This window comes from Haemaphysalis longicornis, unplaced genomic scaffold (assembly GCF_048455015.1).
Source record: "Haemaphysalis longicornis isolate Haplotype H1 unplaced genomic scaffold, Haemaphysalis longicornis Haplotype H1 scaffold_270, whole genome shotgun sequence".
NCBI lineage: Eukaryota > Metazoa > Arthropoda > Arachnida > Ixodida > Ixodidae > Haemaphysalis > Haemaphysalis longicornis.
In genome coordinates, this window is record NW_027526326.1 from 55,298 (window position 1) to 127,386 (window position 72,089).

The 72,089-nt window shown below is 47.4% G+C and overlaps 1 protein-coding gene across 1 annotated transcript; it reads right to left on the minus strand.

The window, feature by feature from the left end:
* Positions 1-17,634: 17,634 nt before the first annotated feature.
* Positions 17,635-51,146, minus strand: LOC144172939 (uncharacterized). Its single transcript, XM_077701532.1, has 3 exons — positions 50,905-51,146; positions 41,624-42,206; positions 17,635-19,392 (listed from the first exon to the last, which is right to left on the minus strand). The coding sequence occupies exons 1-3, from the start codon at positions 50,965-50,967 to the stop codon at positions 18,722-18,724; spliced, it is 1,317 nt and encodes a 438-aa protein (XP_077557658.1). The 5' UTR covers positions 50,968-51,146; the 3' UTR covers positions 17,635-18,721.
* Positions 51,147-72,089: the final 20,943 nt, after the last annotated feature.

Here is a 72,089-nt window from a genome sequence, read left to right on the forward strand (position 1 = left end):
AAGTGAGGAATGCTGGAAATGGTGTGAGGACATTCCCATCGAACATGTTGCTGATTAGTGTTGGAGTGTTGCAGTGTTGGCAGACTGGTGGTTCTTGTGCTCTTCCTTTAGAGAAAAGATATCGTCTAGCTGGGGTGCATGTCGTGTTAGTTTGTGCTTATCTCAGTAATACTGATTGCTGCCTGTCTAGGTTAGGGTGAGGTGGAGGTAAGTCTCTTCTGTTTAGTTTAAGGTCTCTTAATGTATTGTTCATGATGCCACGGCAATTGGACCTCTCCAGGGAGATGTTCGGTGCCCGGATTCTTAACTCACGGGCGAGCGTGTCTGCCCGAACGTTGCCAAACATCTCCGCGTGGCCAGGTGTCCAAATAATATCGTAGTGATGATGACAGTGACTATTAAATAAATCTGCTGTATCTTTATTCATGTCATTCAGTATAATTTGCCTGCATGCTTCTTGGGAATCTGTGAAAATGATCACCGGGAGTTCTGTATCATGCGGACTATGCGGTGTGAAGGTATCGTGGTATCTAATGGCTCTGGCGATGGCGTGGAGTTCAATGCCTGCTGTGTTGATGTTGGCGCCACTTTTGAGAATGCAGGCTACTGCCGGATGAAGGTCTCTGTTCAGCACTACGATGCTGTGCTTGCCTCTGCTGGAACTAATATCTACATAGTATATTTCTTGGCTTGTTGGAGATCTTTTCACAAGTTTCTGTAAAAAATTAACTCTGCCGTCTTCTGTCCTCATTCCTTTCGGGATCCATATTTCTGGGTAAAGGGGCGACTTTGAGTAGGTCTCGAGTTTTGCTGTCGAGAAATGGGCCCTTGACTTCCTGTGGCTCGTTTCGAGGTGTGGGATCAAAATTGATGCTGCTGAGGATGTTCCTGCATTGCTCTGTTGACCGAAGTCTTTGAATTTGGTTTGCTAAATGAACTGAAACGATCTCATCAATCGTATTGTGAGTACCGGTCCTGAGTAGGGCCTCGTTGCTAGTAGACATTGGTACTCCTAAGGCAACCTTGGTAGCCTTTCTGATGAGGGCCTCTAGCTTAAGTTTTTCTGTTTGTGATGGGTTTAAGTACGGGAGGTGATATTTAAACCTGGAAATTATCAGGGCATCCCTCAGTCTCAGGGCTTCCTTCTCTTTCAATCCAATAGTATGGTTGGTGATTATGTTCATCATGTGAATGATCTGATTGCCTTGCTTCAAAAGTTGTTGAGTAGTTGTATAAGACCTTGCCGTCTTTTTGGATGCGAAGCCCCCAAGACCTTAATTTCCGCTCTTTGTGGGATGGAAATTTCCCCTAAGGTCAGATTAACTTTTCCTTGGGGGTTTCGTTTGGTATGCCTCGTTAAGAGAAGTACCTCTGATTTTGCAGGGGAGCAATGGAGGCCTTTTCTTTTAGCCTCCTCTTCGATTGTATTTAGTGCTACTTGCAGCGTGCTTTCAATGTGCCCCAAAGAATCCTTAGTTATCCATACTGTAATGTCATCCGCGTATAAGGTGTACTTATGTCTGGAATTTCATTGTTTTCTGGCGACTCCACACATGGCTAGGTTAAAAAGCATGGGTGACAGTACCGATCCCTGTGGGGTACCTCTGCTTGGGTGCTTTTCATTTTCTGATGTGTGCGATCCAAGGACAATGCGTATAGAGTGCGGTCTTTCAAAAAATTTCTCACGTAGTTGTAGATACGGTCACCGCAACCAGTTTTTTCTAGCTCTTCAAGGATGCCGTCATGTGTGACATTATCGAATGCTTTGGCTAAATCGACTGCTAAAATGGCCTTATTTTGAGCTGCGCTTGGATTGTTGATCACGTCTTCTTTAATCTGAAGGAGGGCGTCTTGGGTTGAAATATGTTCCCTGAAGCCAATCATCTGGAACGGTAAGCACTTCTCATTTAAATATCGTACTAACCGTTTCAAGATTATGCGTTCTAAATAACTTGCCTTGACATGATGTTAGAGAGATGGGTCTCAGATTTCCAATCTCTATAGGTTTTCCAGGTTTAGGGATGAAGGTAACTATAGCATCCTTCCACTCCTGCGGCAATGTTCCAAGAAGCAACGGAATCAAAGTACAGTAGAATCGCGATAAACGGTAATTGCTTAAGCGGAATGGTCGCTTAAACGGAACAGTAGCCTGTAAAATGTCTGGTTTTGTATCAGATAACGTAAAAAAAACTCTCGGTAATCAGAACTTATATTTCCGCGTCACCGCGTAAACGGAACCAGAAATGGATTGATTTGATTGATTGTGGGGTTTAACGCGCCGACGCAACGCAGGCGATGAGGCGCGCCGTAGGCTCCGCATTAATTTTGACCACCTGGGGATCTTTAACGTGAGCCGAAATCTCGTACACACGGGCGTTTTTGCTTTTCGCCTCCATCAGAAAAGCGGCCGCCGCGGCCGGGAATCGAACCCGCGACCTCGTGCTCAGCAGCGCAAAACCAGAAATGGAACTTCTCGTGAAACCCCTTGGCGTGAGAATCAGCTTTTTACAGTTTCGGCTGTTTCGTTCTTGTTTTTTTCTTCCTCCATCTTTTTTGTTTTGTTTGCTTTTTAGTCAGCCTCGTAAGCGTCGTCTCGTTAGCGGTCAGCCGTGTTAGCGCAACGAATGAAACATCACAGTTCTTGTTCCAGCCGTTCGGTCTCGATTCAATTGGACGCCGAGGTTACAGGGCTCAGCTCCTGCCGCCTTGTTCGTGCCATCGTGGTGCTATTCACGCTTCATTACCGCGTAGCCGTCATCTAAATTCGGTGCCTCGTAAGCACTCGCGAAGTTCAGGCCTCTGGCCCCCGTGAAGATGCAGTTGCAAGGATTCAAAAAAAAAAATAATAATAATTGATGCATTTTGTAGTGCACTGCGAGTCATTGTTGCCAAATCAACTTTGTGAATGCTACACCCGAACCTCTTATAGTTTCCTTGCTTTCTGAAAAACTATATTCACCTTCTAGTGCTTAGAGTTCCATGAAATGGCATTAAGAGTGTGTACGCACATAAATTTTGCACTTTCACACATCTATCTCAGTAAACGAAACTCCTGTTAAACGGAACTAATTATTTCGGTCCCTTGAAGTTCTATTTATCGAGACTCTACTGTACACAAATTGAGATCGGTTCGTAAGAATGCAAAAAATCCAGTCAACTAATTGTGGGTTATTGAGGATCTTATTTAACTTGTACAAAAGTTTTGAATGAATGTCAGTGTCGAATGCTTTGGAAAAATCGATAAAAATGGCATCAATCTGATCTCCTGCGTCAAGGTTCATGTACATGCATCATGCGAACAGGCAAGTTACGTCACCGTACTGAACCCGCGTCGAAACCCGCGTTCAAAATTAGACAATGTTATTACACTCAAGGAAGTGCATGATATGTTAAAGATTGTGTTCAAACATTTTACATGAAGGCGAGGTTAATGAGATCGGCCTAGCTGTAATTGGAAAAACAGTGCTTATCGCCGGATTTGCGCAGAGAAAGAACTTTAGCTATTTCCCACGACGAGGGAACGGTGCCAGTCCAGACAGATGTATTAATAAGACAATTTTAAGGTAGCGAGCACACCACTGTGAATACCTAGTAGGAATGCACTGGTAATGCAGTCAGGACCACTGCATTTTTTGCATCAAGATTCAATAAAAGGTTCAAAATGCCCTCAGAGGTAGTTTTAATATACCCAATGGAGAGATTAGAGAGGCGATCGCCGAAGGGAAGGATTACGTTATTGTCCACTGAACGTGGGACATGGGCCAGAATCGAACGCGGCGCTGCTTGGAGCCGAAATAAGAAGACGCGTCCTGTTCCGAATCGAATTTGCCAGTGTTGATCAGTATCCTCCTCTACTGACACTTGGAAGATGATATCCTCTCTTGGGCTACTAAGTCCGAAACGTATAGTGTCTGTCCCTGTTTGTTTGTCTATCTGTCTGTCTGTCTGTCTGTCTGTCTGTCTGTATGCTTGTTTGTCTGTTTGTCTGTTTGTTTGTTTGTTTGTTTGTGTATGTCGGTTCCTCGAGTCAAATGTCCGGCCAAAAGCTAGAGCTTTGTAGCGAAAATGAGCAGATACGCGGCCATTTTTTTAGTGCGGTATCTCCGGCTTTGTAACCGAGCGAACGAATGGAACATCGAAGACAAAAGGAAAATGGAGGACGAAGGTGTGCCGAAAATGTGAGGGGGAGAGCGGTATGCCGAGGCGGCGTGAGGCGCTGCCCGGCGGCGACGCGCTGCGAGATAACCGAAAGAACGAAGACGCCACCGAATATGAGCCCTCGGGAAAGCGGAGGATGAAAGTATGGCGAAAGTGTGAGGGGGAGGGTGGTTTGCCGAGGCCGCGCCGCGCCACATAAGCCCAGAACGCGCTGCCTGATGAACGTACAGTGGTGAGCTCGCTTAGGGTGAACACGGGAGTGCGTGGCCGCCGATACTATCAAAGCAGCCTAGCATGGGCTGCTCGAAGCATCACGCATGCGCTGTGGGTGTCGAGCCACAATTTGCTTTCAGCGCGCGCATCGCGTTATCGAAGCGCCTGCTTGTGTTCTGCTATGTTGCGCGTCGTCTGCTAATGGTGTCTCGCTTTGAATCTCGAATCCTCGATCCTTGTGTGAACATGCCTAATAAACATTACAAAGGTGATTTTCTACCGTAAATTGAATCGAGGCTGTAGTGCCCGAGCTCACTTTCAGCTATCAACTTATTTCTGATAAATATTGTGCTTATGCGTTCCTTCAGTTTCCTTGGCAATCACTTACATACAATAAAGTGCTGTTAAAATGAGTGTCATCTTTTTATTAAGTCTGCTTGAAGCAGGCTGGCGAGTTGCGATGTGACGAACCGATTGCATTGCATCAAGCCAGTGAAGGAATGACCCCTCTCTTATATTTTTCTTGCGGATTCCAGTTTCCAGTTATTTATACAGCAGCCGATTGCTCCATAGCTACAAGCAAGATTGAGTTAGCAGACGATGTTCAGACGCTCCGATGACTCGAAGCGCTCGCCGAAAGCATAGCCTCGCTCGACACACACAGCGCAAGCGTGCTGCTTCGCGCATCCCACGGTAGGCTGCTCTGATACTACCGGCGGCCACGCGTTCCCGTGTTCACCCTAAGCGAGCTCACCACTCTACATCGGTCTTTCCATCCGAACCACGTGACATTTGTGCGGGAGGTTCAAACACGATTTACAACAACATGCTCGGCGGCGACATGCTGCGAGATAACGGCAGAGTAGCGCGCGCCGCCGTGCGTTCGGTGATTACGCGATCATTCCCTGAGACGCAGCAACTATGCGCCGTGACCGAAAAGACTGCAGTTCGCGCTGCGCACAAATTTCGCATTAGTTAGTAATCGTGTCATTTTTTTCGTTGCAGACGACCACGCTGTGATCCAAACCACCGTCGCCTTCGTCATCAAACCGCACACTGTGGACGACGCCAACGTCACGCCCGCCGCGGACGCTGGACCAGGATATTGGCGCGGTGGGCCTACTCGCCGCTGCTCGTTTGAGTTGTTCACTGCAAATCGGCAACGCAGACAAATACATGCCCCACCGGCACCTGTCCCCTGCTAGCCACGGGCTTCGCTGGTAGGCTGGAAAACTGCGTCGATCCGCGCGTCGACCTGGACGCGCCCGGATCACGCAAGCTGCCCATCGCCAGACACTTTCCCGCCTGCAAGACTGTTCGCGCAGCAGCCAGGTGAGCTTAACGTTTTGGCGTTCATCGTGTCGATTGATTGTAGGGTTTAACGCGCCGACGCAACGCAGGCGATGAGGCGCGCCGTAGTGGAGGGCTCCGGATTAATTTTGACCACCTGGGGATCTTTAACGTGCGCCGAAATCTCGTACACACGGGCGTTTTTGCTTTTCGCCTCCATCAGAAAAGCGGCCGCCGCGGCCGGGAATCGAACCCGCGACCTCGTGCTCAGCAGCGCAACGCCTTAGCCACTGAGCCACCGCGGCGGGTCGGCGTTCATCGTGTCAGAGGTTTATCCAGAATTTCGATTTAGAAGTGGGGGTGTTCATGAGGCTTGCTTTTTTACCACGTAGTTTTATTTAAATGTTTCTCAACGGCCTTTTTATCAACAAATGGTGACGGAAGAGCTGCTAATAAGCAGAAAGTACGCTAAATAACTTTTAAGCAAGGGTAATATAGAGATAGGTAGATGTGCTTTATTGGAACATGGTCGGCCTGCGCTAGTACGGAAGAGGTTAAATTTTACGTGTCAGACCCTTCCGCTTGCAGTTCAGAGAGAAATTCCTAAAAATGCCCTGTTTTGCCTTCCACCTTCTCCCTTCTTCTTAATTCAACTGCTGTCGCTAGAATTTTATGCACTAAAGACAAACTAAAGACAGCGCTCATCAATTTGTACCTGTTTATTACAATGCCATATGGTTAGTACAAAACCGAGGGAACATGTGGTCTTGTAATAAAATGCGGTACAGCCAATAAATGGAGCCCCGCTGAAATTTTGAGCAGGGGTGACCTTACGAGGGGGGGGGGGGGGTTATAAATCCTTGCATCGTGTGCTGACAGGCGCTCTTAGATGCACGAAATGCTTGTACAGTGAACAAAAAATGTTCATGATGCTCTACGTGCCTTGATATGACGAATGCTGAAGCGCAAATGAAAGAAACTAGCCTGTATCGAAACTACTAACATACAAAATCCACCAGCGTGATGAAAGGTCGGGTACGCCGACATTATTTGAAATCCTTACTAACAGTTCTCCATAAAGAAAATATGAGAATGCAGAACTTACCGTTCAGTTTTGTTTACTCTGATTACCTATGTCACCCCAGTGCAACAAAGTAACGTAACAGGGCTAACCTGCAAAAATGTTAACAGTGCAGCATCACATCTATATTAAAATGCATTTAACAACTTTATTGCCGGCACTTTCCAAATTATCACGGGTGTGCCACCTTCATGGACATTTCAAACATTGAGCAAGAACACATCGCAGCAAAACATACTACCTAGGCGACCAGTCAGACAGAACCGCATTGATGATATGCGGTTGATTACACGAGCACCGTGCTTATTCTATTTCTCAACCATCTTTTCTTCCGCTGCCACCTTGTCCTTCGTTCGTTGTCTTCGGCCCTCCACACTCTGAGGGGCCATATCTTTACATTTCCTGTGTATGTAGGGCCATGTCTTCATGTGGGGTCATGTCTTCACCCACTGTGTGTGGGGGCCATGCCTTCCTGTGGGGCTATGTCTTCACCCTTCCTGTGTGTGGGGGGCGATGTCTTCCTGTGGGGCAATGTCTTCACCTTTCCTTTGTGTAGGGGCCATGTCTTCCTGTGGGGCCATCTCTTCACCCACCCTTTCGGCCCGCAGCAGCCGGAAGTTCCAATATGCGGTCATCCGTCATGTAGCAAAATATTTCCAAAACATTATTTGCGGTTTTAGATGCGAGGCATCTCTTTAACTCGCCTTGTCCCGCGTCGTTGTCGCGGCTTAGTCCGCATCCTCGGGGCGGCAGCTGTGCGCTACGCCGCTCTCACCGCAGCGCCATCTGTGCGTCAGCGGGGTCTGCTCGCTCCCGTCGCCGTGCCAGCTGTGCGTTAGCGCGCAGCTCGCGCTCGCGCTTGCGCTCGGTTAACACATGCGCATGCGCTGCTATGCTCTGCTCTCTTTCATTCCGCTGCATATAAACGCGGGAAGTGCGCCGCACCGCCATAGAGAAAGAAATGCTCCGCTCAGTCGTTCCGCCGCCGGCGCTCCGATGACATCATCCGATGATTTCAATAACGCAACGGCAACCCCCGATGCGTCGCATCTACCCCATGGTTCCCCTCGCGGGAAGATGGTGTATCTGGCTTTGTTCTGGTTATTACGTTTCACACATCGTTTTTGCACCGAAACAGAATCTCCCGAAGTAATAGCTGTAATCGTGTTGTGATGCCTGTCGAAGAAACATTTCATGGTATCCCTGTACCTCATTTTAACCCAAGCTGTCTATATCGTGTTCTGAAGTTGATGCTCTGTGGTCAGACCAAGTATATCATCGGCGGGAAAATATACGATGGCGTTCCGAAGGTTGCACAATGAAGGCGCGCTTGTATGCGACCACTTGAGAAGCATGACCGGTGCCTTCGTACAACCCTTGCAGACATTCAGGAACCTAAAGCCACAAGTGGATGTGCTGTTTCAATTCGTCTCCATCAACTCGCGCGAAGCTTAGCAGCCAATGGCGGGTGCTTTCTTTGCACGCAAACGTAACTTCCTCTGTGGGCCCACTTTCTTCGAAATGGCCAAGTTCCTGGACCCCGGTTCTGTATTTTGAGAAACACTTTCGAATTCGAAGTATAGAATGGAACCAGAAGAGCACTGCGTGATGCCTTTCTCCCATTTCGCAGACGCTGGGACCCTGGTGCCGAGTCCGAGGACGAGCACCAGATTCACTGTGGATTCTGCGTCGTCGTCCAGCTGTGGTTGCTCGGGCAGCAGACAGACTCTTCCCCCGAAAGCCGCCCACGAAGGAGACCAAAGATCCCGAGAGACACCTGGGAACCCTGATCACCCGCCAGAAGATGGACGAGCTGCAGAGGAAGAAGCGCGTGTTCTTGCTACTCAGAGATGGGAAGCCTACTGAGGGCGACGGGGAGGCCACTCCACCAGGTCTGCAACCCCTGCAGCCACACGGCTTCTGGGGCCTTCGTCCGGTCCACAATGTCTGTCTGAACATGGCCAGTCCTGGACACGAGCTGCTGTGGAAGCTGTGCTGGTGAAGATGGCACTGCCCGTGAACCCTGGGTGGATCCAGTTCGCTGGCTACCTGTGGCTGCCTTGCCAGGGCACGGGAAGCCGTGGGTGCCGGGAACTACCAGCCGTGGCCTCACGATTACATTCTCACTTAAACGGCTTTCTCCTCCCTATCATTGCCATATTTGTGAACTTGTGTACGTGTTATTTATATTTAACTGATGCTAAACAAATATAATGTCGATTTGTTTTGAGATAAGTCCTTTCTATTTCTTTGCATCAACTGCTGCATGAAATAAGATGGGCTGCAGTGTCTAAATAAAAATTTGCCCGCATTTCCCCGAGGGGAAGAATGTGAAAGTGTGAATGCACGAGTTGAATTTGCGCGGTTCGGTAATGTTCGCGAAAGAGAGAGACACACACACACACACAACTACACAGAAAGAAAGATGCATTTATTCACAGACACCTATTTGTGTTGTCGTTGTACTTGATTGCTAGAGCGGATCTCAGCTTTGAAATTTCGCGTCAGTACTCCTTTAAGCGGGTGCATTAGCCCTTCTCACGCCCGATTCCTGGCCAATCCCCCACGTGGGCATGTGCCATGCACAGACACCTATTTGTGTTGTCGTTGTACTTGATTGCTAGAGCGGATCTCAGCTTTGAAATTTTGTGTCAGTACTCCTTTAAGCGGGTGCATTAGCCCTTCTCACGCCCGATTCCTGGCCAATCCCCCACGTGGGTATGTGCCATGTCAGCGGCCAGGCAGCGCGCGCCCATCTCCCCCCGTTGCCAAGGAAGACGAGGAGCGCGCGCACCCGCAGCTGTTGCTATGTGGACGGACGGCGGTCGCCGGAATTCAGGGTCGCTTATAAAGTGCATTCGCACTTAAAAGAAATCAAGGCCACCCCGCCATGCGAATGGGGATGACGCGGAGCTGTAAAGTCATTTTCACTTATAGTAACGAAGGTGCGGAAAACAGTGGTTGTTGTATACGGCCAATAAAATGGCCGCCACTGTGAAAAGCAAATAAAGAAAAGGATGAGCCATTCCACTCTCGGAAGACGGATGACCAGCGAAGCTGAGGTGACGCTGAATATTCAGCAAACGTGCAAAATTTCTGCGGATGTTGTGCTACGGATAGTCGTGCCTCAACGTCATTCAGTCTCACTAGATGGTTTGTAATCGAAGGGGAGACATGAGGAGCTTTGTTTCGAAATGAGTCAAATCCATATGAACAGAATTTCAGAAACAAACGAAAATCTGCTAACGGACCTAAATGCAACGCTGTCAGTTTCCCCTAGATGACATAAAAACGTATCATATAATAGCTTTGACAGCGTCGCATTTATGGCCGGTCCCAAAATGTTCACTTGTTTCTTAAATCTATTCAGGTGCATCTGACTCGAAAAAAAGCTCAGGACTCAGACATCCGTTAGAGGTGGAGAATCGGGCTTAACGTCTTTACGAGCGTCGGCACATTGGAAATTTTATACGTCCCCAGGGACTGCGAACTACACACGGCTACTCCTATTACAAGGCAAAAGTGAATTTTAAAAAGAAGAAAGGTGTTATCCTTGTGTTTTGCCGCGTGCTTCGGCGACAGAGTCAAAGTTTCTGCCCAGGCGGGCACCTCCTTCGGCAGCAGCCTGCGGACAAACAAACAAGTGTACATACATGAACGCCTCTGAAAGTGGACTTCATGAAAGTGCACAACTCAGCCATAGTCCAAAGCCAATGGCTGCGTGATGAACCCAAAGGAAAGGCTGAGCAACCCGCGAATCCCATGACAGAACGTTCATCAGAAATTCTATTACAATGCGAATGTGTTTTGTGCGTCTAGGCGTGGGGTATAACTGATGTGGTTGTCCTGCATTGCATGTGCACGGAGTAACTACATTGCCATCGGTACGGCGTAGAAAGCTGTAATACTGTGTCCCAATGGCGCAACAGGATGGACGCCGGCTTCATAACGCAGGGCACCCAGGTTCGATTCCAACCACGGAAAAAGTTTTTTAGCGTACGCTACATCGGCCGAGGTTGAGCAGTTTCGCGTGGGCCGTGAAGGGCCGTTCTGGCCAGCGTTGCCAGATTGAAAAGAGGCTTCGACACCAGCTTCCTGCCAAAATTTCACCAGATTTCACCAGCAATAAAAAAATGTCAGATATGACGTATTTCCGGCTACTTCACTTATTTTCAATCATCGGCAGCAAATCATGTCTTCTTGCTGTTTTTCTTTTTCATTTTCACTGCCCTCTTACAGCCTAAATTAAACCATTTTCTCGATAAAATAATAAATGCATAAGAAAGGAGTCCTAACACACGTACTACAATACAGTTCTTAACAAGCTTCGACACTTTAAAGACACCTATACCATAAATTATACACACATTTTTTGTTCAGAAGTAAGCAAAACAAACGCATAAGAATGAAGTCCAAACACACAATGACAAAGTTCGGTTCATGAAAGGTTTCGAAGTCAAGATTTCAGGAAAAAATTGCTAAGCATGAAGTCCAGTTACATAACAGGTAATTCATAGTCACTCTGACATAAAATATCCGTTGACACCAAGCACATTCACCACTGATAATTCATAAGAACACGGAAAAACATAAACGGATAAAACAATTGCCCCAGTTTACTATAAAAAAAATACTAGAATGATTCTTGTGTTGCGCTCCTTAGGCGTGTCGTGGCAGGGTTCCACGATGGGGCTTGAGGGATTTACGGCAGAGCTTGCAAAGCGGTAGCCTTCAGTTTGCCGACCCCACGCTAGTCAGCCACAAAGGTACGGTATTTGCTTTCTAGATGTACAGAATCACCACATGTGAGAGCGTCCATCCACGCGTAAAGCACCGACCTGAACGCATAGGTAGGAACAGATGGGAGCAATATAACCAACACCGTATGCGAGCAAAAACTGCGCGGAGAGCTAGCAGCTAGAAGCGGCATGAAAGCTTGACTACTACCACATGTGATAGAGCGCCAGCTTCTCATTGACCGCCACGCGCAAATACAATGCCTGAAACGTGGAAACAGCGGAGAGGAACAAAACAATAACAAACCTCACGTCGCACAAAACCACACAAAACTTCTCCTCCCAGGTCACGTGGTTCTGTTTCTCTGGCGCGCGCTCCTTATGCAAAAAAAAAAATGCCGCCATGCATCACGCTTCCTTACAGGTCACGTTATGTAGTTTTTTCTCTCCCACTCCTTTAACTCATGTATGCGCGCATAGCATGTGAGAGAAAGAGAGAGAGTCTCCCTCCCTGAAATGCGCGCTGGAAATTGTCCCCCCGATGGTCGCTTCCTAGTGCGACCGAGTGTGGATGTGGGCAAGAATGTAGCGGCAGCTACGGGATGCAAATCAAACCGCTAACAAAACGGCGTAAATTTGAATAGTTTAGGTGGCCAACCATGTCACAAAATGTTTCACCAGTTTTCACCAGATATCATCTGGTGTAGCCATTCCGGGACATCAACACCAGGCGCCCCCAAATTTCACCAGATTTCCAAAATCTGGTGCCGAACTTCACCATCTGACAACGCTGGTTCTGGCCGTTCTGCGCAAGGGCGAGGAGCATGCGAGGTTCTGATTGGAACGAATTGACTTGGATTGGCTTGGATTGGATTGGATTGCGTTGGATTGAAATCCAATCCAATTGGAGTACGGGTGTGTAGAGAATTGAGTCTGCACATTCGCCGGTCTTCGCATTCCAGAGGAGTGACGTCATAGCCGCGGCATACACACTGGCGCCAGCGCGTGCCTAGCTGTGCATCTCCGTTGCGCAGTAGCCAAGTCTGACGCGCCGGAGGCGCTTGATAGCCGTTTGGCGTGGCTCCTGGAGAGCCGTGCTGCGGGAGGCGCCATGCGCGAGGAGCAGTGACTGGACTGGACTGGATTGGATCGGAAATCGTTTTAGCAACAGTAAGCATGATAATCAGCTAATCCTAGACAACCAGGAAACCTAAGAATAACCAGCTGAACCTTAGCTCACGCTGCGTATACCCTGGCATAGTCGAGCTAAGCCACTGCTATTTTTTTTTCCTTGATGCGCTTGCTTGGCTTTTCAACCATCACGCGCCCGTTGTGCCTTTGTAGAAACCCATTGTGCAAAAGTGGCTTTCCTGCAATGTGCTCTGGCACAACTACACGATCGGCATAGAAAGTTTCAGAAGGGAAAAGGTTTGGGCGAGTTGGTTCATAGTCACACAGAAAACAAGCTCAGAAAAACAGAGGACGAGAGTGTATTAACGCTTGTCCTGTCCACGCCCCGTCCTCTGTGTTTCTGCGCTTGCTTTCTGTGTGATGGAAAGCTTCGCCTTAATATTTGCAGCACTGACTTCCGGCCTATTTCCCTCCGGTATTAATGCCTGCAGGTGCCGGTACCATATGCCTCCTGGAAGCCCTTAAAGAGGCAGACAACCGGTTTTTGCGAGTGCATGTACTCTAGCTCATCACAAGGTATTTGTATGTGAACTGGCAGAAATAATCTTTATTTGGCTCTAAACTTTCCGAAATCTGAAAGGTTGCACCATGTAGCCCATCGGTTTCCGTGCGCGATTAAAAAACCGCATAAATAGGAAAGACGTACTGCATGTTGTTATTGCTTAGAAGCATGTTGCTGCATGGCTGCACGGCTTACTGCCACGGTTGCCAGCTTTCGTAAGGGTGGTAGAGCTACAAATTCTGCCTTAAAACGTTATAGAGCCTTATCAGCAAAACAGTTCCGCTTCAAGATGCTTCAAGTGATGCCCTTTCATTCTGGATACAATAGAGAGCATATACCCCACAAGAATTGTCTGTACCTCCAAAAAAAAAAAAACAAAAGTGCCGATTTTTGCACTGACTTGGGGCAAGTGTTCGTCAGAAAGTAAGAAGTCGCATTAAAATGTAGCTTAATTAGGACTGCTCCCGATATACTACGTGTACGTTGAAATGGTTTGGTTGCAGCGGAAGTTTTATACCGTAACTACAAAACTACGGTACATTCGATAAATTACGTAATGTGTCAAAGGATTGAAGAATGAGAAATCAGAATAACAAAACCAACCCCAAAGCCACTACTGCTGTTTCGTCTCACTTGTAGTAGGACTGCTCCAACTTGGCCAAAGTTCGGCAGCTTGCCAACCTGCCCAGAAAGTCGTCTGGAATGGCTGCAACACGTTGGCAGTCCATCAAAGGCAATTTTGATTGCCAAGAGGGATCTGGCCTGCCCTAGTTCTGCTCCAACCGTGACGTTGACTGTTTGTGTCCTAACAGTGCTGGTGCCCCAGATTCACGCAGAAACGTACCGTATTTTCACGCGTATAACCCGCACCAATCCGAAAATTTCAGTGGCAATGTTGGGGCGCGGATAATACGCGGGGTTTTCTGTCTTTAATGCAGCTTCACGGCAATGCACGTTGTGCCGTGAAGCTCCCACGCAGTAACACTAAGCCTTCCATGGGAGTGATTTCACAAAACATACAAGGGAAGAAAAATCAAGTATAAAAACAAGAAAAAAAAAACTGCACAACATAGATGGAACCGAAGATTACCTTGTGTACAACAGTGAGGACTGCGGCTCAAGTGATAGCTCTAGCGAGAGCAGTGGCACTGAGTAAATTGCGACTTTCGCCTTTCAGTCAGTGTACTCCACTTGCTAAATATACGCTTTTTCTGTCCACATAGTATGTGATGTGTTGCTCGAGCAACACATCACATGCTATGGTGATGTGTTGCTCACATCACCATATATGCTTTGGTGCAGCCTTTCCTGTATCAAATGTGTGGGCAATACGTGAGGATTTTTTTCTTTTCCAGCGGGCTGAAAGTGGGGTGCGGATTATGTGCGCGAAAATACGGTAAATGGTGCGAATTTAGTCTGTTTGCAAGGCTGGAGCAGTGAACGCATTAACCAAGTGGTTACCCCCATAGTGGGACCGGTGTCCGTAGTTCCCACAGCCAACCAAAGCTCTTGCTCGACGACGTTACCACCACTGGTGCGACCATTCCAAAGTGCACTAAACTATTCGAAAAACAATTTATGTTGCGTCACCTTCCACTCGTAAAGTAGTGAACACAATGGCCCACAACAGTTGGTCCTCCCACCAGGCCGATCTTTCGGGGCATCCCCTGGATTGCATGAACACTGCCCGGGTACACTGAAAGGTTCTTCAGTTTCTATTTAAATTTTTTTTTAATTATTTTGTAATCTCGCTCCTTGCACTCGTGGTGCCTACACAAGGAGGCTGAAAGGCAATCAATGTTGCACACCAAAGGACCGGATTTCTTCAGATGCTCAAAGAATGTTTGTCACTGGATCCCAATTTTTCTCAATTTTGTTCTCTTCCATAACTAAAACTAAGGTAGCACTTTTTTAAAGTGGAACAAAAGAGGACTACTAGCATTTCACTTGAGGACACCTGCTGAAAAATGTGCTCAGCAAGAACACTTAGTCCCAAATACTCAAAAGTTGCCTTGGCCACTCGCTAAATATTACAGCTTCAAAAGAGGCCATTAAGAAAAAAGTTTGGTTGATTCAAAAAGATCGGCTCATTTGAATAATAATGGTACAGTCTAACAGTGACATAGCGAACTAAATATGAAGTTTGTTTGGTCATACTTAAAAACTGAAATCTTGAGAGCCGCGCAACATTGGCTACAGCGAAGAAATATTTGGTTCCCACGAGGCTCAAAACTCTGCTGCTAGAATAATAAAAGCAAAATTAAAAAAAAACGAGACAAAGCAATTGTTTTTTTGGTAGCTGAAGGCCCTTTAGTGTGTGGACATAATGAAAAGCTTCGTTCCACTCAGACTGTGAAAAGCCACCACGCGAAGGCCACATCCTCCTTCAAGTAAATAAGAACCCTGGGAGACCCCCTGATCTACAGCGGTGGATATGGGGCCCTAAGTACTGGTCTCTGTTGACGTTTCTGCGTGAAACCAATTTAATGTTGTATATATGACTGTTATGCCGTAAGGCAAACTCTCGCAAAAAAAAAAAAAAAAAAGTAAATAAGAACGCAGGCCTATTTTGCCAAACGAACTTTGTTCTGTTGTAATGTCACGTTCTTGCGTTCCAGTCTGTTTAGTTTTAAATGCCACAAGGAGACAGATAACGACTGCCTCGTTTATAGTGGGTTCAAAGCCTAGAACAATGAGTTTATCTAGGATTGTTGCGCGAAGCAGACTGCGGATTTATTAGAGCCGATTTTTACCTTTACAGTTACAATGAATATCGGATATAGTTAACTAATTTACTGCCCTGATACATCGTTAACAAGTTTAGACTGTACCACTTTTAATGCAAACTTTTCTCAAATAAGCTATACAGTGAGGGAAATGAATAGGCGTGCGACTCACCAGCTTCCTTCCTGCACTAGAGTTTCGGCATGATTGTGCATTTGGCCGAGGCCAACAAAATCACATGAACATGAATACCGATTGTAAGTTTGCAAAACAGGCTACTTGAGCTTTGAATTTAGAGCATTTCCTTTTTACGGCAGTAAGAATGGCTTTGCGAACCTTGCACAACATCCCATGCAGATTCTGTAAACAGCAGCCACTGGCATAAGCAACACTGTAATGGCAACGAAGTGTTTCAGCTTTCCTCCTGGCAGTCTTTCAGTTACTGGGCTGCAGCATTTGGAGGCTCTCTGGAGTCAGCATACTAACAGTTTTATGTAGCTTCCTTCATGCATCACTGCTGATATCACAAAACACTGCCACGGGAGGATTGAAAATTTGGCTTAAACTGTTTTTCTTCATGGTCCCTCAACAAAATATTCAGTTCATATAAACATGAGACAATAATAGCTGTTAGCAATGAACACAAATAATTAGAATAGCTTTAGATCTATGCTGCAGCAGGTTCGTCAAGTCTGCACATTTATGGCTATTGCCATTGCAAATATTGCCCATAAAATTGAGCTCAAAGCAATCGTGAAGTCTGTTGCCTATACCAATACTTGTAAGCAGGGACAGCAACGGCATTGCAAAAAGACAATATATCTGCATGTTTGATACCTCCTTTCGGCCAGCTACTTCAATGTTGTCCACGCAACCATCATTTGCAGATGCGCAATTTTCTGCAACCAAAAGGGCTGTAAAAGCTTCACTGAACCAATGGTAATAGTGATTGATTATGGGGGGTCAATGCGCCTAAACTGCACAGGTTATGAGGCGTGCCATAGTGGAGGGCTCCGGATTAATTTTGACCACCTGGGAATCTTTAACGTGCGCCGAAATCTCGTACGCACGGGCGTTTTTGCTTTTCGCCTCCATCAGAAAAGCGGCCGCTGAGGCCAGAAATCGAACCCGCGTCCTTGGGCTCAGCAGCACGTCTTAACCACTGAGCAACCACGGCAGGTACCAATGATTATAGCCAAGTGAAGCTTTCATGCACTGCATATTGGAAAACCCACTAAACGTTTACCACTTATGACAACCAAGCGAGAATTAAAATGAAACAAGTTTAGCGTTGAAGTAAAAGCGGAGACACCGACCAAAGGAATCTGTTGAAAACTTTAAAACAAACAAGACGTTTCCATCAAACCCTCGACTTCGTCATTGTGAACAAGGCTTCCGTACCAAAGCCGAAACGTCTTGTTTAAAGTTTTTTACAGTTTCCTTTGGTTGGTGTCTCCGTTTTTGCTTCAACATGTCTCCCGACCAGACGGGTTTCCGTCAAATCCTCAACTTATGTTTAGCGTTGTAACCCACCCAAGTTTAGTATAGTTGTTTCGCTTTCGACTCTGCACCAAGGGAAGCCGATAATCACCGAGGCAAACAAAATCTCTTCAGCAGAAACTTCAGACTGTTGCAGGGCAGTTACAATTGACGAGTTGACCAGAGCACTTTGAAGAGGCAACCGACCAAGGCTGCCAGCTCCGGCGCCCAGCGGCAGCAAGAAGAGCCGTTCCACAAGCTACAAACATGACCATGTGCGGACATGGCAGTTTATTATTACCTAGGAAACTCTTGGACTGGCTGAGCCACAAGCTCCTCCCACACGTTTCGTCGTCTCCGTCGTCTTGACAAGGAATAACTACAAAAAACACGCAAACTCAGTCCTGATGTGTTTGCACAGACTCCCTTTGCACCTTGCAACCGCCGGCAAGGTCAAGAGCCGGAACATTGAGGCACTTGATCCCCTGGCGTTGATGATGCTGACGAGCGGCTCTTGACCGGCCGTTCAACCAACTTGGCTTGGCTTTTGGTCGGCCCCGGGAACTCCCGGGCCTAACATGCAAACGACCCCGGCAATCCCCACCAAGCTGCCGCCCCTTCGCCCTCGAACACACTCCGTCAGACCCCACTCTCCCCCTTCCCCGAGACCAGAGAGGCCACAGGGCCACGAAACCCCATGGCACTGCTGCTAATGGCACTTAACATCCACTTACAACCCGTGCACGAGTGTCCTTTCCGTTCCTACACCAAAACACAATGCCTGCGGCGGGGAATCGAAAAGTGCAGGCAGGAGAATTTTACAAAAGCACGATGATGGGCAACCCGCTGGCGGCATTCACCACACGGCAGGCCGAAAAGAAAAAAAAAAAAAAAAATGCACGTACCAACGGTACCTCCCGCTGCAAGTTTTACACACCCAATATATTAACGCAATTGTGACATTGGATAACTTTTTTTTACATTTAACAGCAACGTAGTCTATTCCAGACGGCAGGGGGCACGCGCCCCCAAATAATAATAATAATAATAATAGTAACCACAAATAAGGAAAACGTTGAAGACAAAGAAAAAAAAAAAAAGCAACGTTACGCATCATCCCCTGCCCCTTCCAAAAATCCACGGCGGCAGAGCACTTGTCCACACAGAGACACAAGTTCATGACTAAAAAATAGAGGGGATGGTGGGGGTGCACACGCGCGCGCTCACCACACACACACCCGCCACGTAGATCACAGGCCGAGAAAAGCGCCTCCTCCGCAAAAAACGAGGAACCTCCCTTTTCTTCCATCCGAAACGAAAAAAAAAAAAGGAGAAAAACCACGCGGGTCACCAGTCTATATTTACATAAGGCAATATGTGAAGCACATCCCCCGCGTAGGAGCGCGCTGTGGTCACTTCGTGCCAGCCCCGCCAGTTTCCGTCGTGGTCCGACACTCCGTTGACGTGCTCCCAGTGCTCGGTCGCAAAGCGTTCCTCAACCTCCGGGGTCACTTCCAAGGGCACAACGGGCGCTTCCTCCTCTTCCAGGTTGATGTCGGGCCCGATCTCGGGGAGGGCGCTCAAGATGGCCGCCACCTCACCGCCCGGCGGCGACCGGTCGGCAGACGGGCCCGGTGCGGCGCGGGGACCGTTGGGGACCGATGACTGGAGGAACCGGTCCATCAGCTCCGACTTGGTCCGGCTCGTCTCGTCGTCGGTGCCGAGGAGGCTGTAGTTGCCTGCCCTCTTCTGGCGCGTGGACGCCGAGGGGGAGGCGGCCGCTGCGGCGGCGGCTGCGGCTGCGGCTGCCACCGTGCCGCCATCCAGGCTCAGTCCACTCTTGGCCTTGAGCTCGGCTATGAGCTGCTGCGTAGTCTTGACCTTGGGGAGGCGGGGGGAGGTCGTGGCGATGGCCGCGCGGTTCCGGACGCTCTCGAAGGCCGAGTTGCCGCTCGGGATCGGGTCCCACGGGTGCACGCCGTTAGGAGGAGACCAGGCCGCTTTCTTGGCACCATCCACTGCGAGGTAAACAAGAAAATAAAAAAATCGTTAGAAATATGCGGGCACACCAGGTTACACAGGGATTGGGAGGTGCCTTTAGAGTGATTGCTCACCATCATCAGCCTATCTACGCCCACTGCAGGGCAAAGGCCTCTCTTTTAGATTTCCAATTATTTTGATCCTGTGCAAACTGCGACCAATTTATCCCTGCAAACTTCTTGATCTCATCTGCCCACCTAACTTTCTGCCGCCCCGTGCCACGCTTGCCTTCTTTAGAGATCCACTCTGTTACCCTTAATGACCAACGGTCATCTTGTCTTCGTATTACATGCCCTGCCCATTTCTTATTTAGCGATTGCTTGAGGGGACAACTCCACTCTTAGGACACACAACTGCACTTTTGAGTGGATTAGGATGCAACTTCCACTAGTGTAGTTTGGTGCACCAATTCTACAAGTGCAATTTAACGAAAATATTTTTACTTAATTTGGAAGCCGTACATCTACAGAAAAGCTCAGTAATGTATACATGGTGCCAATAGCAAATGAATACCCTAGCGCAAGTTTAGCCGAAGGAACAGCACATTAAACTTGACAAAAATCCTCCTGGGACTTTATTTTAAAAATTTCCTGAGACTTTCTTTTATATAAAAAGTGAATTACGGTACTAACAGGAACGGAACTGAAGCTATGCCCCCTCCAAGTTTGCAAATGTGCTGAAACGACAATTTTGAGGAAGAAGAAAAACATTTTAAAACGTGTATATGGTGAAAATGGAAGAAAACTGCCTTGCATAGGAGCTCCAAATAACGATCGCAAAGACATCTCACACTGAACCACTGGCCACAGTGAAGCCTTCAATTCGCTGGAACTACCACAAGCACCCAACCCCTCAAGGGCTCATTAAATGAAAATTGAAAATTTTTGCACGGATTTTGTATGCTTAGTAACGTCTTCAAAGCGGAAAAATGTTTGCGAAAAGGTTTTGTGGCACAAAATAATGTTGTATTGGTCATTCCTCACTCTATCATGTAATACCCCATACCTGGGGAATTTGAGGGGTATTCTGAAATAGATTGAGGGTCACTGTCCTGTGACGGTCGGACGTCGCCACTGGCTGCCGCGGACAACACGTGCTCACACAAAAACGTGCTCCCACGTGGTGAGACAACGTGCGTGGACAAACATGTGCTGCCACGAGGAAAGACCACGCGCGCGCGGGATGGGCCATGGACGGGATGGGCGCAGGGGATGGGCCAAAAAATACGGGATGGGCCATCTTTCGGGTCAGGTGAGAAAAAACTAAATCTGCGGAGATATCAAGAAAAAATACCAGATGGGCGGACTATCGGATAAAGTGTGGAAAGGGCAAATAAGTGACCGCATCAACACAAATACATGATTCATGTTGATTTTGTTTCCTCATCGGCGCTAAAGCCATCGATTTTAGGGGGTGGGAAATCTTGGGGTCTTTTAGTAAATTGAGTAAACTTGGTAAATTCACCCCTAAACGAGGGTGGGCGATGTTTCAGGGGTGGGCATTCGCATGGAGCTTTCTGGAAAACAAACTTGCACTGTGGTGAACCGCTTTAAGACTATCATTAGTCAGTCATGGGAAAAAAAAAAAATGGAGGAAGGAAAATGGGAGAGAGAAATGCTAGCCTTACTGGCTCATTTCTCAGCAACAAGGCATCACTGGGTGTCAAACAAGAGCTGAGAGAGCTATGGAATGTGCCCCATTTCAGTTAAAACAAAAAGCTAAGCCTTCAGCGTTTTTTTAGGGGGAATTTGTCCAATGTGTAGTTGCGACTGCAAAATGTGCAATCTCTGACCTCCATCTTGCAATCTCTGACCTCCATCTCTGTTGCAATTGTAGAGCATCAGTACGCTTACAGAACTCTGAAGACACTAAATACCTTTTTAAGGTGCCTCAAGGACTACTGCACTTGCATTGGCTGGATTTGAAATATTGTTACGAGGAAGGCGCAAGGAATACTGGTGTATTAGCAGGTATTTAGAGAAAATCAGTCCGAGTGGAAAGAGTCACCAGTCCGTCAAGGTGGCCGCAATACGAGCGAGAGAAAAATCCTCGTCTTCCTCTTCGTTCCCTGTCAGTGCTAGTCGCATAGCCGGCATGGCGCGGGCACATAGCCCCATGGTCTCTCAGGCGGCAACTATGAGGTTTCACCACATCATCCTCGGAACAATATGGTTTGAAGCCACCTCTGCTCTCCGAAATTCTTGCCAACCTATTCCGCCATCACTGTCAGCCTGTCTATGTGCAGGTGCACTGTACACAGAATGTGTTTGAAATCTGTGAGGAAACTCCCTGGAAGCCGACAAGAGCCACCACAGTTGATGCGACGACAGTGCTGAAAAGGAAACGGCAAGGTATGTATGTGCACGCAGCGGTAGTCATTACATTTTGTTTGCAACGTTACCCAGTGTTCCATCTACGGCCAGCCGAACGACAGACCAGAAAAAACAGGTTAGGTCTAGGCACCACCGCTCACATAATTTGGCAGTTTACATGTGAAACCCAAAAAGATGGTCCAACCAAACCCACTAACTGTGGTTGATCTTTCTCTTCGCCACAACCAATGCATCCAAAGAACCCATCTCCATTATCCTCCCCATTATCATCCAATGAATGGGCTACAGTGGATAAGCAATATAAAATTTGGAACAGGATTTCACATTTTGCTTCAGACAACTAAAATCTTGTAGGAGATTACGGGGCCAGAATTTGAAACCTTGAGCCCATCTCTACTCCGAATTCTATGTTGAATAAAAAAATTGTTTAGCGGAGATGGTTGTGAAGTTGTGCATCACACAACAGTGAGCTCTGTATTACTACACCTGCCGCCACTGCAAAAATCCCTCACAGATCACGTGACATATCCTCAGTAGCTGGATTTTTTACCACCAAACAATTGTTGATCTTGCACAATCTTAACATGGCCACTAGCAAACGGCCTTTCTCTTCCAAAATATCACTAGTTGAATTTCGACCCAAATAAGTTGGAACTTCCAGCCACATGATTGGCCAACTAGTGGCTAGTTTGACTTGACCCAACCGATTTCACAGGCCTGTCCAGTGACACGTATGAGAAAGCCCCTAGGTTGTGATGTCACCACTGTCCCCTCACTTTTGTTAATTATCCAACTGAATAAAAACTTGATCACTTCCAACCCAAGTGTGCTACCATGAATAAGGCTGATAATCTGCGAGTACAGCTGCAGCCACAACTACAGCATGTAACTGCAGTGGTTGAGGAGTTGTTTGATGTCAACACATTAAACGACCCTTGAATGGGACCAAAAAAAAAAGAGAAAAGAAAAAGAAAGCACGCGTCTGGCATTTGTAAGCAGTGAAACGGCTCGTAAAATAGCTTACGGTGCATAGAGAACCAAATCTAAGTTAATCAGCTGAAAAGGAAAATAAATGTGGGCCTGGATGAGAATCAAATCCAGGCCCCCGGAATGCAAGTCAAGCATGAACCAATGCAGCTGAACGACTACAGTTCACTTAAGTGGACTTAGTGCATGCGCTACGGACTTCGACTTGGAAAATGCCGACAACCTAGGTACACGCAGCTCCTTGTAGATTGAGCAACTTTTCTTGGCTTGTTAACAGGCTGACAAGCTCATGTGGACTGGCCACTGACTGACTGCTGCCACCAGAAGAAAGCGACCTTTTCATCAGTTCCTATTGCAACGTCGGCATACCTACCGACAGTTCTCACTCACCTACCACTCGAGGGGATTTGCCAATGACAATGAAGCTACCACCAGAAGCTCACGGCCAATTCACAAATTCCAACTCAACCTAGGCACCAACAGAACCAACCCAAATTTTCACATACCATTAGCTATGAAGCACAGCACGTACCCCCCACACACACAAGGCACAAACGGCCATGATCGGCTGGGCAACTGAACAACCACGGGAGGATGAATGCACTTGTACCCTAAGCAATACCATTCAAGTGATTTCGGTCTACGCTAATGCACTACTCTGGATACTCTGAAAAGAAACCCCCGCCAATTGAATCTCAAAATAGCAGAGCATGCCGCAGAGAAAATCTCGAAAATGTCACTCACAGCGCACAACTTGAAGGACGAGTGCCCAGCGGTGTTCAATTCAACATCAATGCTTCTGTATTCACCCTCACACAAAGCAAAAACCATTTCCATTTCGACCAAGACACCCCCAAGAACCTTGACAGGCAATATAGTAATCAATGAAACCAGTGTCATGACTTTAGTAGACAAGGTGACTGCTCCTCTAAACATGCAGCTGGTAATCGTGCCACATTACCAGTCAGGAAAATAATCCTTAGAATTGTTACCACAGGGAGAATTATTCGCTACTGCAGCTAATGTGCAAGGCTTTGCAAGCAGTTTGTGGTATTCAACAGCGATGTGACAAGCTGTGTGTGTGTGTGTGTGTGTGAGATAGATAGATAGAGATAGAGAGAGAGAGAGAGAGAGAGAGAGAGAGAGAGAGAGAGAGAGAGAGAGAGAGAGAGAGAGAGAGAGAGAGACCACAATTATCATAGATTAGGGAAACGTGAGGTGTTGTATGGTTTATGGGGGGACACTGCTCTTAAAAAAACTTTTTTAATTTTTAAGTAAACTTAGTGAAATTTGTGTCTTGCTGCTTTTCCCCCACTGATTTCAAATATGGCATTACTGTTTTAGTTGGTAAGTTAGTTCCTGAGATAGAGGTAATTAACTATTTTTGGAGGAACAATAGACAACAGTGTTGGTCATAAAACTGTAAGCTTTACATTTTCCAACATATGGACCCTGGTGAGTGCATTAAGAGAATTGGTTTTTTTAATGCATCGCTTGGAAGTAATTTTACAGCTCATTAAACTTTGGTGGCACCAGTGGCAAGGAACCATTTTGAGTGCCCACCGTCATGAAAGCCTGTTCTTATTGGCTTTAACTTTCGCCGCTAGAATTGGAAGTCAATCTGAAGAAGTCTTTCTGGCGCCCTCTTGGTAAGGAGGCGCTCAAGCAAAGTTGGCCATCAAGCCCTGCCCCCCTCTGCAGTTTTTAGCGAGACTTCGCCATGCAATATTGCCTATTGGGGGAACGTAGGTGTAGTAAATACACGTGCAAGGTGCCATAGCTGATTCATTAAGGTGTTACTTTTGCCACTGGCTACTGCACGTACATATGTGCAAAAAGTAAGTAGGCATCGCAGGCTCTTGTGCTCCCCAACATTCACCCTTTGTCTGTTGCTGTAATGTGAGGTGTCGTATTTCCTAATGCTAGCCAGCTGAAGCTTGTGTTTTTTTTAATTAAAAGCACACGGACATAAAATTTCCCAGTGCAGTTACTGCCTCATTATTTGTTTTTCTAATATGCTTAACCCTTTCGTTACCGCGGGAAATTGACCAATTTTGAAGGGTCTAACAAAACATTTTTTTGTGCTATACATATTGGTTAGGCACACATTGCAGTGACATACAATGCAGATTATTCCACGTGCTTTCCAACGACACCAGTTTTATTAATGTTTTCCTAAATAATGATTCCGAAAAAAATTATCGAATTCGAAATTTTTGTCCGCGCGTCGAAAAGAAAAAAGTAAGTTGTGTATAATAAACCACGTGTAGTAGAAAAAATTTAGAATATACATTTTGTAGGTAGACGTTTCAAAAACCCGTCCTAGAAAAAAAAATTGAGTTGCGCAGTACAATTTGTCAGATATAAAAGAAAATGTTAGCCCACGTGGTGCCCATGCCATGTGGTGAAGCCCAACCTCTATTTCAAGTTTTGCTATTTTGGATAGTTCTCTAGAAGAAATCTGGTGGTTTGACATTATTAAAGGCCCAAATTAGCCTCCACGTGATGTAAAAACACCTTGTCAATGATTATGACAGGCACAATATTGAAGGCAAGCAAGCGATGTGAAAAAATCCGCTTGGAGTTGAGAACCAAACTCTTTGGTGGATGCTTGTTGACGTTCTGATGATCGCTCATCAGTCAGAACTTTCATTTGCGTTTTATTATCATGTTCTGACTCACTATGGTGGCCCTGCTTGCAGGAATAAGTTACGATGCGCTAGAATCATGCCAGCAAGCTTTCACCAAGCCGCCGTCAGGCTGTGAAGCGAGTTCAGCACTACGAGCCTACTACATTGCAGCGCCACCTAACAATTTCTAAAAGAAACAAATACAAGGCTGTTGGAGACTTTGTCAGAATAAACAGTACTACTAAGAAGCGACACTAGACTTCCGGAAATACCCTCGTATGAAACCGAAACTGGCTGGTGAACAGCTGGCGGTGTTCAAGGCCAATTGGAAGCGTTCTCCTCGTCTGAACTGATACCCAACGACTTGGTGTTATCGTTTGACTTTCAGCGGAAGCTCTTATCGCAGAAGCAAGGCGTAGATAAAGTGGAAGTGCGAGCGGCATGCTTGTTTTGAGGAGCAGTAGCGGGCAACGGAGGCGCCATGGCAAATGAGCTTGTAGTTGGGTAACTGCGTAGTAGCGCCAAATATGAATTTCGCAATGTGAAAACGAAACCGAAACTGCTGGAAACTGGTTGAAAATGTCAGGACCCTTGCTAGACATGCGGGGGGACCATCAGAAATAAGCTTTGGGAGAATAAAGCTGCCCTTTGTCCAAACCACAGATCATTAGTGAATAGCTGGGGCCATTTTCAAGTAATTATCACCTCTCAACGCTGTCGGATTACAAAGCTGACCCCATTATTTGGTATTTGACTTGCCAGGAGCCTTCTGACAAAAAAAAATATTATGGTAATGCAGCCTAACCACGACCTGCATCCTTTTTTCTCAAGTGCAGCAGCCACGCCCCCTTCGTCAAAAACACGCGCACCTCAGCTCGCAAAAAACGCCACCAAAAATCTCAATGTCGCCGGAGCGGGAAAATTTAAACTGATTCTAAAAGGGCAATGCCTAGACTAATCACTGGCTGCATTAGGTGTACGAGAAACGACTACAACATGTCAAAATAGGCAATATAAATCATCGATCACCGGTGATCGATTTGAATAGGCATGGTAACGAAAGAGTTAAACAAGCTCCACCAATCTGGTTTCACCACTCCCGAGACAACAGCAGGCAGCCGCATGCACCTAATATATGCTGCTGCAGTGAGCATTGCTTCTGGCTGCCAGCAATGACACTATTTTTCTCGGTTCTGGCAAAAGTTGCGTTGATTGTCGCAACTTCCTTCCAGCAGGCTTCAACACACTACTAATGGTACGCTGCCAAAGCAGTTGCAACACTTGCAAAACACTTGCAACATTTATGCGTGTGCCAATACTAAATATAGCCTTAACAGGCCTGTAAATGTTGCAAGACACAGGCTTACATTTAAAAGGACGTCTAAAAGTCACGGTTGAATCGTAGGCCGTATTCGACACTTTCCTGAAAGGTTACTTGCAAACAGCTTGCAGAAATGCTGCGCAACACTAATTTGATAAAATGACAAGGTAGCAACATTACAGCTGCAACTTAAGCCCACCACACAGCACGCGCTGATTTCCCTCACGGCATACGCCCTAAAAGCCGAAACAAATGCGTATTTTACACGATGTAGTTATGCAAGAGTTCTGTAGTCCTTTTATGGGGGCAGGTGTGCTCTTCCATGTGGTCAATCCAAAGCATGTACAATTGCAACGCTTCACACAAAATTCTTGCCATTAAACGAAATACACAACTGAAGGTCAACAACCAGAATGTTTGTATTGCGTTTTCATGGTAGCTATAAGCGACGTTAAACATTCCTTCACCGATCGAGATCATGCAAATCAAACATTCCAGACATTCTCCCGCCCTTAAGTTGCACGCATCGAACAGTGGTTACCAATTTACAAGGCACACCACATTTAGAACTTTGGTGTGTGCAGAATCTTTGGCAAGCTTGAACTCGATCGACACCTTTGCACTGTCAAAACAAGGGATGCAACTTCACCTGGGGAGAGGGGGCAAGGCTACCCATAGGTTCCACATCCACGTCTAATGCCTGAAGTTTTATTGCCTCAAAAGATAGAGAGAAAATGCGAAGTATGCTGTGACTGGAGAGGACCTTTGAGTTCCTTACTGACAATGTCCTTGAAACAGAGTGCCAAACCGCGCACACCCTCACACCCTTGCCAAGTGGCAAAATAAGAACCTTCATCGAGCCATTCATTGTGTTACCCCAATCTCGGCAAATCACTGGCTGAGTTGAGAAGTACGCCATCATTGTCAGCCTATAACTTAAGTTCCAGGGTTGCCAAACCCTCTTCTGGCAAGGGTACGTCATCTTTGTCCCACAAAATGTTCCTATTGTGGCCGCACCTACCTAGTCCAACTACACCGGAATGGCATATTATTTCTACTGGACCAGGCAGCAGCCCTTGAGACCTTAAAAGGGGCCATGCAGACAAAATTACAAGTTTGTTTTAGTTGAGATTTATGAATTTATAGGGCCCCTAGCACTTGTCTAGCAACAAATGATGCCGTATTCTCTGAGAAACTAATCAATTTAGGTTAAAACTATAATTCTCCCGCCAAATCGTGTGTTTTCGGGACGTCAACAATGAAGTCATAAGTCCACGTATTCTAACGAATTTACACTGTGTCATTCAGCTCTGCAGCCTTGCTTGCCGGCAGTCTTCCCAGATGGCGCTACCATACTCGGGCACGAACCGTTGTCCGATGTTGCTTTGTTTTTGACCGTATTTGCACCTAGCTTGTTTTTGTTACTGTATAAAGTAATCATTTCATGAAACACGGGGTAGCCTCGACAAACAGGGACACGTAAGACGTCACTTACGCCAATCGGCTAGTGTCGTGTAAGACTGTGCAGCTAAAACAAGCATAGTGCGCCAAGTACCAAAAGCAGTGCGCATCTGTACTTATACCGCGTATGACATCATAGGTTTTGTTGTGGGAAAAGAGCTGTTGGGTCGCATAGCCATTACCTTTTTTCCTAATTACATAGCTTATTTGAGCGAAATTTACGGTAAAAGTGGTGTCAGTATGATTTTAACGAAGCAACCTTTCAAATGAGCCAAACTTATGTTTTGTCTGCATGGCCCCTTGCCATGCATAATCTGCATGGGCCCTGCCTAGGTGCCATGCATGGTCTGTATGGCCCCTAAGGATATGTAAAACGCCATTACTTGATAATGTGGAAGGGTGCCATGCTGAACTCGTAGCTCTCCCCAGAGAAACCCCATGAAAACCGCATTTAATTTGACCCGTAGCACAAATGAGAATTTCAAGATAACTTGAGTTTCTCGAACGACATGCTCCAGCTTCAAGATGGGCGTAGCTGCGACATGTCTACACCAAAGTTGAGAGGTTGGAAAGTAGACACACATTTCCAAATTGAGTCCAACAAAGCAAGCCTGCAGTTTTTTTTTTTCTGGTTGCTTAAACTGGCCCAGCCTGTTGCCCGCGCTTGCCTGCGAAAGCCGAGGCTACCCAGAATTTCTTTGAAGTAATAATAAGACGACACAGACAAGGCTGCGCTCTTCTACGACACGTTGGTAAATTGCACTTATTAGCAGCAGGTAACCCTTCTTTTGGAAGCAAATAAACCAATGTTGACAGCCCAAAAAATGCTCCAATTTTCTGTTTCCAACATCTTAGACAAAACCAAAAACCCGAGAGCAATCATTTGTTTCCGCAAGCAAACACAACCTCCACTTATTCCAGCTCACAGACAAAGGTGTCCTTCAAACCATTCAAGAGCTGCCAGATCAGCTCGATTAATTCGACTGAAATAATAGTTTTAGCAGTCGATCTGTTCCGTCGTGTATGTAGTTAGCGTGTTGACCGGGACCCATCTGGGCACTTGGGCATTCGTCGCGGTAGGGGAATTAGTTCCGCAGGCCTGCCTTCACCATGTCTGCGCCTCCTCCCCCTTCCGTGCGCACAGGCGCAGACGAGTCTCGGCCAACCCGGTAACAACATAACCAACGGAACAGACGGACTGCTAAAACTCTCTAATAACGCGAGGGGCGACTTTACCATGAATAAAAACCATGAATGTAATGAGAGATGAACAGCGGCGGAAATACGCTCATTCGGGGTCATCCTTTGAAACGAGTTAGCTAGCTTCCATCACAGGTTTGCATCACCTTCCTTGTTGCAACCCTTGGCAACTGGGGATTGAGCAGTTCTCAAAAGCACTTATGTGTGAGGCCATATCGCACGGCGGATTCCCACTTGGCCAAGTGTGACGCGCACAGTACGCTAAAAGCTGAACACTTCTTGCTTGAACTCTGAAATCACATGTTTTGTAGCTCTACTGGCTTCTGCTCAACAACCCACAATGCCTTGTTTGGACAGAAGTAATTAAATCTGGCATTTCTATCTCTTGTTGCAACATCAGAGCCGGTCGCAAAGAGCCCCGAGCGAGCTGGGGATCTATTCTCGACTTCAAACTCAACTGTTGCCCTCTACTGAAAGTCTGTGCTTATTGGCTTTCCCTTTTGTCACAAAAATTGGAAGCCTGTTAGAAAAGTTTTTTTTACACCGCGTTGGTAGGCCGCACCTAGGCAAAGTCGGCTATCAGGCCCTCTGCTCCTCATAAAGCCCCCTAACAAAACTTTCTCATGAGGTACTCCTGCGTAGAGAAGGTGTAGAAAAATTCCCCACCCTTTCCTAAAGAAAGTTGAGAAAAGCATTAAAGCTTTTCGACATCAAAACTGCTTAAAATTAAATGTGTGTCCAATCGATCGTCAAACCTTCAAAGGCCCAAATCTCGAACGAAGAACGAACCCACACGATTTCTCGCGCACCAAGTAAACACACCTACGAATTATCTAAACGTATACTGATACGTGGTTTATGAGCTAAAGGTATACTATTGTGCTCCTCCTCCATGATCAATGCATGTAGTGTCTTATTTGGAACAGTTCCTTTTCCACTATTTTTAAGCAACCGTTTTGGAACAATGCAAGCTCAGTTTCCGGCACGCACCATGTGTACAGAGATCTCATCAGAGCTCCTCGGTCAACCAACCTGTCTATGGGGAAATGCAATAGCTTTTTGTCGGTCCCACTCAGAAAGCTTTCACTTTATGACCAAATACATGTGCAACCGGCCATCAGTGAAGTTGTTGGCCATCAGGCCGGGGCAGCACAGATGATTGCTCTGATAATCTCCCTTTTGCCACTGGCTGTTGTGTGTATATATTTGCTAGTAGGTAAGCAGGTATGGGAGGCTTTTGCCTTCACCTGCATGCTCCTTTTGACTGCAGTTGTACCACAAGGCAAACCATTTCAACAAAATGGTTTGCCTTGTGGTACAAATGCATATGTCGTGTATATGTATTTCATGTAACTTTTCCATTCCTGCTATGTCTCTCGTTGAGACAGCAGTATTTGTAAATAAATAAATAAATAAATAAACCCAAACAATGAGTACTGCTGGTGGTGGGGCACCCTAGTTCACAATGTTTTCTAGCCGAAGTTTGTGTTTTTGTGTGCAAGCACGAGCCCCCTTCCCCCCCCCCCCTTCCTCCCCCCCCCCCCCCCCCCCCAAATAACCTTCAAATTCGTGTGCGCATTACAACGGGGATCAAAAGCAAAATCAGCTGCAATGCAGCCAGCAGCGTCGCCATAGACAGACTCCTTCTCAACTGAACACTCTGTCCAATTAAAAAAAAATTCTGTCAACCTTGCGTATGCAAATTTTGGCGTACCTTGGTCAGGTATTGCATGTGTGGTGCGGCTGCTATGAGCACTGTATTTCAGTCACTATGGCTCTTAAAAGGTACCACTATGAAGTGTCCATTAACTAAAGCAAAGAGTTCACTGAGTAGATAGCTAAATGCAGAAGTCATCGTAAGAAACACACACTAGGTCTACCACGTGCTTTTCTCTTCTGCAGCTTTTGCCTTGTTTTAGTAAATGTTCGCTAGTACAATGAATTACCGGTACTCACCTACGGGGCAGAAAATTGGAGGCTCACTAAAAGGATTAAACTTAAATTGAAGATGACTCAGCGCGCAATGGAACGGACGGAAGATGATAGGTGTAACATTAAGGGACAAGGAGCGGAGTGGGTCAGGGAACAAACGCGTGTTAAGGACATATTAGCAGAAATTAGGAAGAAGAAATGGTCGTGGGCAGGGCATGTAATTGCGAAGGAAAGATAACCGTTCGTCATTAAGGGTCAGAGTGGATCCCTAGAGAAGGCAAGCGTGGCAGGGGGTGGCAGAAAGTTAGGTGGGCAGATGAGATCAAGCAGTTTGCGGGGATAAATTGGTCGTGGTTAGCACAGGACCGCGATAATTGGAGATCCATGGGAGAGGCCTTTGCCCTGCAGTGGGCGTAGATAGGCTGGTGATGATAATGACAATGAATTCCCTAGTGTCCATCAAGCGATGGTTTATTTTACCGCAGGTTTAAAGGGATGAGAACCGAGTGGCATCCCACGCAAAAGGTGTCCGTTCCGAAGACGTGTGCGAGCCAAAGAAGAGCCATAGTTTGATACAAGTCTTCAAAGAAATGATTTACCGGCCCCAAGCACAGACGTTTTTGAGAACTTGGAAGACTCGCTGGCAGAATTCGCAACCGAGCAAGGAATGAACCAATGGTCCGTCATTTCTGAAATTATGAAAGCCAAGGTGCCTTAAATTGTAAACGCTTTCACAGCTCGCCGTTCTAGTTTTAAGGCGAACAAGAGCTGGATAAGCAAGCTTATGAGCCGCAAGAAATTTTTGTGGCCGCCGCGATTGCGTGCGTCAAATAAAATGTCCTCCGTCAGGTAAATTTACCTGTGCATTACAATCTGGGCGTGTCAGAATCGTGCAAACACAGCACTTTACATTTACATGTCCCTGTCTCAGTGTTTGCATCAGAAAAACTCTGACAAGCTCTACCGATCTCGTTTCACCATTTGTAATTTGAGATGTCAAAAACCGTGTAGGAAAGTGAATGGGGCAGCGGTACCTGGTTTTATGCGTTTTGGCATTTCCGTCGTTAATATGCAACTGCTGCAGCAGCGAGCGGTATTGTCATTTGTATTCACGACCCTCTAATCTACCAATCTAAGCCAACTTGCTTTTGATTTTAAACTTTAGTGTCCCTTTAATTTTTCTCCGAGAGGTCGCTACCCCACCACCCCAGGCTGAAATTTTGGCTGAAAGAAATCCCTTTCCCATTCATTCACATCACGGTGCTCTCAGGGCATGTGTTATGAATAGATCTTATAAATGCTCAATTGCACAACAGTACCAAAATTTCCCACCCCCTACAGGTGTGAAATATTTAATTCACTAAGAGATCCCAAAGATCACCTGCCCCCTAAAATCACGCTAGCTTGGACGACAACAAAAATCCCTCCGCAAAAACTTGTCATGGCCGCGGACACCGCCGATGTCTTGATTTTGAACAAGAGAGACACAACCTGTTCGGCTTTCTTACTTGATATCTCCACAGCTTTGGTTGGCGGTGTGGCTACCTTTTTGTCGTTTCTTGCACCTGACCCAAAAGTTCGTCCATCCCGTATTTTAGGGGCGAAGCCCCTTGGGGCCTGGGGCTGTTAGCGTCTCCTGTCGTCGTCGTAATCATCGTCTCATGTAGTCATGGTACTAAAACACAAGAAATGCGTTTATGCCTTGCGCTAGAACGTAACGCATACTAGAAAAGAAACACCGGAACACTCGTTACGCCTCGCGCTAGAGAGCTTTGTGTTTCAAAGACAAGAGACTTTTACAGCAGCGCTGTAAAAGTCTCTTCTCTACCTCTACCCCCCAACAATTTCGGTAGCATTTCGGCTGGCGTACCCGCAAATTTTCCCGCCATTTTTTCGCGGGGCTACCTTGGTTGCCAGACCAGGACTGCCCACTGTTGATTAGCTCGCATCATACATTCGCGGGTACTACAAACGTATTGGGGCCCGTAAAGGCCACGGATCTGTCAGCCCGCCCTGGTTACAAACACTTGCGCGCTCGCGCCGCGAACTCAGGCTCGAGCCCGGGTTCGTTTTTTTTTCGCTTCGTTTACACGGGAGGTACTACAAACGTATGGTGTGGCAACCTGGCGAGTCCTGGTGTGGCAACCATGGTAGCCCCGCGAAAAAATGGCGGGAAAATTTGCGGGTTCGCCCGGCCCCGAGCCGCGGCGCGAGCGCGCAGGGGTTTGCAACCAGAGCGGGCTGACAGATCCCCGGCCTTTACGGGCCCCAATACGTTAATAGTACCCGAGAATGTATGATGCGAGCTAATCAACAGTGGGCAGTCCTGGTCTGGCAACCAAGGTAGCCCCGCGAAAAAATGGCGGGAACCCGGGCTCGAGCCTGAGTTCGCGGCGCGAGCGCGCAAGTGTTTGTAACCAGGGCGGGCTGACAGATCCGTGGCCTTTACGGGCCCCAATACGTTTGTAGTACCCGCGTATGTATGATGCGAGCTAATCAACAGTGGGCAGTCCTGGTCTGGCAACCAAGGTAGCCCCGCGAAAAAATGGCGGGAAAATTTGCGGGTACGCCAGCCGAAATGCTACCACAATTTCATCTCCTTTGGCACGAACGCCAAGGTGCCAAGAATACACTTATACACTGCATGTTTCGCCCCTCCCCAGGTTTCACGTTAGTAAAGATGGCCCAGGATTTATTTTTTTTCTCACTAAATATCTCTGCAGTTTGGGTGGGTGTTCTTTCGGAACCTAACCGTTTCTTCACTTCTTCTCACACAAGAAGTTTCAACTTGGGGTTGGCATACAAGATGGGCATGCTACTCGGTACAAAATGTGAAATGTTGCCGAGAGCCAGAGGCAGTGGAATTCGATTCACACTAAAACTCTAAATGGTGCTGCGCCCACAAAGTTAGGTAAAGTAGATGAAGGTAGCATGAACACCCAAAACTGAACAGGAATCCCCGTAAAAGATCAGTCAGCCTTGAAAAGACCATGCAAGGAAACCTACAGGGATCTGTTCATAAATGCGCATCTAGAGACGAATTTTTCTCAATACGAAACATCATTGGCCCAGTCATCCTGTAACCTACCTCTGAATGGGGCCCTACCTCGAACCACGTCTAAAGGTTGGAGGATGGAGGTAATGCCTCTAGTAATGATCACAAGCCGGGTTTTATTGTTAACTTCATCATCTGGGGTGTAAGGTGCTCGCAGCATAACTCGAACCAAGATTGACACAAAGTGGATAAGTGCACCCGGTTGTTCGCACCACACCATCCCAGTTGAAGACAATGAGTGCATCCATCCATTCCTTTTCGCGATGGCAGTTTATCATGGTCTCGAAAATGTCTTTCGATACTGTTTGGTATCGGAAAACAGCTTCCTTCAAAATCTGCCTGTAGCTTTTGTCAAGGTGAGGTTTCTGCTGTGGTGATCAGCCATTTCTTTGCATAAAAATTGTGTCTGGCCACACAATGCCTTGAGGATACGTCTCGTGCAATTTTAATTTCCGGGCAAGGTCTCCCACTTAGCACTGTTTCGGTACTACACTTCCAGCCAGTAAGCACTTTTGAAGCTCAATCATGATCTTTGCAGCCTTCTTTTACGGCATAAGACACTGTCCACAATGAGGTTCAAAACGCTTAGGGCCTGTGACTCCCACATAAAAAGAACCCCCCATAAAAACTTCTATCCACACGTCATCGATTCCTTGACGGTGGCAGTGGAGTTTCCCAGCCACAACAATTGCTTGTCTTTTGTAACCTGTTGCAATGAATCCACAGATGCGCAAAGTTTCGGAGGCGTAAAAAATTACATGCGTACGGAAAGACTAGAGAAACCCACAGAAAAATGACAACTCATGCAGCATGGCTCTGAAGTTATAGGCTTACAAAATAGGCGTAGAAGACTTTAAAATAGGCTTAGCTGAAAATAGGCGTAAAAGACCCGCAAGGCACGTCAACACGATTCTCACCACAACTAGAAAAGGCTCCCCTACAATGCCTGCCACCATCTCAAGCTTCTTCAAATAGAAATGCACGCTGCTTTCGACTTCAAACTGGACAGGAATGACCAGAACACCTGGCATTTGTACATATGAAATGACGTCATCACTCTAAACGTCAAACCACCACCAGGGCTGCAGCGAGAATTTTTTTTTTGGAAGGGGTTATAGGTTTTGGGAAGGGGGTAGTTTTTCCGAAAGTAACAGTAAGTATTGCTTATGCGCTGCCTGGAAAAGATTTCGGGAGGGGTTCGAACCCCCAAACCCCCCCCCCCCCCCCCCCCCCCGGTGGCTACGGCCCTGAGGTCCACCACCGACACGGGAAGCACTTTATCAGACAAGTGACTGAAATAGGACATAAGGTGGCGGTTGTTTTTCACCATCAGGGTGCTCGCATAAACTTGCGTCAGGAAGAATGACAGCATCACTGCTTAGAGATAGGAAGCACGCATTTAGATTTAGGGAGTGAGCATGGGAGGGCTATAACCTAGCTTAAATCAAGGGAAAGTAGCAAAGTTTAACTAGACACGTTACGCTGAGAACTCTTCGCCCTGGTTGGCCTTGCGCCACAAAAAAACCAGCCATCATCATTAATGCAGAGAACTGACAACTGGTGGAACACCAGGGTTACAGAGTGGCTGCACCGAGAGGTGGGACCAGACGCAGGGGAAGGTCGTTTGAGAGTTACAGCAGATCGGGGAACCAGTCCCGGTACTATACCGGATAAGCAATCAGCGTCACTATGCATGCGCGGAGGCGTCAAAAGTGGTTGTGCACATGCACAGGTGTACCGGGTACCGTACCGGGACCGGTTCTCCGCTCTGCTATAACCATTAATTCGATGCAGGGATGAACTAAGAAAATTTGGAGGCAAAGGATGAAGTGATGGGCAGTTAATGAGAGAGGCCTTCGTCCTGCAGCGGACATTAATAGGCTTATGAGGAGATGATGATGAAGATGGGGCTGTGGCCGTGTTATAGGGAGCTGCGCATGTTGTGCAGTGTTGTATGCAGCAGCTTTTCCCAGACAAACTTCCCTTGCAAGTAGAATTCTTTTGTCAGACAAACGAAGTGGATGAACCTCAGAGCGGCCAGCCTGCTACCCGGTTTGGCAGCATTTCTGAAAACTTACCACGGATCCTCGCACCTCTTTGCTGACACACCACCACAATTACTTATACTGTAACAGGTAAAAGGCGAAGAAACCGTGTTTACCGGGCCAGGAAGACTTACAGACTGTCCCTCAGCTGGCAATGAGGATTAGCAACAAAAGCTGCAGTGTTAGCACCTCAACCTTCTCTTCATCTCACGCCCAACATTCCACGAGAGGCATATCCCCAAGCATGGAGAAGGATGACACCCAAAATTTGCCCGACAAGCTCATCTTGCACTCTGACAGCCCCAGGCCTCACAACTACATCTAATGCATTTGCGTCGACTAACTGGCTTTCCACCGCAGTTGTTGGTGCCAACTTCGGGCCTCGAAGCCTACGTGGAAGCTAGGCATAATGACGGAAACTGGCGTGGAGTTCGATGCCCCGAGTGGCTGAACTGTCCTACCCCTCGATCCTTGGCACCAAATCCTGCAAGAAAGTTGCAGCACCCAGAAACAACGGGCATCGCTGAGCCAGCTATCAATTCCAGGTTAGCCAACAAGAGTGCCGCGTGGCGTTCCCGCGCCTAGCCTGGCCGACGGCGACTATAAGATCGTGTATCGCCCCCATACCGGACTGCAAGTGACCACCTGCACTGATTGTCAGATCACTCAAGGCAGCAGCATCCCAACTTCCACGTTTCATGCTCTAGTGGCCATTTAAGGGGGGACGTGGCTTTCAAAATCAACTTTTTTATTTCTGAGTGGATTTTGATGAAAATTGGCACAGCAACTGGAAATGCTTCTGTGATAACACCATAAAAATTTCAAGATAATATTTTGATAACTTTTTATTTATTAAATTTTCTTTCTGTTCCGCTTGTACCGAGCTTGAGCGACTTATAAAACACGATAGAAAACTTGTTCGAAGTGCTTTGCATTCCCAAATGAATGGGTGAGGTCGTGACAGTTTTAGAATTTTTTTTTACAAAACAATATTTTTTAGTTTTCATTTTTTTTAGAGGTTAATGTGCAACAGGCATGTCGACTGTGAACGACTATTTGAATAAAAAAGTTACAAAAAACAAATCTGGAAAACCAAAAGTGTCACGACCTGAACTGTTCATCAAGGAATGTAATGCAAGAAACGGAATCAAAATAGACCCAGTGGTCACGAAGAAATCCCTGGTACAAGCGACATAGGTGGCAAAAAAAACTGTTTTGAGAAAACGGCTTCCAAAGTTGCAACATAGGTTTCACTTATCAAAAGTCGCCACGGTTGCAGCCTTTCATGTCCTTTTGAACATGGGGCTTCTGGAAGGCCTTGCCTTGAAATTGGAGTGCCCTTTACAGCCTTTCTCTTTCCAGAAAACATCATTTTCAGCTCCTCCGTGAGGAGTAATACCACCTTTGCAAACCAAACGGAGGGGAAGATGGGTTTCAATGGGCTTTCAATGCAAAGTAGGTTAGCTGGTTGGCTGTATCGCACTGGACAACCTCCTTTTGCAGTGTTGTCACCATGGCAACAAGTTAAGCATTTTTTTTACTTAAATTTGAACATTTTTGGCTTTTTTTATGTTTTATCTTGCCTGGCACAGCAACTTAGTACTCATACGTGCAGGTGTTCATTTCCAAAAGTTTGCATACCACAAGGATGAAAATGAGCTACTTTGAAGCTTGGTAGAGTATTCTGCATAACTCCCAACTTCAATGCAAGAGCATATTTTTTTACTACTTTTGACATTCAAGGCATCCAATATTTCTCGCAGCACAGCCAGTATGCCCTAAGCACTGGTATCAATAATTTCCCTAAAAAAATCACTGTTAAATGCTGCCACAGTAACGTACATTTTTAACGCAGAGAGCATATTTTTATTCCTATATTACTAACTCAAACCTGTTTGCATGAAAATTACAAGTGCACGGGAAACGTAGCGCAAGAAAGGCGATATGGCTCGCGCGCATCGCAGCGCACGCTTACCGTGACATATCGAACTTTGATTATACCTGATATGGCTGGGTCAGGTCGCTTTTAAGATTAAATCTAACGTCGCAGGCATTAATTACAACTACTGGCGTTCAATCGTAACCGGTTGCCCAGTCATGTGATGCTCCAATGCGCGTCGGCTATGCTATGCGCGCCGCAGCGTTTGACGCGTCGACCGTTTCTTTCTTAAGGCTAGCGAGTCCACAGTCAAAACACAGCAATAACTACGCGTGTAAACATCGCAAATCCGACTAAAAGTTCACTTCACGAACCGCTATCGCAAGCGCGCACACCGCGTCACCCTCCAAGGTCTGGCGACGGTAGAGTCACGCGCACCACGAAGCGTTCGATGACCTCCGCCTTTCGAGCCACACAACTTCCTGTGATCTGGCTCGTTATCTCTGGCATTCCCATCGCGATAACGTGCGTGTTAAATACCACAGATTGAACAGAAACTCGGCGGAGCGAAGCGGCGAAAATGAACTGAATCCGCTCGCTACGCAGCTCGGGCGGCCGCCATCTTGCGTCCCACCCGCGACATCCAATCAGGAGGGTCGTTGTTCTGCGCCCCGACCGGAGGACCAATAGCGCTTCAGCATCTATTTCTAGCTTCGTTTGTGCGTCGTTTCTTTTCTGCCGTTTGTGCGTTTGTGAATGAACGAAGATACAAGAGACGAGCGGAACCGGAAAGACGATCGCTCGGCCGATCTAACCATATCAAAATGGCCGCGCCCGGTGGCACCGTTGCGAAGATAGAGCGCTCCTAAAATTGCCGTTTTTTCGCCCTTTTGCGCTGATAGTTTGTCACCGCGCCTGACAAAAGTATTTTTTTATGCCACTTTGCGACGCTTTTCAGCGTAAAAACTTTGCAGACGCACAGAATAGGAAACATAGAAGCCGAATATGTGGGTTTCAAAAAAACGATGTTTTGGTCATTTTTCCGAAGTTGAAAGCCGCGTCCCCCCTTAAGTACAACGTACCTAGAATCTTATTGTAGAAAGCACACCGAACGAAACTAGCAACGACTCTCCGCCCAATTTTAGCCATTCAACTCAGAGCTGTCAGCTTTTAGCTCATGCTCTAGATCAAGCCCAGTACAGTTCATGGGGCTATCCAGGCATGACCAACGACATACTACCCACCATCCTAACAACCAACGGCCCGAGAAAGGAGTGTGCTAACCGCACAACTGTGGCTGTTTGTGTGCCTTCCTCACGTCTGTTCCTTAGACCTTATTTGTTCACCTTTAAAAAGGAAAAACCTATTGTCCCATCACTCTTTGCTCTCCTCACATAAACCCAACTGCACACCCGACACACCCATTATCCACCACAGTTGCCTAGGTAGGGTGCATTAGCCAAGGAGTGCTGAAGCACTTTTGCAGCATGATGTTGCACAACCCCCCACTGGAGCATGCTCAGTGGAGCATGCCCACAAAAGCACCGTGGGCAGACCCACCAACCTAGCAACACGAAAATTCGGGAAACTGTAGAATGGGTTGGTGGTTTTTTTTTTTTTTTTTTTTTTTTAAGATGTGTATTTTAGTTCTTGCATCATGCAAAACTCTACTCCTGGTTCTTGAGGTGGAGAGCGCCAAATTTCTTTACTTGTGAAGGGACCTGGCATTCGTGGACTTCGAAAGCTTGTCAGGATGCGTCTGCTCAAAAGAACCACCGATAGTCCTCTTGTAAAGCGACGAACAACATTTGGTTCTTGTCTTCTTAATTGTGATAAAGTCCTTCAATGATTTCAAGGACACCAATGGTGCTAAAGATCCTTCCAGATTCAGCATTGCTGCGTGGAATGGTAAGTAGCTGCAGCATCACCTTTGGATTCTACCAAAGTTCACTTCCCCATCAACAATAGTTGCGTCTTGGCTTCTAGTTTTGGCAATCTCATTCGACTTCGTTCCGCACATCTTACTATGGCATCTAGAATAGGCTTAACGGTGCTCCACGGTACAGAGTACAATGAACTATAAGTATGGTGGCGAATGGTCTTTATGCAACTCCGCAACTGTCATAGCAGAAATGACTAACATACTCGCGTGATTAAAAAAGCGACCTCTCCGCTAGGGCGGCCATTTCTCGGGAGATTTGAAATACCGTTCGTACAATCGGGAGATGGGGTCAAAGTTCGGGAGTCTCCCGGATAATTCGGGAGACTTGGCAAGTATGAGTGGGTGAAATTGAAGCTAGTGACACGTTATGACCATGCCCCATTTTAATCTGTCTCTCCTTAGATTCAGCCACCTGGCAAAACCTTAGAATTCTTGAACGAGGCGTTTATCTAGGCCTAACATTTCCAAACCACTAAATCCTGTACCATACTTCATATATGTCAACATTGTTGAGCATAAAGAAAACATTACACATATTTCATGCAAAACATCAGTGCAGAGCAGTGTTTCTTTTATTTAAATATAGATGTGTGCTTTTGTTATAGCAAAATAAATACATGTCAAAAGCAAAGTTTTGACCCAAAAATACAAGTTCTCGCACCCCAGCCTAGACTGTGTGGCGGCATTCCAAGTCCAACAGCAACTAAAGGAGTGGAACACGGGAAAATTGAATTGCATGAACCTCCACTGTGTTTATCTTGGGAAAAGCGAGTTGGGAGGTGAAGAGAAGAGGGGCATTTATGTCGCAGGGGGCTATCGTCTTTCGACAATATTTGCAAAGCGAGCAAATATGCGGCCATTTTTTTTATCACACACCCCATCCTCCTCCTTGCCACTTCTGATGGCTTTTCAGGAACCTTTGCCCAGTGTTGAATCACGCAGCTGACCCTAGAACCTGTGCACACCCACACAAAACAGCCACCACATGGCCATTTTGACTTCTCAGTGCACTGCTATCCGGAACAGCTAAAACCACAGCACAAGGTCTACGAACAGATGTGTGGGATGTGTTTACTTAAAAAGCTCTGAATAATAAAAACACTTAATTGACAATGTCGTAATGATTGATTGATTGATTTATTGTACGGTTTAACGCGCCGGCGCAACGCAGGTGATAAGGCGTGCTGTAGTGGAGGGCTCTGGATTAATTTTGACCACCTGGGGATCTTTAACGTGCGCCTATATCTCGTACACACGGGCGCTTTTGCTTTTCAATGCTGTAATGACCTACCTTAACATTGCACTGCTACCATATGGCTGTCCCCCTGCACAGTTACCCCTGTGACATGCCCTGCCAAAGACAAAAACCAACCCGTTTGGCATTTGAACCTGCCCAAACAAAAAGAGCGAGAAGGCGCCCTCACCTGGCCCATCAGAGGACGCGGCCGATTTCCTGAGTCGCTTGTTGGCCACGTTGTTCTTGGCGACGGGCTCCATGGGCGGAGGGCTCCGGGGGTGCGGGTGGGCCAGCGGGGAGCCCGGCGAGCAAGGCGCCGACTGGCAGCAGGCCGGGCTGACGGGCTTGAAGCCGCCATTGCGCCGCGGACCAAGGCCCGGCCCTGCGCTGGCCGTGGTCACGGCCGCGGCGGCCGCCGCCAGCAGCGGCGAGGGCGGCACGGGGCTGTTGGAGACGCTCGAGCAGCTGGGGCTGCGGCGGGGGGGCGCCGCGGCCAGGAGCAGTCCGGGCCCCGGGCCGGGGCCAATGCCCGGCCCGGGGCCCGGCCCTACGACGGGGGGCCCGCCCCCGTTGGGCGTCTGGTCGCAGGGCAGCAGGCGGCGCCAGCTCTTCACGAGCTCCTTGGCCCGCCGGGCCAGGGGCTCATTGCTCGTGCGCTTGCGCAGCTCGTTGATGTATTTGCCCAGCCGGGTGCGTTCCAGCGTGTCCTTGGTGATGGGCGTGCGCTCCAACAGGGTGATGACCTCGATGACCGCCGCCATGTCGACCACCTGCGCAGGACACGGGGGTGAACACGCTGGCCGAACAAAGCGGATCACGCAACAGCGGCAGGCTCTGGATTAAACACAGCTCTGCTGTTGTTCGTGCCCACTGCACAACAAAAGCCTATACCAAGCTCTTCCAGCCAATCCCGTCTTGCTATGTTCTAGTTCCTTGCCCACCTCCAGATTTTTCTGATATACACCTGCATCTTCCTCTAGACCTGGTTTCATCTCTCAGCACCCACCCTGTCACCCTGATGGTTTATCAATCCAAATGACCACCTGCAGAATTTGACCACCGCAGCAGTTGGCGCAAGTTTGCACCCCGGCTGCGATGACTTAGGTTGTGCAAACGGTGCTATTGCTACCTTGGCGAGGAAGGAGTTGAAAGTTCAATGAAATGCCTCTACCAATGAAAAACCTGAATGAGCAACAGCCAAAAGATGCCCTAACTGGATTCTGGCTGCTGGCTTTCTAACCATTAACAAGCAGTGTTCTCATTTCCACATTGCACACTTCCAGCGCCTGGTTAAAGGCCAACTACACTTAAATTTCACCCTGGCTAAATGCCTTTGAAATGTGTAATAGGTACCATGAGAACTACTACGACGTGACCGGTAGCTCTGTGCAATGCGTGGTTATTCAGTTTCAGGCACTCAAAATACCGCCCTTGCAGACGACAAAGCACCTGCCGGCGTGTCGCGCAAACAGCCATTTAGCGGAAGTGACATGCCAGCCGTCCAGGCCAATCGGCTTCGTTAACCGTACACTTCTCTCCTTTTCGAGTGTCGTCGCGACATCATGCCTACGCGGTGTGCTGCTGTCGGAGCGCACGCATAGTGTCGTGCTTGCGGGACAAGCGCTCGCTTTTCCGCGCGCCTCCCACACCCCCGCACGCGCGCGCTCACACTCTCCTCCTGGGTGGCCGAGCCGGCTGCGTCGGCTGGTCCGCACAGATCGCGCCGTCAGGCCAGGCCGCCTGGCCGCTCGCGCCGACGGCTGATATGTTACTTCCGCCTGCCCGTAATGGCCGCGTTTTGCCCAGTTTCGTTTTCAAAATCGTCGATTTTTGCTGGTCGCTTGCTGCGTAATTACGCACATGTTAGGCATCATACTTCGTACATCGCGGTCTTTTTAGTCATATTATGCAGGAACAGTGATTTCGCGCGGTCAAAATTTTGAATGCAGTTGGCCTTTAAACAGGGCCCCAAAGATAGGCTCAAGTCTGGAGTATGACATACTCGCTGCAGTACCCAATTAACCCATTTACAAGCCAAGCTCACACCTTGTTAGTGTGGAGAGAAACAAAAAATGTAATACCAATAATCTTAACTAAGCTATTTTGATCGTGCAAAGGTAATGAAATTATGCACAAGCAGTCTTTGGTGCAGGCAGTGCCCCTAAACTCTCCTTAACTGGCCCGTAGCTACGAAATTTTATATCTGCAGAGAAAACTTGTCTTATTAAGGGTTGTCCTAAGGCAGAAAAAGAAGTTCCACCTACACAGAAAAAAGAATGATAAACTGGGTCAGCACTCACTCATCTTACTTTTGTCAAAAGGCAATTAACTGCCTGTGTTGGTGTCTACATTACTTGGTTTTTGTGCACACCCCATGCCAAATTTGTTTTCCTGACTGCTTGTCAGTTCAATGCTCCTTCCAGCAGACGTTCTAACAATGCCATATTGCTTAATCTAAGATGCTCAGAGGAAAAGATAAGACTACAATGTACGCTGAATGACAATCGTTTCTAGGGATGGCACCCTGGAGATTACAATGAACGAACAACGTTATTGCACAAGGATGGCACCATAGCCTACGGGGGCGGAAGGGGTTGTGAAAGGAAAAAGGGATGGTCCACATATTCATTTTTTTAGGTCCTTCCCGCCATGGCACCCCGAGCTATGCAATGCAAATGTGCATGTTTAAAGGGAAATGAGGACAAAATACGACTTTTTGTTCAATTTGAAAGAACAAGTCTTCGGTAACTCGTTCATTTCCATTCCAGCCTTAAAAAAGGCTCAAATAATTTAAAACTTGAATTTTTTAATGAAAGTATTTTTTTAAATTTCACACCACAAAAAGGTGTAATGGGCAGCGGTGACAAAATATCGGTCAGTACTGAAAACGCAGTTATCGGTGTGTGTTAAAGGCCAACTGCACTCAAAATTTCGACCTCTTGAAAACACAATTTCCAAATCGTCTGCTGAAAAAGAAAGCAAGATGCAAAATACAGCTGAAATACGCGCGTGGACGCCGCAAGCGGTCAGCAAAAATTGGCGATTTCGAAACTGAAATCAAGGGGTTTTGAAATCGAGGAGAGGGCGGCCATTGAAGTGACACTGCAGCCATGCAGCGAGCGGCCGGACGGTCAGCAGCTCGGGAGCAAGCCTGCGCGCACAGGGCAGCAAATGGGTGAAGCGTGCGCAGCAGAGCTCGACCGGTTCTCCAGCTGCGTGGCTGGTCAGAGGAAGAAGCCCCGGCTGACTGCAGCGTCACAGGGGCGTCATGGCTGTTTATGCGATCTGCCGGCAGGTGCAGCATGGTCTGCGGCACAGGCTTTTTAAACGCTTCTGACCTATTAACGAGCCGTTTCACGGGGCTACTACTTGCACCCCAGCTGATTTGTTGGTACTTACTACACATACAAAATAAATTTGGTCGAGGTGAAATTTGAGTGCAGTTGGCCTTCAACAGCACATTAGCATTCGAGTGGTACGATCGAACTGCACCAGAGGCCCCAATAAAATCACCCAGTCATGTTTTGTGGTGCTAGCTTAGGTCAGCAGCCATCTATTGCACAGACAAGATTCTGTGATGCCATAAAGAAACCACCGGAAAATGGCTGCTGAATCGCCACAGTCTCATCTGTCTTCTTGAACAGCGCCGCCTGTATTAACATTGCCTGACGCGTCGCGCGCTTTTCAATGGGAAGGGTAGGGACACTTAGTTCAGGCACGGATCCGCTATGTGGCGCGTGCCGGCGGACATCTCGCCTTACGTCACTGCTCGCAAGTAACGAACGCTGCACCCACTTCTACGACGTGTGTCTGTCAGCTTGCCTGTTCGGCTTCAAGGGCCGTTTCGCTTACATCTTAGCCGCGACGGGGCGCTAGTTCTGTGGCGCACTGGGGATCTCGTTCAACGTGTCGCTCGCTTCATACTTGCTGCATTTTTCCAAAGATAAAGACGGAGGCGGACTGAAATCGTGTAAGAACATACTGAGTGTCGGGTAGACATATAGCTAACAGAAAAACGATATTTTCGGATGGGGCAGCCATTAGTTTACTGATATTTTTCTTTCTATAGTATTTAGAGAAGAAAAAATGGCGTGCATGTTTTTTGTTCAGGCGCTCACTTCTACGATTACTTTCCAATAATATCACATGCTTGTAAACTTCTGAAAATTGTAGGAAACAAAAGGATAAGCAGCTGGGATCCCGCCACGCTGTCCGGGCGCTTCTACAGTACAGTCCTCAATTTTAGAAGTGCGTACCAATGCGGAGTGCAAACAGGGGGGTCAAAACAATACCTAAATGCGGAGGGGATAGAGGTGGGATGCCCCACTCAGAAAATTTCAGGGCCTGGGATCCGAATAGATAAGCGCGCAAATCCGGCATCAGCCTGCATCAGCGCAAGGGATTTTGCTTCGTGACAAAGGAAGTTTTAGCAGTGACAGACCAAGACAGACAGGCATGGTGAAAAACAAGAAGGCGTAGGAGCACCGCCTCGGGAACGCTAAACAAACTTTCCACTATTTTGCATAGTTTCCGAGAAGCGGCGCTGGCTGGCGGACACGAAAGCACGCTGGAAGGCTACGGAGCGGGGAAGGGTAGGAGAGAGGAACAGGAGAGTGGCTGTTTGGCCATTTTTCGCTCACGCGTTAGGCAATGTTTATACAGGCGGTGTTGTCTTGAATATCTCTATCATCCATTTGAAAGTTGTGATAAAATTGGTAGTATTATTTATTTTAAAAAAAAGCAGTATTTCTAACGAACCTGTCTTATTTTGTCTTCATAACCCCTTAAATGACGACGGTTCCATGCTTTTGCCAGAGCCACCAGCTGCACACTGAAATTAGGTTACAAAGTACGCACCTCACAGTGCCCCCACTAATGCAACCGCGCCCCGAAGCAAGAAGTCTCGTGGCAACGAAACGAGGCGCTAAACAAAATAGCCGCACCAGAAATTTACGTCATTAATTTCCAGAATACAGCACACCACCTGCAGAAAACACAAGTGGACACAAAAGTGGGCACACTAACTTCCAAAAGCAGTTCGACTACAAACAGACAAGCAGAACAATCCCCAAAAATTACACACAGTGAGGCAAGAAAAGTACAGCTGTAAAGGAAGTGGACCACGTGAACAGTGATCAAGATGAATGGGCCCCCAAATGGTAATTACGCTTTTTTCAAACTAGCTGGTGACTCCACAGCTGCCATCAACCAATCAGGTGAGAGGAAGCACCTGTATCAGCTAATCGGGAGCAGGTATGCCTATTATAAACCTCGTCACATGTTAATCTGTCATAAGATCAGGACATGCTCTGGGCTGTGTTGCGCATGCGCAGTTCCATTTTCCTGTTGGCTGCGCCAATCATAGAGCCGCCAGCACAGCCCACTGATAAAATGGCAGCTCCCAGGACGAACAAGTTAAAAAGGTCTATAGGCAGTGCTCCTCCCCACTTGAGCTTCTAAAAGCAGGAAGCCTTCGGACAGCTTTCTGCTGCAGAAGGCCACCACCACCTCAGCACTATGTGGTTTCAGCAGTGCAATGCAGTTGGTGCCACGAAATGAAGGCAGCTATTGTAGTTTTAATCCCCTTACCATGGCAAGAACCCAGTAACTTCGTACACTCACAGATGTAACAGAGAATAGCACGACAAATTAAGGCATCATTTTCAAGTGGAAGTAAGCAGGCTTTCAAAAGAGACAAAGATAACCCAATAAGGCTTTTCAGAGGCTGCGATTAACTATTCAGACACATCGGCGGGCAGCGGCAACCATCCTACTGACATAATCTGCCATAACAACATGCGTCGTGCCTACGCAGTGGTAGATCACGATACCCATTTCCAAACAATTCCCATTACACAACATACCCATCCACAATCAAGCACCAATATTTTTGGCTATTTCAGACGTCCAGTCTCTGGGCAGCAAGGAGAGATGCTTTGGTTGGCAAGCGTTGCAAAATCTCCAATTTGCCGGAGTTGAGCATGTCCAACTTCCAAATTTCGCAGCTTGCAAGTTTGTCACAGCCATCACGGACTTGCAAGTCGCATGCCGAAACTACCAGCTCGGCTGCACCCTTCGTCCTCAAGATACTCAAAAACATCCTGCAGCTTCCCGTGATTTGTATAGTTTTGACTCTGGACACGAGTCCCTTGATGGAAATGAGACTGCAAGACCAGGAGAGGAGCCCAACACACTCAATAGCAACGCGGACATCCTCTCCCACTACAGAAATGAGACCTTTCCCGAGCTTAAGCGACCACACTCCACCGGTTCCAGAAAAACTCCTACCCCGCCCTCAACCCTCTTCCACCATATCTGCCCCACCCAATATTACAGCCCCTGCAACGAGCTCGCAATAAGATGCGTATTCTCTCTCTCGCAAGTAAGCAGCCCTCCCATCAACAGCGGCAACTAGACTAAATGTGCAAGCATCACTTCCACATTGCTTCGCTCAGTTGGTGAAAAACGCACAGTCCCCAGATTGCTGTTCAAGAACCTGTCAAATTCCCACTGGCCACATGTGGCCAGAAGACTCGTCAAAATTTTCATTGGCCGCAAGCAGGGGTATGCGTCAGGGTTGACATCCCCACTGGCTGGAACAAAGTGCTGTGGCCTGATGGGATGGCCCAGCCTTAGCCCTAACATTATGTGCTTTGAAGTCTAACGTCGTCAACCGCTACCCACAGCTCGGCGTTCAAAAAATTTCACATTGCTTTGGCCCGTCGTTAGGCTCACTGTCAAAGGTCACCTTAAAGCTCAGGCTGAATATAGGCCTAACATACCACAGCCAGGTAGATTGGCCAGCGACGATGACAGGCGCTGTTGCAAGCTCATTGCCGATTCCAATTCGGCTGAAATGTCAACATACCCACTCGAGAAGGTGCCGTAAACCACTCACGGCTAATTCATGTTTCATTTGGCTTGAAGTCAACCCATAACACCTCAATTCTCACATACCCACTCAAGGTGGTTGGCCGGTTACTATGATAGCAACCATCAGAGGCTCGCCGTTAATTCAGCAGTTCCCATTGGCAGCGACATCAACATAGACGTCTAAACATATGCTTTCACAAATCAACACGAAGTGATGCTTGCGCATTATCACGTCACGAAAGAGTTTAAAATCTTCACTGGGCTGCCTTTTGGCCACATAAATCCCAACAATGACCAAACTCTCTTCAGTGACCCCCACGGCTATAATTGCAACACCTGAAGCAATTCTGGCTAGTGTAAACAGGTTACCCGCCGACTTTTTGAACAGTGTGAGCTCTTCGTTTTACCCGACTGCCCCAACTTCGACAGGTCCGCCCCATGTTTTGAGGAATCTTCACATTGCAATAAGACCAATACATCTGGCCAGCCACAGAAGCGGCGACAAAGTGCATTTCATGAGAATCCAATTACGGTTACCCTTGAACTTCTACCTCACAAACACCATTCTTGAAGTAACGTTCTCAACATTTCAGCCTCGAAGTGCACACAGAGGCGGCGACAAAGTGCATTTCATGAGAATCCAATTATGGTTACCATTTAACTTCTACTTCACGAACACCATTCTTGAAGTAACGTTCTAAACACTTCAGCCTCGAAGTGCACACAGAGGTTCATTAAAACTAACAGTATTGTATTGTTCTAACAAATGAAAAGTGCCCGAAGGTTGCCTTTTGAAACGACACAGCCATCAAGGGCAAGGGTACTTTGACCACAAGCGACTACAGAACGATTTAACCAATCAAACCAAATGAAAGGACACAGCTGGCAATGGGCATTATGGCTGCTGCATGCGAGGAAACCATAAAATCAAGTCATTCCTACAAAAAATCCGTATGTGCAGATTCTGATACAAAAAAAAATAGTCCACGCTGCTGCAGGAATGTTATATCACTCAGCTTCGTACACGTGGAAGAATCAATAAACAGGGTATTAATTGGGGCTGGGCTGATTACTTAAAAGGCAATTCCAACCGTAGTGCAGACTTGGTCAAGCCTAAAGAATAACAACCAATTATATATGAGCACAACAGAAATTGGTCAAAGACTTACTGCACGGTTTCGAATTTCGAAGCCCCCACTGAAAGTTTATATGGGCGGGAGCACTGAATCAGATTGGCAAAGAACATCGTTTCAGGTGGTCGCATTGTGAAATCTACGCTTCAGGTCGAGCACACAACTTACGACGGGAGCATGGAACCCCCTTACGAACTGAACAGTGCAGACAACAGCAGCAATTCTGTCATTTAACGACTTAATGTTCCACTTTTACTGCTCACGAGAAAGCACAAAAGCGCGAGCAAAAAAGGCGTGTGTGTGTCCAGCGTGGCTGGGGAGAGCGGCGGAGCTGCGGCCATGCGGTTAGCAAAAAAAAGCACAAAAATTACCACAAAACTATCTTCCGGCGGAAGTTCTTCATCAAGGAAAGGTAAAATGCATTCTCGTTCAAAGCTAACGCCTGTGGCCAACGAGCAAACACGCCTAAAACCAAACACCCCGTTCTACTCGAACGCCTCGGTCAGTCGAAAACGGCGTTTTACTGAACTGCGACATACGCCATACCACCGACCTCACCGAGTCAGCCGCATGTTAACCGCAGCCATTGCTATTTAAATTCACGAGGCAGGTTCAGGGCCGCGATTGAGCGAGGCAGTGACATTTGCTGCGACATCAGCGAGGTTAACCGCTGTCCTAACCCTGCACCCGACGCTAAAAGCTGCGACAGCACGGAGCAACCTGTTAAAGGTGTCCCATCCACCGCAGAACGAGCGCCACCGTTGGGACCTTGTTAGAAGAGCGAAATTAGTCTCAAAGAGAGCAACGTTCGCCGACACCGATCTACCATGTGCGACAAGGAAATCTGCGGCAGGCCCGGAGCTGCCCGGCCAAACATGCGTGACAGACGCGCACATCTCGCGGCGCACCGGCACGCTCGGGTCAGGCGCGGACCCGCAACGTGTGCAAAGCAAGCCAGCCTGCGCATCGACGGAATGACCGTACCGCGCCGGCCGCCTCATGCCAACAAAGCGTCCGTGAAGTGATCGGTGGCTGGTTCGGACGACGTTAGGCTTAGAGCCTCCCTAGCCACCGAAGAGGAGCGCGTTTAGTTGTAAAACCCGCCACGGACTGCACCTACGGCGCATGACTTGTGACGTTTCCAAGGGCCCGACGAGAACGGCAGCAGAGCCGATGACTGCCGGCGCGTCGGCGATGCCAAGCTGCGACGCGCCGCTCGGCCGACGGGACGACGCCAAAAGGAACGCACGATGCACCGAAGCCGGCGCCCCGACCCCTCCCGCGGCCGTGACGGCACGAACTCGAATCTAAGCCTAACGCTCGGGTAGACTGCCGTGTTTAGCCGCCCGCAGGTTACGTTTGCGTTTTGGCCACAAGCGCTGGCTTTCCGGGCCCTGCCAGCGACGCTGCACACACCGCGGTTGCAACTTGAGACAAAAGGAATGAAACGTGCGAGGCTTACATTGTTGTCCTCGTCTAATGCTTTCAACAACTTATCCTTAATTTCGTAGGGCGAGCACTGCATCAGGCCGTAAAACAAAAACTTCGCAGCGACCCAGCAGGCCAACTCCGTGACCGTCTCGCAGCCACTCGCACAGTATGGCGGACATTCAGTGTGCTGAGCATGCTGGGATCGGTGAGAAACGCCGCGCGCGTGACGTCACAGCCTTCCGAGCGGATCCTCCGGCGGCGCCGCCGACGACCCGCCGACTCTCCCCGAAAATCTATGCCGCCCGAGAGAACCTGACAGCAAACAGCGGGCGAAATCGGAACGCTGGCGCCGCCTCGCGGCATTGTGTGAGAGCGTCGGAAACGCACGGCGGAAGCAACGCGCTTTATGCCGCACGAGCCACCGCCAGATGGCGAGTAAAGCGCATTTGTGCAAGTGTTTTTCTCAAAATTATCTTGTACAGTAGTTATGCTTGTGCAAAATTTTCTCAATCTTCGCTTACGCAGCTGCCCTCAGGACACGGGTAGTGGTAATTATTTTAGTCAGCTCAAATTTCATTGGAAGCAATAAAAATAACTGGTACAGTCGATAGATGGCGACACCATACCGTTGCGTTTGGATTTCAGCGATCGTAGTTTTGTTGGTGTTGTTGGTTTGTCCTTGTCCTTTAGTTTTGTAGATCGGTATTTTCCCCATCGCGTGCCTACTTGTTTCATGTTGTCCGCCACGCATCCAGCGGCCGTACTCAGCTGCTCGTAGTGGTGTCGTCTGCCGTTTCAGCATGCCCTTCTGTATACTGCTTTTGCTATGGTTTCACTCCGATCTAGTATTAACCGAGACCAAAGCATACCGTCCATCGATTCCAAAAATTTTGTAATGGGCTTACGACTCGTACTAGGCAGCCTAGTGAAAATTATTTCCGGGTGGACTGTTCTGGAATCGGGGCACTTGAGTAAACGTGAGCTAATTCACGTGAGTTCATTCACTTATGGCGTCCGACCAGGGAGATGCTTTGCGGGAGATTCTTTTACTGGGTAAAACGACCGATTACGTCGACAACTGTTCGACTGGTTTTCGCAGGGACGAAAACAGCGAATTGAAGGCGCCATGGCTACAAAAATGATTGGGGGATGTCGTGAAAGGGTGAATTGTTTCCGTACGCGGAACTGCGCGTGTTCGTGATAAGTCGTTCGGCATCAATACAACGCCTTGCTTGGAACAATGGACCTATAGTTAATATGCCAACCTTTTCGTAATCACCAAGTGCTATTTATTGTTAGCGATAATCGATGATCTTCTGGTCACCAACTCTTCACGTCAAGAAAGAATATGGAAAGGTGGGGAAGCACAGAAGCAACCTACTCGCTACCAATGAACCATCTCTTCACTTCTCTCTTATTTTTGTATTTAATTTTTTTTTTTTTCGAGCTTGCGATAGAGGCCGACGGGGGCAGCGCCAGCGTTCCTTCGCGTGACGTCAGTCACACGTTTGTCGTCTGCTCCATTTCAATCGCATCTCAGTGCAGATATTAGAGTTACTGTAAAAGAAATATCTTTTTCGAGGCCCGTCTTTGATGCTTAGCCGCTCCGCATGGCGACTCTCAAGACAATTTATCCCCTCGAACGGCCTCCTGCGACGTCTTGTTCGTTTCTAGGCTTCCAAGGCGGAGCTAATGCACTTCATTAAAAAAAGATAAGAGGGAGGGGGTCATCTTTTCTTTTTTTACTCCGCCTACACAAGCAACCGTGCAAAGCATTGTTGCTCTCTGCTGAATGCGTGAACAATCGAAGAGCTTTAATACGCAGAGCGCTCCTACGCTATTGTGCATGTAACGCGCATTAGCACATGTAACGGTCTATTTTTGGCTTACGAACGGCCAGGTCACGTATACTTGTTGATTTCGCAAATGAATAAACAAAGTGTTTTCGGCCTATGACGTCACCTGCAGCAGAGATTTTCTCGTCGGCTATAATATTACTAATTCCTCCCTCTCCCTATTGAGGTGGTTGCATAAGCCTCCCCGCCGTGTCATCTATCATCCATATTAGCGCTTCCATTGGCGGCAGGTCTAAAGAAGTTAATTTTTGTATAATTTATTTATTGTCTATACTTATCAATGTTTGCCAAGCATTGTCTATGTAGCATCGCGTTTTATAGTTTGTACTACGCTTATTTTTCTTTTCCGCGCCGCGCATTGATGTTCCCCTCTCTGTTTTGTCTTTTTCACAGGTTTTATTTTGCTACGAGTTAACTTTATCATTGAAATGTCGAAGAATCACTGGAATCACCCCGCAGCGGCTTTGGAGCTTCCACTAACAAATTTTTACTACTGCTACTATTCGCTTGCAACAAGTATTGTACATGTCTCGCATTATTTATCTTAGCCACGCTGCCTGGACTCGTCAGGGGACTTACAAGCCTTCCGGCTGCATTTTGCGTACAGATTACTTCACTGTATTCACGTCCGAAATGAACTACTTATAACGTCGCGAGAACCTCACGTCTCGCAGAACGCTGCCTGAAGCTAGGCGCTCTCTCCCTTACACCGTATATTTAATTTAGTTTTAGGCACGACTGTCTCCGTGACACATCTCGAGCCCATGACCTACATTAACAAATGTAGAGATGAGATTTACGAGTGTACAATGCTAATACAATGCGAGTTACCACTGCCACGCTGCGGCGAATATCTAAAGCAATCCCTCAAAAAGCGCGGAGCTTCACCAATGGCCGCGCATCAACACTGAGCTGCGAAACTTACGGCAGAACTGCCCGTTAATCGCCGGAGCGTGTTTGTGTAATCGCGCGCTTTTTGGCGATGAGATACCGCTTTCAGTTCTCCGCGGTGGAGAGGCGGCTAACCGCCTGCAACTTCACAGTAATCAGCTATGCGTCATTTCTCAGTGCACGCAGACAAGTCGTATTTTTACCGCAATGGAAAAGAACACCTCTGTAGCGACGCTTTACGTGTCAGGCGTGGGGAGAGGCGAGTTCCTGTTCCGGGAAGGCGCGGGGAAGGAAGGGAGAGGAGGATAGCAATGAGTTTTGTTCCTGTCGTTTTCGGGTGGCTTGTCGGAAAGGAGCAGCCTTGGGGTCGCTTCCGTGTTCACGGAGCCAGCGACACCACGACCGCCCTGGCGCTCGTGGAGGGTACTTATCGATAAAAGGGAGGAAGCACTTGTTTCAACACGGTTGCTTTGAATTTAGTGGTTAGTCACGGTTACTGAGTCACGGTAGTTCGGCGTCCGTTGGGACCGCGATGTGCCCAGCACATTGAGTCAGAGGACAGATATGCTCTATGTCAGCGACCCAAGGCCGTTTCCAGAAATCGGAACTGGCGCGTACCTCGCGCACGAACTTCCAATGACTATTCGCTCCGACTGGCTAGTTTCGTGTGTTTTGCCTTTTTTTAATTGTTGTGTTTTTATTTTCTCTTGAGGTGGGAGAAGGTTACCAGCGCGTGAAGTTCACTGCAACTTGCGGAGGTATTTGACAGTGCAACCCATCATATCAGCCGATATGCTAATTGGCATGTGTAGGTTACCAAAAAACGAGAGACGAGGTCTCGTGATCGGATCCTCCGAATTTTCGCCTAATTGAACGCCACTTCATAGAAACCGCTTCATCGTTTTGTCGAAGGACGTTTCTTCGAGCCCATTTCATCAAATTAAGTTGCGCGCAGTGGGGCAGGGCCTCTTCCGTGCATGCACACAAATAAATGAGATCGTTGGTTTCCCCTCTAATCTTCTAGCATGACTGCTATTTATGCTTATATTTTGTATTCGAGCAGGTATTTGGCTTAAAATGTTTCCAAGTGGGCTTAGAAAATCGTATTGCAGTTCTTTTCGGAAGCGACACTAATTTTCCCGGTTTCTTCCGATAACTCTGCGAACAATGCACCAAGCCTGTGTCTTTTCCTACCCTCTCCTCGTGCACGCGTCTTCAAGGCTTGGTTCCATTATTCTTCACAATAACTCTGCCTCTGCGCTTTGGCCTTCCTGGCACCACTCAACCCCCCTTTCAATAGAATTCTACGGATTCGTAAATTGACCATGGGGGAGACTGGCGGCGTCAACCAAGGTGAGTGGTCGCATTGACCTCGTCGTATTTTCCCGACTGGCTTCTTCTCTTTTGTTCTTTTTTGCAGAAAGTGGCTGGTATTAGCCTTTCAGTTTTTACTTTACTTTCGCCTTCCCTTTCTTATTCCGGCTCTCTTTCCAAAAAAGTTTTGCCACGCCTTTTTTTTTTTTTTTTTTTTTTCTTGCGGGGTCAGAGGCCGACTATTTGCTCCGGGAACAGGCCCACTCGTCGCAGCCAACTCGTACTACGAAACAATAAAACTGCGCAAAAGGACGGGACGGAAGAAGAGGACAACAAACTAGTCCTTCCGTCCCGTCCTTTTGCGCAGTTTTATTGTTATCATGGAACACCAACTAGCCCAACAACGTGCTTTACTCGTACTACGAAAACCGGTCCCAAAAGGTGAACTGGTCAAAGCGGGTATCTGGTTCTAGTTGATCCGGTACGAGGGAAACTGGTAGCACCGACCTTCTCGTTCTTGGAAATTTCGTCTCCAGTTCCATTTTTGGCAGATGTCGAGGAGAAGCGCACGCGAGGGTGGGGGGAGTTCGTGGCTTCAACCCACCTATTCGTAATTTGTAGTTCGTGGGTTGGCATCTGTTCGTTTGTTTGCAGGTGGCTTTTTGGTTTTAACACAAGTTTTGCTTTCTTTTTTTTTATTTTTCTTCTCCTTCTGTAGAAATGGTCCCACATTTATTTGGGGGGCAGGGGGGGGGGGGGGAGAGTCAAGAGTCGCCTTTTTTGTCCTATCACTAACCACTAGTTAGTGAAGCTACACGAATTGATGTTTTCATGTTTCGGAGTGTGCGCGAACGACCAAAGCATGGAGGAATCTGTGGGATCGGTGTACATATACACCAATGTAACTAGAATAAGGAAACGAAAGTTACCAGTTGAGCTACTGTTGGCAAAACCTGACAATCATGTGGGAACCAGCCCACTCGTCATAGGCCAACCCAGGTAGCACAAAAGAGCTTAAATACTTCTACTACCGCCATTTTTCAGGACGAAAGAAACGGCTTGCAAACATCCCAGACAATCCGATCACGCATTCGCGACGTTTTCGAAAGGTCTTAAATCACGTCTAATGTCCAGCGGGTATTACTATTTCTAGACGATTTATTTACTATCTTTAAAACGGGAACGAGCCCACTCGTCACAAGCCCACTCGTCACCGGAAAACTCGTCGCAGGTCAACTCGTCACACCGGCCTTTTCGTACAGTGCCATCTCGAGATAGGAACTCTCGTGCGAGGTGCCTTCTCGTCACATGTATTTCGTTACACCGCGTGTGAACAAAAGCCTAGAATCTCTGACCGGAAACTGGCGTTTGAAGCCGGTCTGAGGCTGGTTTCTACAATGGTAAATTCGTTACGGCTGTTTAGGAGGGCGTGCGGAGGTCTGTGTGAGCAGCTGGTGTGCATAAAGAGCTGTTTTTCTTCTTCTTTTGCTGGGGAGGGGGCAGGGGAGGAGAGGTCAGCGCGATTTGCACTTCTTCAAGTGCTGATCGTCAGCGGTGTTGAGGTGGTGTACTTCCGTATTTTCGCGCGTATAACCTGCCCTTGCATACAACCCGCACCCCCCACTTTCAGTCTGCGAATAAATAAAAAATTGGTGAAGCTTGCACCAACTCGTGCAAGGCTTGAACCATAGCTAAGCTGGATGATTTCTTTCTATGTAAATACTAAAGGACACACCACCAGGCATTGCATTAGGTTTGAAATTGTTGATTCGATTGATTGCGGGGTTTTAACGCGCCGACGCCACACAAGTGACGAGGCGCGCCGTAGTGGAAGGCTCCGAAATCATTTTGACCACCTGGAGATGTTTAATATGCGTGCGTCGAAATCTCGAACACACGGACGTTTTCGCTTTTCGCCTCCATAATAATTTTCGCTTTCCGCCTCCACAATAATAATCTTTATTTCCCTGCACTGAATACATATTCGGGCCAGCCCAAGGAAAAAATCTTGTGGGGCCTTTTGTTAACCTGTTCCGTTGTCGCTTTTCACGGTGGTGGTAGTAGTCATCGTTGGACGGCACCCCCCACGGCTCGCCCGCAAATACCAAGATGTCAACGATCGCATCGCAAGAATCCTGGCTGATCACGACGGCTGAGCCACAGTCAATACGCTTCGGTATATTGCCCGCAACATCCCCTTCCGGTACTGATGAAGTGAACAACGTCGCAACCGAGCGTTGAAGGCGCCTACACAACGAGACAACAGTGCAATAGTACAAATAGTACAATAGTACAAAGAGAGTGCAATAAACATTTTTTTATTTCATGTACAACCTGTTCACGGCGTCTTTTATAACAATTTGTTTACTTTTTTTGCGTGCCATGCAATACAAATTTTGCAGGCTATTATCATTTTAATAAACCTCGGTGTGGCGGTATATTTACCTAACTTTCTGCGTTAAAAACTTTGAAAGAACACTCGCTCGCGTGCATCATTTTGAAATGGGCGACGTATATATAGCAGGCGGAAACATCGATTTAGAAAACAAGCTCGTAATGCGAGTTTTCCGTGTGACGAATATTCCGGTGATATGAGAATTCCTCGTACGAAATGCCCTGTGATGAGTTGGCATTCCTGACCAGTTTACCTGTGACGAGTTGGCCTATGACGAGTGGACTTGTGACGAGTGGGCCTAGACCCAAAACATACTCAAAAATCGGTTTAGAAGTTGGATTTTACAAGAGCTGTATAAGTCTGTCAATGCGACTTTTCAATCCGCATTTTAGATGGTTAGAAGACGTTCTGATAATTCTGGTCTAGCAAAGGGCTTTAGAAAGATGCTAAGAATCCCTTTCTTGGGATATTTAGAGTCGCTTTTTAGACGTATGAAATACGGCTTTATGAACCCCCCTGCCATACCCCCCTCCCCCGGAGGTGATGCTGGGGGCGAATGCAGCGGCTTTGCTGCATGCATTCGCCATTAAAAGCCATTTGGCTCGAACAAACATTTTATTGAGACCAAGCAATGGGGGTAATGTGCTGAGGAGAAAAATACCGTTACAATTCAGAAAACATTGCAGTGAAAGCGTCCTTTCCACCTGCCAGAAGCATCTTATATAAAAACGTCCAAATAAAACACTTAACAGGATAAGAGCAATGCAACAAACTTGTATCAACAAGTCCAGAACTCTACACTTTCTTATTTTTAAACAAAGGATGGAGGGCAAACAGAACTCTGAAAACAAAAACAAAATAAATCAATGCAAGGAACGTGTAAAATCAGGTCCATAACTCTGTGAACTTGCTTATGGATATTGGAAGGTACGAATGCAGCACAAATAAAACACTACAAAAAAGGCACACGCAAGAAACTCTCACCATCACGTCCACAACTTGTACAGTTGTGTATGATTTTTTGAAAGCAAGTATGCAGCACAAATAAAACTTTCACGAAAAAATATAAATAGAAGAAAATTGTACCATCAGGTCCACAACTTTGTACATTTGTTTTTAAACTTAAACAATAAGATGCAAGGACAACTTGTTCTACAAAAAATGATAGTCACTTAGGAAAGTGAAACAATTGAACTGCGTTTATCTGAAAGATCACATTGTAAAAATGTACCACAAAATGTGTTAAATACTTTCTTCCAAATAAAAAGCCACGTGCAGCATGACTAACAGAGCATCACCAGCGGGAGTGAACATATCTTAAATGCAAAGCTTTTCTTCAATACACATGGTTCATTCATGGTTGAAAAAAAAAAAGAAAACAATGCACAATTTTTCTAAACAAATAAAAAGCCATGTGCGGCACGACTAGTAAATATCACCAGTAGTAGTAAACCTATCCTAAATGCCAAAACGTTTCATCAATAGTCATGGTTCATACATGCTTGAAAAAAAAATACCCTCAGCAACCACAACAGATAATGGGGTCCTCTTGTCTGCACTGATGAGGGGCAAATCCTTTGTGACCTTTCTGTCGACGACGCCTTTCCCATTTCTTGCACTGTGCTGTACTGGTCATACCTCCAGCTGGTTGTCTGGATGAACTGCAGAAAAAAAGCCAATAAAAACCCTAGGTGTGTAATCCGTTTAAAATACCCTGTTATGTGTTAGTCAATGTGGGTCTTACGTTTGCGCCTTTGCATTCTTGAGCTGTATCATGATGACTGTCTTCATTTCTGCGTCCGTGGCCCCTCGTGTTTGCATATTCGCTCTCACAGCCTCTTAAAAAGAGTTGTACACGCACGCATATTTCAGAGAACATCCCTTTTTTACGGCCTATTGTACGTACTACATAAATTTAACTAAACTGAGCAGTTGCAATAAGATAATAAAAAGTTGAACCAGGGCAAGCTGAAGCAGCAAGCATGGTGCTATTTCATTTAACACTGCAGGCTTCACAGCCCAAAAAGGAGTTGACTACCTATTGACTAACCTCTGACGAGGTGGCACAAGCTTGTTTTTCTGGCCCGAGTTTTCTGTCGCGAGCTGCCTAATTATTTACCAGCTGCTTCGCTGAGCCACGGCACAGCGATCTTCCGTCAGGTGAAGGGTGCAGGCCTTTTGGGCTAGGAAATTGGGCTAGGTCCATTTTAAAAGCGCTGTGACGGCGCAAATGACCGAAATAACCCACGTGGTCGTACTGTCACGGAAGTTGTCCTTCGCGAGCAAGGAGTGCCGGCATTTCGTGTCAGAATAATTATTTGCCGTGAGAGCATGGCCGGGTGGCTTATTTCGGTTATTTGCGCCGCCACAGTGCGTTAAAATCGGGCCTAGAATATGACCTTTAGTTAAACCAAGCTGCCGGCAAATAATTATCCTAGCCCAAAAGGCCTCCACCCTTCACCTAACGGATCATCGATGTGTCGCGGCTAAGGCAAGGAGCCGGCAAATAATTAGGCAGCTCCGACAGAAAACTGCCAAGAAAGCTGCCGGCTAATAACAGCTTACAGCGCGGAAGACCGGCACTCTACGCTTCACGGCAGCTTGCGAAAGAAAACTCTCCAGCTGTCTGCCGGCAAAGCACGTTTTCATACAGCATGCCGGCACTAATCATGTGACCGCAGCAAGCCAATAAGGGGAGACTGCCGGCAAACTTCCGCTCGCGCGGGTAGGCCGGCTGCCGGCCGAATATCCACTTTGAAGCTGATATATTTTAAAATTTGCTTAAAATATGCAAAACTAACCATCGCGCGACATTTTTGCACTACTTTAATTTAACATTGCCGAAAGAGCCTTATCTCTAACCAGGATTTAACATCTTGCGACGCTTACCACGTCTATCATCTGGTTGGGGCGGCAGGTTGCGATGGCAACAGTCGGGTCGGTTCCGAAACAGATCACGATTTGAACCTACGTAGATTTTAATTGCGGCAATACGTTGATATTATTGCTGCGAAAAAAAAAATAAATAGGCGCCAGCAAAATCGCAGTGCCGCTTCGAGCAGAGGCACCCGTGTTGGAGGCGGTTTGCAGAGCTTTATCGGCATCAAAACACGGATATATCAGGCGCTGCGGCTGGCTAAACGTTCACCCACGACGCCCTGTCAGGCAGGCACTGCGTCATGGCATGGGACGACAGAATTCTCTCATAAGGAGTGAAACAAACCCACTTGTTCGCTTACGGCCCTCCTGGGTTAGTGCAAAAAAGATGCCGCAAAATTTTGACGCCGGCTTTCTTAAAAATTACGGTGAAAGCGCAGCTCAGCGTTTCCGACCAAGGATGCCAAGATGCAGCACAAGTTGTCGCGCAAGTAAACCAAAACATTTAATAAATGTTACAATGCCAACAATATATTCCAGGAGCAGCTGCTTAACCAAATACTTCTCGCTTAAAACTAACCACGGTATTAGGTATACAACACTCGTGCTTGACAACATCGCGAAACTGCACACATCAAGACAACTTAACGGGCGTTTGTGGCAGGAAATAAAGCTTTTTTCAGAATCGCTGTCAGAAATACATCAGAATCATGTCACAGCGCGGCGGTATCAACGGGCGGAACAATATGTGACCAATGAAAACGCACAAATAGCAAATACTTACAAAAATGAGGGCTACACAAAGAAGCTCGAAGATCGGCGCCCAGCCGCAAACTGACCGTTGGGGTTGGCGCCAAAATGATTACTCTTCAACCCAGCGCGCGCCCAAGCTCATGCGAACGCTGCGGAGGAGGTAGAGGCAGAGAGGCCACTGTTTTCCCAGTCCATGGAGTCACATCAGGCCATACCGTTGGCGCCAAACCTGATTACTCTCAAACCAGCGCGTGCCCAAGCGGGGGACGTACTGTACGGCCGGCTACAAGAAGGCTAGAGGAAGAACTGCTAACAGCAGTTATCAGAAATACGTTTTAAAGACGTCATTGTCTGAGGGATATTATCCTTGCAATGATTGACTTCTAGAAGTCATCTTTTCCTGTCTGAAATCCCTTTCTGACGTTTCCTCCATAAATACGACGTTTTCTAGACATTCTGTGCTACCTGGGAACTCGTCACACCGGCCTTTTGTCACAGTGCCATCTCGAGATAGGAACTCTGGTGCAAGGCGCCTTTTCGTTGCATGAATTTCGTTACACCGCGGCCGTGTGGACAAAAGCCTAGGAGCCCTGACCGGAATTTGGTGTTGAAAGCCGGTCTGAGGCTGGTAAAGGTAATTTCGTTACGGCTGTTTAGGAGGGCGGTGGAGGTTTGTGTGACCAGCAGGTGCATAAAGAGCTGACTTTTTTTGCTTTGGGGGGAATGAGGGGGGTGGGGGGGGGGGGGTGAAGAGGTCAGCGCGACCTGCACTTCTTCAAGTGCTGATCGTCAGGGGTGTTCAGGTGGTGTACGTCCGTATTCTAGCGCGTATAACCTGCCCTTGCATACAACCCGCACCCCCACATTCAGTCTGCGAATAAAAAAAAATAAAAATTGGCGAAGCTTGCACCAACTCGCGCAAGGCTTAAACCATAGCTAAGCTGGATGATTTCTTTCTATGTAAACACTGAAGGGCACACCCCCAGGCATTGCATTAGGTTTGAAATTGTTTATTTGATTGATTGTGGGGGCCTAACGCGCCGACGATACACAGGGCTTTTGACCACCTGGCCACCTTTTGACCACATTTTGACCACCTGGGGATCTTTAATGTGCGTGCGCCGAAATCTTGAACACACGGGCGTTTTCACTTTTCACCTCCATCAGAAAAGCGGCCGCCGTGTCCAAGAATCGAATCCCCTTCATTGGGCTCAACAGCACAACGTCATATTCACTGCGCCACCACGGCGGGTAATTGTTTGTTAGGGATCCGGACAGTTTACCGAAAGCCGTTATATCGAACGCCGTTTTATCGAAGCCGTTTTATCGAAAGTGTTTTCTCCGGCATTTTTGTGTAACAAAACTTGCAGTACGATTTTTAGTTTCCTCTTCGCTATGTAATTTGCAAATCTTTCCACTGCGAGTCTACGTAACTGAATTTGTATTCTATAAAGAATGCAAATTCAGTTACGTAGACTCGCTGTGGAAAGACAAATAAAAGACACATATAAAGTTGTGTTTTATTTCTTTCATTTATGATGCGCGAAATTTGTCTCCACAAATTTTGTTCTGTTCATTGCGGTGGTGGTACTATACCATAACGAATCCCCTTGTATCTCTTTCACCCGCCTTGTCCCTCCATCCGGCGTCGGCGTCGTTGTTGTCGGCGTCCGCCCCTCCCCCATTCTCCTCGCCGCGCCAGCTTCGCTCTCCGCCGCTCACCCCTTCTCCTCTCCGATAGCGAACACTCTCTAGCGAGGGTAGGGTGGGTAGCGAGGGTAGCCACCCTAGCGAGGGGCATTGGCTTGGATTGGATTTGGATTTGGATTGGATTGGATTAAAGTGGATTGTGTTGCGTCATAGCCGCGGCAGACGCACTGGCGCCGGCGCGTCCCCTCACCGTTATGCGCGCTATAAAACGCGGTGCCTGCGCCGCTCCGCTCCATCGTTCCAACGCCGTTCCTCCGCTGTCCAACGCTGCAACGTGAACCCCTATGCGTCGCATCTACACAGGGGTTCCCGCGAGGGGAGGTGCAAAATTTCTGGGTTTAAGTAGCCAAGAAAGACTAAAAAATTCCCTCGCACTTCCCCGAGGGGAAGAGTGTGTAAGTGCGAATGCACGGTTGTTGATTGCGCGATTACGGTGGGTATCGTGATCTTGAAGTGGAGAGGAGGCGCCCAACACCCGCAGTCACTGAGCGGAGAGAGGAGTAGGAGAGTAGCGCCCGCCGTTACGGCGAGGGCTACACGAGCGCCCTCACGCGTCGGAATGCGGAGCGCCCGCTACGCGAGCGAGAGCTCTTCCGCCCGAAGTGGAGAGGAGGCGCCCAACACCCGCAGTCACTGAGCGGAGAGAGGAGGAGGAGAGTAGCGCGCGCCCATCTCCCCCCGTTGCTAGGGAAGACGAGGAGGCAGACGAGGAGCGCGCGCACCCGCAGCTGTTGCTATGCGGACGACGGCGGCGGACGATTCAGGCTCGCTTAAGAAGTGCATTCGCACTTAAAATACTTTTAGTCTTTCTTGGGCTACTTAAACCAAGAAATTTTGGTCTGTCTGTATGTCTGCCTGTCTGTCTGTGACTCGATTCAGCCACCCAGCCCCAAGTAAAACAATGCCTGCGCAATAGTCTTATATAGTCACAGCTAAATGTACCTGTCTAAGTCCGGTGTAATGTTCATACTTGCCAACATTGTTGAAGAAGAACGAGACATTGTGCAAATATAAGGCAACAAATTAATACATAAGTGATATTGGCAGTGTTCCTTTATTAGAAATCGTGCATGCTTGATGAACTGCAGAAAAAGAATTCACTCCGCCGTCGCCTGCTGTCGCCCGCGCCGGGTCTAGGCCCACTCGTCACAAGTCCACTCGTCATAGGCCAACTCGTCACAGGTAAACTGGTCAGGAATGCCAACTCGCCACAGGGCATTTCGTACGAGGAATTCTCGTATCACCGGAATATTCGTCACACGGAAAACTCGCATTACGAGCATGTTTTCTAAAGCGATGTTTCCGCCTGCTATGTATACGTCGCCCATTTCAAAATGATGTAGGCGAGCGAGTGTTCTTTCAAAGTTTTTAACACAGGAAGTTAGGTAAATATGCCGCCATACCGAGGTATATTAAAATGATTATAGCCTGCAAATTTTTATTACATGGCACACAAAAAAGTAAACAAATTGTTATAAATGACGCAGTGAACAGGTTGTACATGAAAAAAAAAATGTTTATTGCACTCTCTTTGTACTGTTGTACTATTTGTACTATTACACTGTTGTCTCGTTGTGTAGGCGTCTTCAACGCTGGGTTGCGACGTTGTTCACTTCATCAGTACCGGAAGCGGATGTTGCGGGCAATATTCCGAAGCGTATTGACTGTGGCTCAGCCGTCGTGATCAGCCAGGATTCTTGCGATGCGATCGTTGACATCTTGGTATTTGCGAGCGAACCGTGGGGGTGCCGTCCGACACTGACTACTACCACCACGGTGAAAAGCGACAACGGAACAGGTTAACAAAAGGCCCCACGAGATTTTTTGGCTTGGGCTGGCCCGAATATGTATTCAGCGCACTGAAATAAAGATTATTATTATTTAAAAAGCAATTGCCCGCCGCGGTGGTGCAGCTGGATATGACGCTGTGCTGTTGAGCCCAAGGAAGCGCGTTTGGTTCCCGGCCGCGGCGGACGCTTTTCTGATGGAGGCAACAAGCGAAAACGTCCGCGTGCTCGAGATTTCGACGCACGCATATTAAACATCCCCAAGTGGTCAAAATGATTCAGAGCCCTCAACTACGACGCGCCTCGTCACTTGTGTAGCGGCGGCGCGTTAAACCCCCACAATCAATCAAATCAACAATTTAAAACCGAATGCAATGCCTGGTGGTGTGTCCTTCAGTGTTTACATAGAAAGAAATCCTCCAGCTTAGCTATGGTTCAAGCCTTGCGCGAGTTGGTGCAAGCTTTGCCAATTTTTGTTTTTTTTATTCGCAGACTGAAAGTGGGGGTGCAGGTTGTATGCAAGGGCAGGTTATACGCGCGAAAATACGAACGTACACCACCTCAACACCGCTGATGATCAGTACTTGAAGCAGGGCAGGTCACGCTGACCTCTCCGTCCCCCCCCCCCCCCCCCCCCCACCCCTCCTCACCAAAAGAAGAAAAAAAAACAGCTGTTTATGCACACCTGCTGCTCACACAGACCTCCGCACGCCCTCCTAAACAGCCGTAACGAATTTACCATTGTGGAAACCAGCCTCAGACCGGATTTAATGCCAATTTCCGGTCAGGGCTTCTAGGTTTTTGTTCACACGGCAGCTGTGTAACGAAATCCATGTGACGAAAAGGCACCTCGCACGAGAGTTCCTATCTCGAGATGGCACTGTACGAAAAGGCCGGTGTGACGAGTTGGCCTACGACGAGTTTTCCGGTGACGAGTGGGCTTGTGACGAGTGGGCTCGTTCCCGCCCGCGCCACTATAGCTTCTGGCGCCATTTTAAGAAATCAACCTGCAACAGTTACGCAAGGTTCCACTAGATAGATTCCACGTTCTGCTTGCAACGCACGTGGAGTAGGGAAACGCGGTTCTATAAACGTTGAAGTAGGGAGCCTCGATTCACGCGCGTCTTTGCCATACGGCAGCGTTGGCATCGAGACACCCGGTTTAGAGCAGTGGAACGCGGGAAATTTAAAATGATTTTAGCAAACCTTTGGCGTTTTTACCTTGGGGGGAGCGCGACGCAAGAGGAACAACATGAGAGGTGAGCGGAAAAGCGAAGGGAGCATTTACTTGGCAAAAGTAGATAAAGACTATCGTCTTTTGACGACGTTTGCAACGAAACGAGCAGATACGCGGCCAATTTTTTTGTATACGCCGCTTTTGTGTCTAACCTAATCTAATTATTTTGCCACGTATGTTCTACACAATCAAGACACTTCTTGGTGCTTGTGAGTCCAACGTAAAAAATCTAACTGGAACGCTAGCAAAAGTCTTTCCCGATTTCTGCATTCATAATTCTTAGTGGGCACTGAGTTCAGTTATTGAGAGGTTACCAAGCCTTGTCCTATTACTCTCGATGTCTTGGTTAGAACTGGCGGGAAAAAAAAGTTAGTTACAAAATTAGTCACCATACTACAGGTTAGTTCGTTTTAAAGGGGTCGTGAAGAGAAAATGCATTTGTCTTTGATTAATTTTGTCTGCTTGAACGACCTTTTAAGAACATAAATCCCAAATATTTTCACAATTCATTGCTTCTGGAATTTAGGAGGCGCCGTTGAAATTCTCGTTTTGGGACGCATCGCAAGCGACTATGCGCGCACGGGCGGTCGGCAGCGCAACTAGAATGACGTCATGTGAAGTACATTCCAGAGTTCAACGCAGTTCAATGTTCTTTGTGTATAATATTCTGCAAATCTGCAAACCCAATATTTTAAAAATAATGCCTCCTTTATTCGTTGCCAAAAAACAGTTTTCTATCCACGTGAGCGGTGTCGTGACCGCTTCAGTTGTCTGGCAACCATTGCAGCAGAACTCAGACCTACTGGGTGTTTGTAGCCAGTTTACCTGCCGAATTTCACGTTCTTTTGCCGAATTCTCTTCGGAATTTTATCTTTTTGTATAAAATGGCCCAAGACCGCTCAAGGAAAAAAAACAAAAGTGCCCCGTGTGCGATTCGAACTTGCGGCCTCCAGGCCAGCCCAACGTTACGGCCAGCCTAGTCGGACACTTTATCCACTACACTATCGCCGCGGGAAGCGCGCGCGCCGAAAAACTGCTGCATAAAAGCCTCTTCGCATTTGTAACCCAGAAGTCTGTCGTGTTTTCATAAATTCTAATCTACCCAGAGCTTTAACCGCCAACTTACTGTTGAGCGCTTCTGCAGTAAGCCAAAGCGGAGCGTATACAGTCAACAAAACAGCGTTAACAGCATTTTTTATTGCAGGAAACAGGAAAGCAATCCTCGAACTGCGTGATGTTGGGGCTCGGCGACTCGGCGCTGTATCGTTCTCGCTAGTTATGTTTGCGCTTGATGAGTGAATAATGAGTGGGTTTTAAGTTCCGACTACTCGAAGTTCATTCGATAAACGTGTTTATGTAATAAACTCTCATTTTAAGCGTTCGGTCATGTATCTCGTCAGGTCAGAAGTTTCACGTTCGCGCAACTCACATTACAGGCTACGTGAGACAGACGTCGGCAAACTTGTGCAAGAATATCGGCTAGCAAAACGACAGTTTAGACTCGTGGAAAGCAGCGTAAACAGTTTACGAATGCCCAGTTTAGATTAAACGTGGTTACTTCTGCCTGCGCCACTCGCCGGTGTTGTTGACTGAAAGTTCGACCATGTTGATCAGTCGTATCAGAGATCAGACGTCTCCCGTTCAGTTGCAGGGCGAGTTTCATCATGGCGCCGATGTTGTAGCTTTATCTGACCCTTTGCAAGCCCGCCCTATGACGACATATTGTGCAGACGAGGGAGAACTGTGATTGGCTGCTTACTGACTTACTGAAACGTCACTTCACGAGTTGAGGAGGAAAGCCTCGGTGAAACCGTAACTGCATTTATTTACCTATTTTCCGATATCGGACGACGAAACGGGTATGCATTGTTTGTTTATCAAGGTTCCACGGTTATAAGCGCACACACAACACAGTTTTTTTGAAAATCTCTTCACGACCCCTTTAAATCCCCCCCCCCCTTTTTTTTTGCACCCCAGCATGCCTGACGTTTTTAGCCCGCTCTCTTTTACCTATTTATCATAAGGCATAAAAAACACTGAGATAAAAGTAGTAAACACCAAAAATAGAGAAATCGTGAATGTCTACTCAATACAGCGCCGTCGCCCGATTACCTAAAAATAAAAATCTTAAATTGAAATAAATTGAGAACGAGCAAACAAAATCTAAGAGTGCCCGTGCGATTATCTGAACAAAGCACACGAAAAACCAACAAAATGCGCTGTCTGGTCTGGCGTGTTCCTTCAAGGTCACCAAGCAAACGAAAGGTTGGTGAATCGATGGGGGGGGGCGGGGCGTAAGAGTGTTGCCGCAGAAGTAGGTAATTATACGGAACCCTGTATTTTGTGTAAGCATGATTAACAAAACACGTAAATTGTGAAGGGATGGGCCAGTTGTCCTAGGTTACGAGATTCCGTAGTGCGAGATGACCTATGACCACTAGCCCTACTTGACGAGTTCGCCTTTGACGAGTTGGCTGTGGTGGGTTCACTTGTGACGAGTTCTCCTAGACTCCACCACCTCTACTGGGGCCTCACTTTCACTGTCGGAACCTCCCCTGCTTCATTCATATAGCACTAATCTTTCCGAAGTTCTTGGCACGATATTTCTCCAGATGCAAACAATGTGACCACATGGTCCGTGTAGGAGTCGCGTGCAAACCACGTGACTAGAAAAATCGGGAAGGACAAGGCTTTGGATGACGTAATGATGGGTAACGTAGAATGAAGCTAACTGCAGATTACGTTAATGTGACGGCCAGTTAAACAAAATAAACCCCTAAAATTACAATAAAAGCCGAAAAGTCCCACTTTCGATAAAACGGACGTAGGTGGTTCGATAAAACGGCATTCGATAAAATGGCGTTTGATAAAACGGGCATTTTTTGATAAAACGGCGTTCGATAAACTGTCTGGGAACGGTTTGTTAACATGTTCCGTTGTCGCTTTTCACGGTGGTAGTTGTAGTCATCGTCGTACATAATTTTTAAATGGTCGACGAATATATAGCAGTCGAAAACATCGCTTTCACGTTCCAAAACAAGCTCGTAATGCGAGTTTTCTGTGTGACGAATATTCTGGTGATACGAGAATTCCTCGACCGAAATGCCCTGTGACGAGTTGGCATTCCTGACCAGTTTGCCTGTGACGAGTTGGCCTATGACGAGTGGACTTGTGACGAGTGGGCCTAGACCCCAATCATGTTTGGTGAGAAGACATAGACAACGAAAAGATCAAAATATTAGAAACCGAAAATACAGAACCAAATCGCAAAGGTCTACGCAATACAGCTCCGTCACCTGATTACCTAGAAGTAATAGTGTAAAATAAAAAAAAACAGAAAAAAAAGGAAGCGAAATCTAATAGACCTAGTGTCCTCATGCGATTACCTGAACGAAGCACACACACAAAAAAAAAAAAACCAACCAAATTCGCCGTCGCGTCTGGCATGTTCCTGATTGATTGATAGTAGGGTTTAACGCGCCAACGTAACGCAGGCGATGAGGCGCGCCGGAGTGCAGGGCTCCGGAATAATTTTGACCACCTGGGGACCTTTAACGTGCGCCGAAATCTCGTACATACGGGCATTTTTTCTGTTTGCCTCCATCAGAAAAGCGGCCGGGAATCGAACCCGCGTCCTCGTGCTCAGCAGCGCAACGCCTTAGCCACTGAGCCACCGCGGCGGGTGGCATGTTCCTCCAAGGCCCTCAGGGAAACGTTAGGTAAAAAAAGCGTGTACGAATGTTTACACTTAAGTAGAAAAATGAATTCCTCTATTCTTTTCATTTGAGCATGAATGACGAAAAACGGAAACTGCGACGAGATGGGCAAGTGTCCAGTTGCCCTAGGTTACGAGTTTCCCTAGTGCGAGATGGCCTATGACGACTTGCCATATTTGACGAGTACACCTAAGACGAGTTGGCTGTGACGAGTTCTCTTAGAACCGTCGCGCGCGTCTCGTCGTCAGGCGGCAGCGCGTCGTCTGCTACTTGCGAGCTGCCAGCGCTCAAGAAGCAGTCGGCGTAAGAACGTCAACGATGATGATTGCTAGCGGTATCCCCTTTGTAGCGGGGTAATGACGTGTCATCTTACTAAACAAAAACTAATAACCTATGTTTTATACTCTTTGTTTAATACTAGCGCTGCTATTAGGGCAGGCACAAAAAACTCGTTAAGCACAAATTACTTATTTTTTCTTTTACAAGTGATAGCTGCCCTAAGCAATATTCCCGTCTCTGCTTTTTTTTTTCGTCACATCGACAGCCTTGAATAGAACTCCCTCTGTGCCACCCTTAATCCTAGGAAGCCGAATATTTACCCCATGTAGATTTGGATGGATACCCTCGCATTCTAACAATATGTGAGGCATAGTTTATGTTTCCACAGACCACGCATACCCCATCATTTTCTGTATACTTCCCCACAAAGCTCTTTGTTCGGAAGCAACCTGCTCCGGCCTCAAAAAGCAAAGTACTCTTTTCTGGCATCCAATTTCTCCGCCCTGTTTTAGCGACGTTTTAGCTTCAATTTTTTTTCTCCATTTATCTGTTTCTATCTGCCTTGCCTCTTTTTTGGTTACCTTGGCTGTATTTGATTCTCCACGGTTCTTTCCGTATTTCGTCGTTAGCCTTCTCGTCTTCCTTAAAAGCGTGTCCACGCTTTTCAAGTATACGTGCCTAAAAAGCTTAGCTGCCCACCTACTTTGATCCATTGCTCTCAGCCTCCTCTCAAAACATATTTTACTCTGCGATTCTCGAACTTCAAACGGCGCCCAGCTCACCTCTCCCTGCCGCTGTGCCTCATCACCGCAGTCGGATGTTACTCCGCGCGGCGCAAATAGTGTCTTAGTGGGAATATTTTGAAAATGGCACGAGCCATTTCCACGATTTTTCGGACTTAATATGCTTATAAATTACTGCAGCGACGACAAACAAACTACGTGAGAAAAGGCAGACGATATCACGCATTCATAACTATCCCCTTTCGAGACGCGCGCGCCCGTTGACATCCGGGTCCGTCACTTAGGCGGAGTGACCGTACATAAGCTATTGCCGTTCTTAACTTGTTCCCGAGGTGAACGGCAAAAATAAATACTGCGGCTCTGAAAAAAAAAAAAAAAAAAAGACGCATCTCCACGAAGTGAATCATGACGAGTGGGCGAAGCACTGGGGATCGTTCTTACCGTAAATCACCCATGATAGTGGTTACTGCTGCTAAAACGATTTCCAATCCAATCCAATTTTAGCATAAGGCGTCTTGAACTGCCACTAAAAATGTCTTCCCATCAAAGAATTTGTGCACCGTAGTGACGCTGACATTAAAGAGGCTTGCTTAAGCGCTTTATAACGATACGTAAGGTTTTCTGGAGGTATTTAATATAAGTCTGTGAACCCGCTGTATAGTTTTGACTTTTTTTTTATTATTTCCTTTTAGTAGGAGGCGAGCATGTCAGGAGCGGAGAAGTATGCGCCGCTGAAGGTGATCGCCGTTTTGTCCCCAGACGCGGAAATACTCGTGGGAGGGTAAATATCTCTCTCTCTCTCTCTCTCTCTCTCTCTCTCTCTCTCTCTCTCTCTCTCTCTCTCTCTCTCTCTCTCTCTCTCTCTCGCCATTCCTCCTTTCAAGCCTTCGCGCTCCCGTAAAGCTCTGCTCCCGTAAAGCCCTGCCGACGGCCGACAACTGCCTCGCGCCGCAGCCTTCACCCTCAGCGCAGGCGACGCGTCGCCTGCGCTGCCATTCTCGTCTGCCATATCGTCCCCATGTTTTGCTATGATTGATTTCCTGTTTTGTCTGTACTCCTGAAAATACCTGTCGACCTGAAAATAACTAAACGACCAAATTGAGCTCTTTTCTTACTGTAAGATGTCGGAAGACCCTGGGAAAATATAAGTAATCAGCAGCCCTCAAAGGAGCCAGAAAATAGCCAACACGTCATATTAAAATTTCAGTCGCCACGAGCCTGTAAAAGTCGCCAGGTTGGCAACAAATGGCCATACCTTGCAACCCTGGCCAGGCACTCACGGCGAGTTCCCGCGCTGTTCCGACGAAGTCACCCAGACCGGACCTCAGACAGAATCTCTCTCCTACCCGCCCTGGTGGCTCAGTGGCTAAGGCGTTGTGCTGTTGAGTACGAGGTCGATGGTTCGATTCTCGGCCGCGGCGGCCGCTTTCCTGATGGAGGCGAAAAGCAAAAACGCCCGTGTGTACGAGATTTCGGCGCACGTTAAAGATTCCCAGGTGGTCAAAATTAATCCGGAGCCCTCCACTACGGCGTGCCTCCTCGCCTGCGTTGCGTTGGCGCGTTACCCCTCCCCTCCCCTCCCCCCCACGAAAAGAAAAAAGAATTTCTCTCCGCACGTACGTATGTTCGCGCAGCCAGCGCGCCTATCCAGCGCACGG

What these genes read in the sequence shown, in the direction of transcription:
- LOC144172939 (XM_077701532.1), bottom strand. Translation starts at nt 50,967, where the DNA reads ATGCAGTGCTCGCCCTACGAAATTAAGGATAAGTTGTTGAAAGCATTA. An exon ending in CATTAGACGAGGACAACAAT is followed by an intron (nt 42,207 to 50,904) that starts GTAAGCCTCGCA and finishes TGTCCTGCGCAG; the next exon opens with GTGGTCGACATGGCGGCGGT. An exon ending in CGCGTCCTCTGATGGGCCAG is followed by an intron (nt 19,393 to 41,623) that starts GTGAGGGCGCCT and finishes TTTACCTCGCAG; the next exon opens with TGGATGGTGCCAAGAAAGCG.